The sequence below is a fragment of the Euprymna scolopes genome, chromosome 9 (genome assembly GCF_053919585.1).
Source record: "Euprymna scolopes isolate OS-2025 chromosome 9, ASM5391958v1, whole genome shotgun sequence".
Lineage (NCBI taxonomy): Eukaryota > Metazoa > Mollusca > Cephalopoda > Sepiida > Sepiolidae > Euprymna > Euprymna scolopes.
The window spans coordinates 169,212,355-169,284,443 of record NC_136490.1 but is presented as its reverse complement, the minus strand read 5'-3'; the positions used below and the strand labels follow the sequence as shown (position 1 = coordinate 169,284,443).

The window sequence follows — 72,089 nt, the reverse complement described above, 5'->3', positions numbered from 1 at the left end:
CCAAAAAGAAATAAAATAAAAACATGCTATTCCGGCACTACACTCATTAAAAAAAGGGGAAAGAAAAGAGGGCAGAAATTGTAAATAAATAGATACATACAATAAACAAGGGGAGAGAAAAAAAAATATATATATATAGGATTTACTTCCCTTGGACATATTTTGTATTTTGTGAGACTATTCGGGCATCTAAGAGTCGATACATATGTGAAAAAAAAGGGGGGGGGGAAAACAAAACAGATTTGAAATAAGAAAAAGAGGGAAGGGGATGGAGGAGATGAACTAACCTCCAAATTGAACTATGGCCAACTGGCTGGAACATTTTTCTTTCTCCTGTTTTTTATGTTTTCGTTTTTATACATTGTGAAAATAAGAAAAAAAAATTAAAAGGGAAAGCTGGAAAGCTGTATATGTACATACAATGATGCGTTTGTTCTTTCTTTCCTTCTTCCACGAGATCTGATCATGGTCGCCCACCTACAAATTCACCCTGAGCCTATAAGTATCGTTCCAAGTCAAAGATTGAATATACATACCCCATTCAAGTAATCCTGCCTGACGGAGGAGGGAATAACGGAATGATACTTGGCACGACCTTCCATTAACTCTCTCCTAATTACCTAGAGAACACCAAGTAGAAATCTAGGCGGGAGGTAGTCACATGGGAACCTCGTCCGGGAATTTTTAAAATTTTCTTTAAAGATTAAAAAAAAATCCCCCAAAAAATCGACCACACGTGTAAAGAAAAGCATATGGTCAATCATTGAAAGAATCCTTTATTTTCTCGGAAAAGAAAAATTATGTGGACACCAGAATCTAGGAGCTCTGAAAAACTAAACTACACAGTTTTTATTTTCAGGACATAGACAACGAGACTAGCAAAAGTAAAATTATATTAGGGGCTCGACAACCAAATAAATATACATATATATACACAAAAATTTGATTTGTAACTCGCGAACGAACAGACATGGATGTAGTGGAAGATTTTTTGGAGGAGCTGTCGCTGAAAAAGGTGGAGATGATGAAAAAGAGCACACTACTAGAAATCAGTGATAAGCTGGAATTAGAAACCAAGAAAGCAATGAGGAAGGAAAAAATAATCAGAATAATATCCGAACACATGGTAGACGAACAAATCTTCGAACCAGAAGTACTAGACAAGCTACCTGGTGAAACAGCCAATCTAACTGCAGAGCAGATAGAATTGGAAAAATACAAACTACAAACGAGGCTGGAGCTCGAGAAAGCCAAGCTAGAGCAGGAGATACGACTGAGGGAACTCAGACTGTCAGAGACGATGCGGGAACCAGACCGTAGTGCTTTCAACTTAACCAAACAAGTAAGAATGGTACCAAAGTTTGTGGAGGCGAATGTGGATGAATATTTTCCACATTTTGAAAATACAGTGACCAACTTAAATTGGCCAAAAGATAAATGGGCTTTACTTTTACAGACAGTGCTCGTCGGAAAAGCACAAAAAGCTTTTACCACACTATCAGCAGAGGAAAGCACAGACTATGATACCGTAAAAAAAAAAAAAACATATTACAAAGCTTCGAACTCGTGCCCAAAGCATACAGGCAGAAGTTCAGAGCACAAAGGAAAAATGAAAATCAGTCATTCAAAGAATTCGTCAAAGAAAAGGAGAGACTGATGAATAAATGGTACAGTGCCAGAAGAGTGGAAGATGACGCTGAGAAAATAAAGCAACTAATACTAATCGAGGAAATACTCAATTGGTTACCAGAAGAAATGAGGATTTACCTAAATGAAAGGAAAATTAATACCAGAAGCAAACTGGCAGTCCTGGCTGATGAGTATATAATAACCCGTAAAAGAGGCAAAAGTAAAGTTATTACGACAGATCGGATAAACGGTCCAACAGAGCCAACTGTAAAGAAGGACGGCATGATAAACAGTCCGATAATGCCAACGAAAAAAAGGGGAACAAAACAAAACAAAACAGGTAGCTTGTCTAGTACTTCTGTTCCGTCTGCCTGCTTCCCACCGGACTACAACTTGGATGTCTTCAAGTCCAATGTTAACAAATCCCTAATGAACCGCCCCCTTAAGTAAACACTTCATCAAATCTCCACACTAACGTAATGTACTTGCAATAACCCTTATCCCTAAGTGGCTTCCGGGCCTTGATAAGTGGTGATCACTGTGTAAAAAAAAAAAAAAAAAAAGTTTAACCAAACTACATGTTATAAATGTGGGAAACATGGGCACATAGCCATAAATTGCAGGTTAGGGCGGGGGCCCGAAATAAAAAGGATGGGAGATGCCAAACCACAGGGGATAATATTCTCAGTTCAGGAGGATGAGACCTACCAACCCTTCACAAGAAAGGGGAAAATTGTGGATGGAGACGGAAACTGCACTCCCGTGACTATTTTGAGGGACACAGGTGCTGCGCAATCCCTAATTTTAGAGGAAAAGGTACCAGGCGGTCAGACGAGAGACTTCATGGCAATCCGAGGCATAGGAGGAAGAACCATGCGAATACCCCTGAAAGAAGTAGAACTTATAGCGAGGAAAGTCAGGAAGAAGATAAAAGTCGGGGTGGTGAAGACACTCCCTATGAAGAAAATAGACATTCTACTGGGAAACAAAGCCAAAATCGAATTAGCCCAGATAGATGACAAAGATTATGAGGAAAACACAGACCAGAGAGCACACACATATAACCTGCGAAGTAAAAGAAAAAATACAGGTGAAGAAAAGATTCTCCTATTAAACAAACCTCGTGAGGAGCTGGAGAGAGCTCAAAGGAGCGATGACAGCTTAAGGAAGCTATATGAACAAGTGGATAAACCAATGGATGAGAAGCACGCTCAACAATACTACATCGGAGAGGGAATATTGAAAAGGAGCTATCATGCTGGGAAGTGGAAAGGGGAAAGAGAGGAACATTATCACCAAATAGTCATGCCAAGGGGGGGTATCGTGAAGAAATGCTAAAATTGGCTCATGAAGTTCCACTGGCAGAGCACTTAGGCATAAGCAAGACGTATGAGAAGCTGTTGAGACACTTCTACTGGCCAGGCATAAGAGCTAGCACAAAGAGTTTCTGTAACTCATGCGAGACATGCCAGCGGGCGGGAAAGCCTAAACCAGACATACCCCCAGCACCGCTTAAACCACAATAACAATCTTGGAGAAACCCTTGGAGAGGGTGATAGTTGACTGTGTAGGCCCTCTACCAAAGACGAAGGCAGGACACCAGTATCTACTGACTGTAATTTGCGTCAGCTCTAGATTCCTCGAAGCTATACGGTTGCGGACGATATCCATGAAGAAAATAATAGAAGCATTGCTAAACTATTTTTCAAAAATGGGAATCCCTGAAACTATCCAAACTGACAGGGGGAACGAATTTCACGTCAAGCCTGTTCAAAAGAGTAACTGGACAGCTAGGAATAAAACATGTCACATTAAGCCCATATCACCCCCAGTCGCAGGGCCCTTTAGAACAGTTCCATGCAACCCTAAAAAGCATGCTGAGAGCCCACTGCACAGAGAGGCAAGATGATTGGGATAAAGAATTACCCTTTGTACTCTTTGCTGCTAGAGATTCGGTTCAAGAATCACTAGGATACAGCCTGTTCGAGCTGGTTTATGGACAAGAAATGCGAAATCCACTCAAGATGGCGAAGGAACAATGGGATAACCCAGAAAAATCACCCCAGCTGGTATCGAGTTATGTAGAGGACTTGCGAAAAAACTTGGAGGACGCTAGGAAGATAGCAGAAACCTACTTGAGCAAGTCTCAGGAAAAGATGCAACGCATCTATAATAAAAGGTCTAAGGCCAGACAATTCAGTATAGGTGAGGAGGTGATGATTCTCCTACCGACAAGAAAGTCCCCATTCGACGCCAGGTTCCAGGGCCCTTATACAATAGCAGAAAAGGTTGATGACTTGAACTACAAAGTAAATACCCCTAACCGGCGGGATAAGGTACAATTATACCATATAAACCGAATAAAAAAATATGCAGAACGGACTAAAGAACCTAAACTACCCGTGGGGTAAATGAAAACGGTCGCAAATGAAGACACACTGATGGATGGCAGTGTATTGATCAAGGACACCCCAATAAAACTATGTAATTCCAAAATACTGAAGAATTTAGAAGAAAAACTATGCCAATTATCAAAAAAAGAACAAGGTGACATAGCTGAGATTATAGAGCAATTTCCAGGAGTATTTTCGGATGTTCCTAGGAGAACGAATGCTATCTATCATGATGTTGAATTGACCAGGAATCAACCCATTAAACAGCATCCATATCGAGTGAACCCCAGGAAGAGGGAGGTAATATGCAGGGAAATCGAATACATGTTGGAAAATGGGATAATTGAACCTAGTCAAAGTGCATGGACATCACCTTGCGTATTGGTGGACAAACCAGATGGATCCGTTCGATTTTGTACGGATTATAGGAAACTAAATGATGTCACCAAAAAAGATGATTCCTATCCAATCCCATGAATGGAAGATTGCATCGATCGGATCGGGAAGGCAAAATTTATTACCAAGTGTGACCTCCTGAAGGGATACTGGTTAGTGCCTTTGACAGACCAAGCGAAGCTTGCATCTGCATTTGTGGTGCCAGACGGAGCATACCACTACAATGTCATGCCGTTTGGAATAAGAAATTCCCGAGCTACCTTTATGCACCTAATGAATAGATGTTTAGCGGGAATTCAAAATGTTGGTGTGGATATAGATGACATCATCATCTATAATGAAACATGGGAAGCATACCTGAAGAGTATAGAGGAAGTTTTCAAGTGGTTGGATGATGCCAACTTAACAATTAACCTGGAGAAGAGTGAATTTGGAAGAGCAGAGGTTCAGTACTTGGGCCATATCGTAGTATATGGGCACGTTAGCCCAAGTGAGATCAAAGTGCAAAGTATAAAGGAATATCCGAGACCAGGAAGTGTAAAAGGAGTTCAAAGGTTCCTGGAAATGGCGGGATATTATCGAAAATTCTGCAGAAATTTCTCTGGGATAGCAACCCCCTTGACAAACCTCTTACAAAAGGGAACAAGATTTCAGTGGACACCAGAATGTCAAGAATCGTTCGAGGCCATAAAACACATGTTGGGTAACGAACCTGTACTGTTGGCACCAGATTTTGAGAAACTGTTCAGCCTCCACACAGATGCTAGTGAAACTGGAATCGGAGCAGTGCTATCGCAAAATGACCACAATGGACATTTGAGACCTGTCAGTTACTTCTCCAAGAAGTTAAACAAGCAGCAGAGGGCCTATTCAACAAGAGAAAAGGAAACATTGGCGCTTGTGCTGGCAGTAACCAATTCTGAGATTTATATAACCACAGGAAAAACTCCTACCCAGGTATACATCGATCACAACCCGATAGTTTTTCTAAACAGAATGAGGAACAAAAACAGGCGATTACAAAACTGGTACCTCATCCTGCAAGAATATAACTTAGAGATAAATTACGTGAGAGGGAAGGAAAACCGTGTAGCGGACACCCTATCCAGATCCCAGAAGAATCGGAAACTTCCAGGCAGATCAAATGAAAACCAAACACCCAGATATGTGAAAACTTATATACAATCGAGGGACTGGATTTAAAAGAAAAATGAAACATTTTTCTTTTCCGAAATGTGTGAGGGTGTAACGATAATTGTATATGTGTACATAAAAAACAAAAAAAACAAAACAAATTGGACGATGATGATGATGATATAAAATGATAGTCGTGATATAAAATGATGATGCTGATGATCACATAAAAGGAAGCGAAAGGATCACCCGATTCGGAAAGGGAAATCATGCGATCCAAATGGACCAATAAGATGGGAGGAAAAATAAAAATATAAAAAAAAGTATTGGCGCTGAAATTCAACAACCAAAAATCGGAAAACTTTGGAAGGCAGTTGCGGAAACATTTCCAAAGATGACGGACGTCAATATATATATATATATATAACTATAGGATACAGTGTGACTTCGTTGATGGAATATCAACGATAATAGAAGAAGATAAAAAAAGAGAAAACGTTTATCTTAAATTAACGTTAAAAGAAAAAAACAAAAAAAACAGGGTCCTCTGCGAAGGTGAGTCGGAATTTCTGTTATTGATATAAACTGTTATCCCCGCCGGCTGTCGCCAAAAAAAAAAAATAAAAACATGTTATTCCGGCACTACACTCATTAAAAAAAAGGGGGAAAGAAAAGAGGGCAGAAATTGCAAATAAATAGATACATACAATAAACAAGGGGAGAGAAAAAAAAATATATATATATATAAAGGATTTACTTCCCTTGGACATATTTTGTATTTTGTGAGACTATTCGGGCATCTAAGGGTCGATACATATGTGAAAAAAAAAGGGGGGGGGGAACAAAACAAAACAGATTTGAAATAAGAAAAAGAGGGAAGGGGATGGAGGAGATGAACTAACCTCCAAATTGAACTATGGCCAACTGGCTGGAACATTTTTCTTTCTCCTGTTTTTATGTTTTCGTTTTTATACATTGTGAAAAAAAAAAAAAAAAGGGAAAGCTGTATATGTACATACAATGATGCGTTTGTTCTTTCTTTCCTTCTTCCACGAGATCTGATCATGGTCGCCCACCTACAAATTCACCCTGAGCTTATAAGTATCGTTCCAAGTCAAAGATTGAATATACATACCCCATTCAAGTAATTCAAGTAAACCTGATGGAGGAGGGAATAATGGAATGATACTTGGCGCGACCTTCCATTAACTCTCTCCTAATTACCTAGAGAACACCAAGTAGAAATCTAGGGGAGAGGTCGTCACATTATATATAAAGAAAAAATGTGTAATATTTACAGGTGTCATCCAACTGTAGGTTGACTGCCATTTCCTGTTGGGGGAGAGTGTTGGAATTTTTTTTGTACCAATAATGGTGCACCCCCCCCCCCCGTTTACATTTATTATATTTTATCTGGTTCTTGTATTCTATTTTTTGTATTTGTATCTTTTTTGATTCTTAGTTTCATACATTTTGGGTTTGTATGAAACTCCCTTTAATTTGGAGAAAAGAGAAATGCTAGCTCCGTGATGACGCCACGAGCCCAGCACAAGATTCGCCCTCTTTTGAAATTCCGCCGACGTGGAGATTGGACGTTAGTTTCATTGCTCGGCGCTGAAAATGGAATTTTGACGAGCCTCCTTCAAAGAAGAAAACCCAGCAAGAATACCCCGGATATGCGACGCGGCCATACTTCTGAAATCTATCTGCGTGTCTACGGTTTGCATGCAAATGGAGGAGAGAAAATTCTAAAAGTACTTTAAACGAAAAAAAAAAGAAAAAGGCACGTGCCTGACTGGCTTTCAATTTGTGAGTACACTCCTAAAATTTATTTCATATGAGAGTGTGATTAGGAGATACTATTTTGCATCTTATTATTGTATTCGTTCATGGATATGACATCTTCATTATAAGAACCAGTGTTATTTTTTCATTATATGTTACCTTGGTGTTTTTTAAATTTAATGCCCGCAAAGGGAAAAATTTGCAACTAATTTTATTGTGAATAAAATCTCTTCTTTGTTTCAAAGCAAGACTTTTATATTTTATTCTTTACCCCCCCCTTTTTATTCCATGCTGTCATTTCTTTTTTCAGGTTAGTTACTTTAGCGTCGAATTTATCTGGAAGTAAGATAAAATTCCGACAAAATTACAATTAAAAAAATTTCAATATAAAATTTAAAAAGTAAAATCTCTAAAAAACAAAACAAATTTAGCACAAGGCCCTGACCAAAAGGCCAACACCTATTGTAGTGTAAGGTAATATTTACCATATTTTTTTTAATGATGTCTTGACTCCGTTCCGTATCTACCTCCGGTAGCTTGATTTTTCTGAGCATTGATCTTGGACATTATCCATTTTTCTCATTTATAACGATATTTTTTGGAGTATTAAAAAAGTATTTAAGAGTAAAACAAAACAAACAAACAAACAAAAAAAAATAATAAAACGGGGGAGGGTCTGATTGTTCTCTGGGATTTCCCGGTAGTCTTTGTTTTGCTTTTGTTTTTAATTCGATACATTTTTTTTTTACTAATACTAAATGCACAAACTTATCGTTAAAAGACTCTATTCCCGCTATTCAAAAATCTTTTTAATTTCAGCTTTTTTTTTTATGTCTATTATTTTCGTTTTGAGGGAGATATAGTGTATAACAAGTTCTCCCCACCCTATATTATATTTAAAAATATTAAAATTTATTTTCTTTTTTTTGGGGGGGGGGGGCTTTTCGAAAATATATTTACCTCTGTATTTTCTTTAATTTTCTATTTTTGAGCGATTATCGAGACTCCCAAGATGTGAACCTCTCATGTCGAACTTTTTTTGTTCTAAACTAACACTCGCCACTACTACATTTTTTTAATTGACTAAACGCTTCAAAATAAGTTAAACCACTAAAAACTAGGTACGGGCAATTAATGTCTGCTTCGGTAGGGGGGGTATGGTTTTTAACGTCGGTAATTTGTAAAATTTTCGAGTACTTTTTTATTGTATTTAAAAGATTATAGTTTAAAGTTTATTTCTCAAAGGAAAAATGTGTGAAATAAAAAAAATACATCGAATAATTTTATCTCAAATCTGAAAAAACCTAGATTTCACGTAAAAATTTATTATGACAAAAATCGCGTTTACATTTTTCTGGCAAGAAAAATATAAGTTTTCTGGAATTATTTCCAAGTTAAGTATTAAGTTAAAGTCTTAAGATAATGAATTAATACAATAAATGTACAAAAAAAAAAAGTAATACTTATCCAAAAATTGTGGAAAAAAAACTATTTAGAGGGTAAAGTAGATTACCCGGTGATAGCGTAAGCTCCGAGGGGTTGCAAAGGATGCCCTATGCGACCCCCCCTACTGGGTCGAGTAACAAGTTTTGTAGTACGGCGAACTGGTGCTAGTCAGAGACACAATTCTTTTATAACAGAAGAATAGTGCCTCCCCCTACTCCTCCAAGTCTATAAGAGACTCGTTCTCTCAACCACTCAGATTAGAATTCCGCCCTCGAGGCCGGCGCCACCAAGTAAGCAATCTCCTTTTTTTATTTTTATTTTTATTTTTATTTTCTCACAAAATGTATCACTGATAGGAACGAGACTTGTTCATCATATCAAAAAAAAAACAAAAAAACAAAAAAACTCTAGCGGCAAAATTCAAATATGTATGGAAGGACAAATTAGACATAATTTATGTCTTTATTTAACATTATTCCGGCATACCGAGCGACTTTTTTTTCATTAATTATACTACAGACAATTTATTCTTCGTAAAACCAACACAAAGTCAAGTATCTGCAGAATGTCTTCTTGGTTCCTCCTCTTCTCTTTTCTCTCTCCCAACAATCGAACACAGCATATAATAACAAAACTCTAAAGCACGTCTGACAGCACTGACTTCTGCCAACAGTCTGCTCCTCCTCTTAACAACACAGGCTTTTTATATCGCAAATTCGTTCACCTCTATTTGCATATTCTTCTAACTCACGTGATCACTACTCTATAAATAAGAGTCTTGACCGTTTCTTTTCTTTCTTTTTATTTATTTTCGGTGACCGACCCGCACGTGGTCTATCCAGGTAAGTCCCGCATTTCTCCACACTCCCCCCTGATCTCATGATCACAAACAGGACATGCGGGCAATCGTCGTTAGCGGGTACTCCTTCGAAGAAGCACTTCCTCATTGCTGTTTTCTTCATTACCACCATCATTACTACCAGTCTGTTCCATTATCCCGTCTCGTGGTTCCATAGGCGGTGTCTCACAATCAGGGCAGGGGGGCAGTATCCGTCTTTGTCGGGTACTTCTCCGAAGAATCGGAGGCGTCATCTCCTCGGTATGCTCCATCATCCCTTCTTGCTGGGTTTCGCAATCACGGGGGGTGGGCAGTATTCGTCTCTGTCGAGTATTTCGATGAGGCATTACTTCCTTGTGTCCATCGCTCTCCTCACTATTGTCATCAGTATGTCCCATCATTCCCTCATCTGGTTCTGTTGGTGGTGTTTCTATGCTCACCTGAAGGGGCAGTAAGTGATCAGGATCATCTCTGAACGGTGTGTGATCCTCCTCATCGTCCTCAGAATCAGAAGAGGTATAACAAGGGCGGATATCTTTTACGTGACGTGGTATGCCACCAATCAACATGGTCTGAGGACTTATGATTTCATCTATTTTTCCCCGGAAAAATTTCGTAGTGCACCCAGCATTTGGGGGTTTTATCCAAACAAGGTCTCCCACCTGATATGGTGTATTGACAACACTCACCACTGATGGTATGGCATCAACTCCTTTCACACGCTGTTCATATTGGTAAATCCCATTGGCTGGTGCAGTTGCTGGTGTTGCATTGTCCTTGGGTGTTATATTATACCAGTACACAGCTTCTGGAATAGAGCACTGCGTCCTGGCTGCAATTCTTTTGATGGTGCGGTGACACCGTTCTGCTATACCATTACCCTCGGGATAATATGCACACCGATAATGCATTTTAATCCCCCATTCGTGCACGAATTTCTGAAATTCTTGACATCGAAATGTGGCGGCATTATCAGTCAGAATTTCAATCGGGGCACCACGTTCAAAAAAGACGGCTCTCAACTGTTGTACAATGCTGGCTGCATCCTGTCGTGTCAACAGGCGCCATATTGTGAAACGCGTCGGGCCACAATCCGTCATGGTCAAAAAATGTTTGCCCCCATAATGTGTTATGTCCATCCCTACTCGCTGCCAGTTGCCCTCCACCTCGAGCTTCCCTTTTTGCCATTGGGATGGTGCCGGATCAATTCTCTGACACTCTTCACACGAACGTATGGCTGCTTTCACTGATGCTTTTGTAGTTGCAGGGCATACTCTTCGGACAAAATATGCAGTCCTCTGAATTCCAGGATGTCCAATCTGCTGGTGTATCATACGGATCTGGTCAGGTGTTAATTGATCCGTTACAGTCGCGCATGTTTGTTGTTGAAGATCGGATCCCTGCCTCATTGCATCGATCCACCTCTTTGGTACTCGAGTCAAGCTATCAGCCAAATTCTGCATCGACGAGACTAACGTAATGTCTACCTGCAAGCTGTATTCGTCAACTAGACGCTTAATTATTGCTAGTCTCCTTCGTACTAGCATTTCACTTGCAGCTCTAGTCTTAACTCGAGCCTTTCCAGTCAAGGTGTCGGTTAACCAATGGTAAACACACAATGAGTCAGTGTGGAGATGCACAACATTAGTCTGCCATTGCAATGCGAGATTAAGACCTTTTAACGTGGCATCAAGTTCTGCCAAATTTATATGTTGGGCATCATTTTTCGGACGAAGCCAGCATGCATCTTCCACAACAACACCTAGTTGCTCCAACACGACACCTGTAGCCAACGAACTTGCGTCAACCCATGCATTTAGTTCGTTTCCAGACACTTGCCACTCACCCCGGGCAGGGTCATTCCTATGCACTCTCGACAACATTTCAGCCATCATTTGTTGGAGAGAATCATCATCCGCAACATCGTCCCATCCTTTTGTTACTGTAGTCACTCGTCTTTTCACCACTCCTGTTGCCGATCGGAGCCATCCACAGACAGGTAGATGTCCTACCAATTTACCACAGATAGAAAACACAGTACGTCTTGTTAATACATTGGGTAACTTTGGAAGTGGGCTCCCTCGTTTCCATCGCAACGTATTGCCCTCCTCCCAGACCTCGAGGCCTAGCACGGGCACTCCATCCTTTAGGCGCTTAGGGTCTTTGCTTATTAACCCAAACGCTTTCAGTTTTATTCGAACTGCATCCGCAGACATTATGTCCTCATTAACATAGATGTCATCTATGTAGGCTGAAGCAGCTTTTGCTGTGGTCTCATCCTGCATCAAAACAGTTTTAATAATGGTTGTCATAATCAAGGGTGCTACGTTTAGGCCAAAACCCAAACGTGTCAAACAATATAGTTTTCCCTTGAGTAGTACTGTCTGAAACGGCCATAATGACTCATGGACACGTATCTGCAGGTAGGCCCTCTTTAGATCCAGAAGTGCTACATTGCTCCCTTTTTGACGCCACTCTCTCAGTTTAGCAGCGCACACATCTGCGTTTCCGGTAAACGCATCAACATGCCGATTCAACTCTCGGTAATCCATTACGGGACGAATTTTTTCTTTGGTAGATTGTTCAACAGCCATGAGCGGAATTAATCCCTTGGGTGGTCCCAGACGTTCCTGTGGGTATGGTATTAACCAACCGTTGTCAATCCACATCTGAAGTTCTTCTTCATATGCGGCCCTATTCTTGGTAGAAACTGCATACTCTGGAATCGTGTTGCACAGCCGATCTGGTTCCTGGCCCATGGCCCATTTCCACTTTGCAGTCCACACCCTTTCGTTGTCATCAAATGTAGCACAGAAGTCCTTTTCTTCAATCGACATGGCTGCACAGACGTCTTTCCCTTCTCCAAGCCTGATACCTCTAGCTGCTGTGATTGTAACGCCTCCTAGTGCTTGTATTGCATCAATTCCAAGCAACATGTCGTAGCCAAGGGGTTTCTCCTGCATCACCAGAACGTCAACTTTAGCTGTGTCACCCTTCTCAGTGCAGATTGTGACTGTCCCTTCACCACAACATACCCGTGATAAGCCATTAATGGTCATAACGCCAACTGGGTTCCTCCGCCACACCGGACAGCAATGGGCACTAACTATAGACCGGGAACACCCCGTGTCTATAAGTGCTGAACACTGCACATCATCAAGTTTAACGCTAATGACAGGCAATCCTGTGTTTATTGGTTGCCAGGGGGCAAGGGTAGCGATAGTACCTTGCCCCCAACTTCGTTTCCCGAACAGTTGCGAGATATGTGCCCAAACTTATTGCAGCGATAGCATTGCACTGGTCTCTTTGATTGTGGATATACACCTCTCCTATCACTCCGGCACTCTTTAGCAAAATGATTGGCCTCCCCACATTTATAGCACACTGGGGTGGCATGCTTATTACTATCTGGAAGAGAGTCCACATTGCCTCCATGTCGAAAACGAGCTGCTGCTGCAATTGGTTCCTGTTCCTTACAGATGTTTCGAGCTCGGGCCAATAACTCATCAGTTGACAATTCATCGATTCTTGATGATGCCCGCAACAGTTTACTGACCTCCTCGGGTAGGCCTACCAAAAAAGCACAGCTTAATATTTTATCGTTGACCCCACCAAACGGTACAGATAATTTTCGCAGGTCGGCTAGGTACACGTCGACTGTTTCCTTGGGTTGAAGTGTCCGGCTCGTGAACTGTTGCCACGCAACAAATGGATCTGTACCAAACGCTGTATACAGGCTCTGCTTGATTTCATCCCAGTCTGGTTCATCCCCGAGTTGTTGGTAGACTGCATAGGCCCCTCCGGTTAGCCTCAAAGGGATAACTGTGGCTGGTTCTTTAATTTTGCACAGTTTACAGATTTTCTCTGCCTTTTCAATCCATTCAACGACAGCCGGTCCAGTGGTAGATCCGTCGAACTCGGGTATTAAGCGAATGTCGAATCTGTCCATTGTTAGTAACCGCACACCAAGCGCCGAAATAGCTTAAAACCAACACAAAGTCAAGTATCTGCAGAATGTCTTCTTGGTTCCTCCTCTTCTCTTTTCTCTCTCCCAACAATCGAACACAGCATATAATAACAAAACTCTAAAGCACGTCTGACAGCACTGACTTCTGCCAACAGTCTGCTCCTCCTCTTAACAACACAGGCTTTTTATATCGCAAATTCGTTCACCTCTATTTGCATATTCTTCTAACTCACGTGATCACTACTCTATAAATAAGAGTCTTGACCGTTTCTTTTCTTTCTTTTTATTTATTTTCGGTGACCAACCCGCACGTGGTCTATCCAGGTAAGTCCCGCATTTCTCCACACTTCGAAAAAAAAAAAAGTTAGCACCATTATTTATTAATATTAATACAGAATTACAATTGGTTAAGAAAACAATTTATAATCATTGAAAAAAATACAGACTTACATTAAAATTTATCAGAATGTTTATGTGAAATTTAAAGTTGATGAACACAGACAGGTAGTTGAAAAGAGGAGGATGGTGGGCAAAACAGACTAATTTTCTTTTCAACTCTGCGCATCCGTACTTACCGACATGGAACGTTCGTATAATTTTTGCCATTTTTTAATTAAATTATTTTTCTATGTTCCTGTTTTTCAATTTAATTTTTTTTACTTTATTTTTCAAGATTATATGAAAATTATTTTACGTTGATAATCATATGTTTTTGCGTGCAATGGAAATACTAGAATCTTACATGTAAAGATTATGTTAAAAATGTAAGCATAAAAAATGTGGCGAATTTTCCTTGTGCTGGGGCTTGAAACAGGGAGAAAATTGCAACAGGTTGCCCTGTTGCGACCTCTAAGGTCTGGAAGCACTAATGTGCGTCCAACCTCTCCCACTGCCTGAATGCCAATGCCTAAAAAAAGCAAACACACCCCCTATGTGGTATTCTGTCACTTTAAATATGAAGCAGAGGGGGGGCACAACATGAAATCACGTTCACACGTGAATCATGCATGGCTAAGAATTAGAAGATGGCACAGCAGACGCCCAGAGAGACAGACGCTTACATAATTTCTCACACATTCCTGTCTCAAGACACAAAAAAGAAACAGGTGTCTTGGAATATATTTCCTTTTTCTTTTTTCCAGAATACAAACCCCTAGGAAAATGCTTTAAAGATCACCTCACATTTAAACCCCCCACTAGTCTTGCTTACCAGCCGATGCAAGATATCCCCCCCCCCGCTAGTCCTGTTTACTAGTTGATGCAAGACATCTCCCCGCTAGTCTCGCTTACCAGCAGACGCAAGATATCCCCCCGCTAGTCTCACTTACCAGCCGACGCAAGATATTCCGCCCCCCCCACTAGTCTTGCTTACCAGTTGACACAAGATATCCCCCCTGCTAGTCTCGCTTACCAGTTGATGCAAGATATCTCCTCGCTAGTCTTGCTTACCAGCCAACGCAAGATATACCCCCGCCTTAGCACACCGAATTTAATTTTAAATTTCTCCTTAAAAAACGATGACTTCCTACATACAGGTCGACCGAATTGCATTCTAAGTTCTTTTAAAAGCAACAATATTTTTTTTTTAAAAACAAAAGTATTCGCATTCAATTGTAGATTCATAAATAACTCGTTTATAAGCGACTGCTTTCTTTTTTTTTCTTTTCTCAAAAGACAACGGAATTTCACTGCAGAGTCCACGTTTAAAACGACCACTTTTTAATACATACAAGTCGACCGAATCGTATAAAGCTCCTTTAAAACGACTTTTTTCCAAAACGAATTTGACTCGAATTGTCCTTTTATAAAAGAACTTCTTCATTTAAACAGCAGACGCCCAGAGGGGCTTACATAATTTCTCTCACAGAAAAAGTAGAAATAATTTTTGCAATTATAATTTTTATTTTTTTTTTGTGAAAGTATTAAATAGACAATGCTTAATTCAATGATAATATTGGTAGTTCGAGAAATTAATTTTTCTTCGAGTTATATTGAATCCATTAATACGGACTTCAGGGGCTTTTTTAGTAATGTTCCTGTAAAAATTATTTTATTTTTATTTTATTGTTACAAATTACGATGCTTTATTTACATAAAAAAAAGCAAAAATAAATTCTTGCGTTTTTTATTTACTACTGAAAACCATAACTTTAGTAAAGGTATTTTTTGTTTAAACAAAATAGTACATTTTCAGTAAGATTTTAAATAAAAATAATTCGTTACTTATATTCCGCGATCATTATTTGATAAACACTGAAAATTTCATTAGAATTGGTTAATTTCCTGATTTTTGGTGAATTTTTAAGTAAAAAGAGGGGTCAAAATGTTTATACATTTCGAGCATCGGCATTCATTTTGCCCGTAGCTACTAAAAACCTAGCTAGCTAGGTAGAAAACGAACACTTAGAAAAATCAATTTTATCCCAAAAAAAAAATGTAAACAAGTAAAAATATATTTTTTAAAAATATTATCTTCAAAAAACGGCCATAAAATGTGTTTTCAATCGATATTTATTCAAATAATAGACGAGTTTTCTATGGACAAATTTTCCGTTGACGAATCTTCCTAAATTCGTTTTCGCAGCACTTTCTATTTCCGGTTCGATTCTTTTACCGGAAGTTAGTATAAAAGCTCTTCCAGTGTTGAGAATTTCTTCTTATATCTATTCTACTAGTAGAGCAGGAGCATGCGTTTATGTTAATGGTTGAAAAAGTTCATTCAAAGTTCGAACAATATTCCGTCGAACATTCAATTTCATGAAACATGAAATTTATTCGGCTTTAAAAATAAAACTTGAGCAGAAACAAAATGTCGGACATTCTTTTTGTAAGCGTCAGAAATAAATGGCGGAGATGAAAAAACTGTGAGGAAGATGGAGTATTATGAAAAAAATGTCAAGTTTCTTGATTGGATGAAACTGCAGAAAGATTATCAAGTAAGTTCCGTAAATTCATGTAATTGGTAATTATTTCCGAAACTTTATTTATTGAAATTTTAATTTGGCCACAAATGACACGTGCAGGTTTTTCAGCTCGGAAAAATGGGGCGGGATATTCTGCAGGTTACCTATCTAATAATAGCTATTATTAAGAAACGCTGCAGGGGGGGGGGGGGATTTAATTATTGGAAATATTTAGATACGTTACAACAGAACACCGACCACTCTAATTTGTTTTTTGGTGCTAATGCAGAGAGTGATCCGCGCTATTTTTTAAATCGTATTTCCACGTTTTATTATGTTTTTTTAAATTTTTTTTATTCAATTGTAAGGTTTATGTTTTATGATCTTTTTGGGTTTGTATTACTGTACACATAGATTCGAACATATAAAGTGGTCAAAACGATAAATATTTTTTTAAGTTTACATTTTTAAGTTTTGGTACTAGTGCAGAGAGTGATCTGGACGTAAATAATAACACTATTATTTAAAAAGCCATTCTTAACATGGGGAGGGGAGGATGTTTTGTACCTATTCTATACTTTAACCTTACAATTGAATAAAAAAAAACACACACCATAAAACTTTAAACTTGGAAATACGATTTGACACGGTAAGTTTGGGAAAAGGAATTATAAATAAAAAACTAGACAAAATACGGTTAAAAACTCACTCAACAGTATTTTGCATATTTTTTTATTTTCAACTCCTTTTCCCAAACTTACCGTGTCAAAGAGAGTCGGTCGCCATTCTTAATTTTCCAATACATCGATAAACATTGTATGTTTTTCGAGCTGAATAAACATGTTACATTAAATAAAAACACTAAAAACATATCCAGTTAGGTAGAAAAGTATCTTGTTTTGATAACATTTATTGGTATTATTATACAAACACCGTGACAGCGTTATGGTTAGGATTAGGGTTAGGGTTAGGTTTAGGGTTAGGGGTAGGGTTAATTCGCTGTCACGGTGTTTGTATAGTTTTACCCATTTATTTGTCATATATTTGTTTTTTGACAACTTTTTTGAATCTATATGTACAGTAATACAAACTCGAAACGTGTTTTCGAGGGATTTTCGGGTGTGCTGAAAACGAATATCACATTTTCACGATATTGCAAACATACTTTTCTGCATATTTCATCCAGTAATATACGCTTTTCGGAAACTTAAATTTATATCATACACTTTTTGGAAACTTAAATTTATATCATACACTTTTCCGAAACTTCTTTTAAATTTATATCCATCGATTCCTGAAACTGTATTTTTCTGAAACCTAATAACTTCCAATTTCTGATAAAAAAAAAAAAAAAAGACTCAAGCGCAGATTGTTTATAGGGCTTTTAGTGAATTGTCAATGGGCGCAACCTTCCGTCAGCACAAACGCAAAATGTCCGCAGAGACATATGTCCGCAGAGACACGTGCTGAAAACGAGGCAAGCTCCTCCCGCCAAAAAATGCACGAACTATAATTTGAAAACGGGGCTTCTCTCTGCGAAGAAGGGGAGTATTAATTTTGGCCATTTTGAATTCTTACGATTCGTAAAAAGTTGGTATGATTTGGTATGAAATAAACAGCGTTTAAAACTACTTAAAAATACTAATAAATGATTCAGAACTCGAAAAGCATACAGTGTTTACCGATGTATTGGAAAATTCCAAATGGCGCCCGACTCTTAACACGGTAAGTTCGGGAAAAGGTGTTATAAATAATAAACTAGACAACATACTGTTAGGAATTCGCTCAATATATGTTACCGTGACATAAGTTGACATATATTCGGTGGTTTTATAATAGTATTTTATTTATAACACCTTTTCCCAAACTTACCGTGTTAAAGAGAGTCGGGCGCCATTTTGAATTTCCCAATACATCGGTAAACACTGCATGTTTTTCGAGCTGAATAAACATGTTACATTGAATAAAAACACAAAAAATATATCCAGTTTGGTAGAAAAGTAACTTATCTTGCCTTTAATTAACATTTATTTGTTATATATTTGTTTTTTGACAACTTTTTCGAATCTGTGTACAGTAAACCCAAAAAATTTCATTCAATTTGATCGAGTAGATTTTTTTTTTCAGCGGATAAACACGTTTTTATGAGAGCGCGTTGAAGGCAGACAGACATTTTTTTTTTTTTTTTTAATTTTGTTTTAATTTTATAAACGTAACAGGGATAAAACTCCATGTAAAGCGCCGATACTCCCTCCCCATCTTTAATTCTAGCTTTTCTTCCTAAAAATCGAACCTTTTGTTTGGTATCATAACATTATTTTTTCGCTGTAAAAAAAAAAAAAAAAAAAAAAAAAAAAAAAATCATGAAATTAAGTGAAATTTTTGGTACTTATACAGTTTAGTGACGACATTAAAAAATGGAAATATTGAAAAAAATTTTGGTCGAGTTGAACAACTCCCCCCCCCCCTGTAATTTTTTTTACCGATAGTTTCATTAAATTCTTTTGCTGGATTTTCATTGATTACACACTAATCTAATAGATTATGAAAAAAAAAAAAAAAAATTATTATTTCGACATTTGGAAGGGGTGCTCACTTTTTAGTTACAACGTTCTGGTAAACCGGTCACCCATTTTGTAACCATCGATATTTTTTTTTTTTTCTCATAATCTGATAGATTAGTGTATAAACAATATAAATCCAGCGAAAGATTTAATTAAAACTATCGGTGAAAAAAATTACAGGGGGGGGAGTTGTTCAACTCGCGATGTTTGTTTTTTATGAAATTGTTTTTTATAACAATGAATGGACATATTTTTAATGTTATTTTTTTTTGTTTTTATGAAAAGTTTCAATTTTTTTTTTACTTCGTTTTTATTTTTTCTGTTTTTTATAACAATGAATGGACATATTTTTAATTTTTATTTTTTTTTGTTTGTATGAAAAGAAAGTTTCAATTTTTTTTTACTTCGTTTTTATTTTTTCTGTTTTTTATAACAATGAATGGATATATTCATAAAAACAAACAAAAATAAAAAAAATTAAAAATATGTCCATTCATTGTTATAAAAAACAATTAAAAAAAAAAAAGTGAGCACCTCTTCCAAATGTCGAAATAATGATAAATTTTTTTTTTTTTTCATAATCTATTAGATTAGTGTGTAATCAATGAAAATCCAGCAAAAGAATTTAATGAAACTATCGGTAAAAAAAATTACGGGGGGGGGGTGAGTTGTTCAACTCGACCAAAATTTTATTGTACGTAGACTGAAGTTCTCCGAAAAATAATTTCACTTCATTTGATCAGTTTTTTTTTTTACAGCGAAAAACAATTATTTTTCACGACGACGTCAACGTCGCCATTTTGGAAATGTACTTAGCAGAATACCTCCATTTTAGGCCAAATTTCGCAATCTAGCCTTTTTTTTTCTCTCGCCAGAATGAGATGGTATTTATTTGCTCCCCCACTGAGCAAATTAGGCACAAGGCCGTTTTTAATGTGAGGTAAAAACCAGCTCCCCTAAAAGGGGTCACTCTGGTTACCAAAAATAATAATTGCGCACAACAGTACATCTGCATTTTTTTTTTACGTTTTTTTTTATTTTTTTTTAAATCTGCAATATTTTGCGTTTTTGTTTTTTTTAATTTTTTTAATTTTTTTAATTTTTTTTTTTTTAATTTTTTTTTTTAATTTTTTTTTTAATTTTTTTTTAAATTTTTTTTTTAATTTTTTTTTTTAATTTTTTTTTTTAATTTTTTTTTTTAAATTTTTTTTTTAATTTTTTTTTTTAATTTTTTTTTTTAATTTTTTTTTTTAATTTTTTTTTTTAATTTTTTTTTTAATTTTTTTTTTTTTTTAATTTTTTTTTTTTTTTTAATTTTTTTTTTTTTTTTTAATTTTTTTTTTTTTTTTTAATTTTTTTTTTTTTTTTTAATTTTTTTTTTTTTTTTTAATTTTTTTTTTTTTTAATTTTTTTTTAATTTTTTTTTTAAATTTTTTTTTTAAATTTAAAAAAATTTTTTTTTTAAATTTTTTTTTTTTTAATAAGAATACTATTGAATATGCAAAGAAATTGAAGAATGCAAAGAATTGAATTTTTATACGAGATTATTTTCGAAACATGCGCACTGGACACGCATGGAACTTCGAAACAAAATTTTAAATTCGATATTTTCATAATAAAATTGACAATTTTTTTTTAATAGATGATTTTTATTAATGCAGGATTGCAGGATTTTTTTAAATAATTTTTAAAATAATTTTTTAAACATTTTTTTAAACATTTTTTTAAGCGTAATTTTAATTAGAAATGATAAAAAGAAACGATATTGAAATTGACAACATTATTAGAAAACAATTTTTTAAAAATAAATGATTGTTTTAGAAATAAATAAATACGGCAGCAACGGTAAATTTTCAGATTAGGTCCACCCACCTCCACAATTTTCTTTTAAATGACGACTTTTATAAGTTTTCGAATATGCTGAATACGAAAATCGCATTGGATTTTGCAGAAATAAGTAGTTATCGAGATATAAAAAGTTGTATTATGCATTGTGTTCTTTGGCGGCCATCTTTATTACGCGCGTGTGCGCATGCCAGAAACAAATCTACTGAGATTTCCACCTACCGGAAACATTTTTCTGCGATTGCCCCTCCCCCTATCACTTAGCTGAAAAAATCCACAAATCCACTTTTCTGAAAGGTATAATCCCTCCCCCCCAAAAAAAATGATACACGCAAAACTGAAAAAAAAAACAAAACAAAAAAAAACTAAAGAATTTGTGGAAAACAAACAAATTTAATGACTTTTAAGGGGGTTATTTTTCTCGTTATGAAGTTCTTTTCTGAAACTGAGAATAACTCTCTCTCCCTGTTAAGTATGTTTTACTAAATAATATTTCAGTTTCGCAAGAAAATAAAAAAAAGAAATAAATAAAAGGATTAAACCGGCAAATAAGAACAATTTTTGAGTTAAACCAACATTGAATTTTTATAAAAAACTTTTGTTTGTGTTTTTCGAACAAATAAATAATTTAAATGAAATATTGAAATTATAAATTCAATTAAAAAATGTTGGAATTAAGGCAACATTGAATTTTTATGAAATAGAAGTGTTTTTTTTTTTTGGGGGGGGGGTCCAAATTCACATCCCAAAGATTTTTCGGCCTGAACAGTTACATCGCTTCATTAGGTGTATCAGAATTTTTGTAGGAATTTTTGACACCCCTAACACGAAACTGCAAATAAAATATAAAAATCTCGTAATTTCTCTGTTAAAAGTGGGTTATTTATTTTCTTTATGGATTATACTTCCAAAATAAACTATTAAAGTTGTTTTAAAAGTAATAGAAATATTTTTTTTTTTTTAAACAGTAATGAATTTTCTGAACTTAATATTTTTCAATTTTTAAACTTTAAAAATCTATCAAAATTTTTCTATTGATTCTATTATGATATTTTCAGGGTCAATGTGAAATTTTATGTTCTTTCCAATAAACCGAATATAATATTTTAGACAAACGTTTTTTTTTTAAATTCACGCCCCCCCCCCATTTTCAAGTTTCTATTAAAAAGTAAATAATTAATTTACTCACAAATTGAAGAGAAAAGGTCCAAGGTTTCAAATTTATCAAATTTAAAAAAAAAAAAAAAAAAACGTAGTGTTTTTTAGAATTTTACCTGTAAAGTTTGAAGTTTAAAACCCTTTTTTTTAACCACGTTATGTTTTTTTTTTTATGGAACCTTGGTCCTTGGTCCTTTTTAATTGAAAAAAAAATTAGGGCTTGAATTACATTTTCCGATGAGTTATAAGCTTAGAAAGACAGGGGGTCGAATAAATTCACGCCTCCCATTTTGAAATGTCTATTAAAAAGTAAATAATTAATTTATGTACCAAAGTCTTATATATCACAAATTGAAAAGAAAAGGTCAATAAATAATATATTAAAATTTAAAACAAAAAAAAGAACTGTTTTTTAGAAATTTACCTGTAAAGTTCGAAGTTTAAAACCTTTTTAAAAAAAACACTTTTTTTTTTTTTTTTTGTTAATGAAACCTACTTTAATTGAAAAAAAAAAATTAGGGCTTGAATTACATTTTTCGAGGAGTTATAAGCTTGGAAAGATGGGGTGGAATTATTCACTATTTTCATGAAATTTCTGACACACCTATCGCTTTATACTAGGCACCGCCAAAACTGGGGGGGGGGCAGGTCAGTACTTTTTGACGGACCGTCTTTTTAAAAATCTACCAAAAATCAGGTAATTATCCGATCAATACGAAATTTTCAGCGATTATTAGAAGAATGAACTTTATAACAGTGTACTTATTTTTCATAAACGATATTTATATATTTTTTTTTGCTTACAAAACACCCCCTTGTTTTGAAGTGGGAACAAACATGCTTAAAATAATCATCTGAAACTGAACACAAGATATTGTTATTGTAAGGAACAGAATTATTGATTAAAAAAAAAAAAAAAAAAAATTGTTTGCATACTTTATTTTGACGTCTGAATATCAGAACTTCGATTGTGTTTAATTATCACGCTTTTGAGTTTTGAAGTGTGAAATTCGGTGAATATGTTAAGTAAAATAATTAAAGTTAAGCAAAACAAAAAGTTTTAATATTTATACGAAAAAAGCCATTTTAAAATTTTTGATAAATAAATTAACAATTTTTTTTTTAGCGAGCCAAATAATGCATGACCATTATTAGGGCATGCTTTGAATAATCGATACAAAAAAAAAAAAAAATTTGATAAATATTGTGCCCTTTGTTAAAAATAGCATCATTTTTTTCGATCCCGTTTGAAAACGTTTGCCGCCTTTCGACTACGGTGGACCAAACACGCTGAAATAATTTTTTTTTATTCTGCTTTAAATTGCCCCCCCCCCCATTTTGGGGAGCCTGGCCCCCACACACATACACATTAAAAACCAAACTCATACAAATGGTCACCCATCTGGTACTGGCCAGCCTCAGCTTAATGATACATTGAAATTTTCGTCACTGAAAAATAAGTTTTTTTGGCCTGTTTGGTCTTCCATAGTTTTATCAAACGCAAACGTAAACAGTGTCGATATAGACTCTAGATCTACGCGAAATATCTGGTTACCTATATGAATAAGTGGAATTATTTGAAATTCAGGTACTTATAATATTTTTGCATATTCTCTTAGAAAATCATCCTAAATCTTAGACAATAAATAAATAAATTATTTCAAAAACCTTTTTTTTTAAATATTTAAGTACGTTTTTTGTGCAAGACAAAAAATGTCAATTGTTAACTTTTTGGGAAAATTTAACATTTAAAATTTAATTAAAAATATTAGAAAAAGTTTTACATTATTATGTTTTCCATATGATAAAATTCAGGGTTTTATCTTTCTGGAAAAAAAAAGTTACTCAAAAATAATGGATAAATGTAATTTCGTTTTAAAAAACAACTTGATTTTGCGGCCATTTTTGGCGGTGCCTACACCACTAGCAGTATCAGAATTTTGGGGGAATTTTTGACACCCCTAACAGAAAACTGCGAATAAAATATAGAAAACTCGTAATTTCTCTTTCTAAAGTGGGTTATTTATTTTCTTTATAGAATATGCTTCCAAAATAAACTATTTAAGTTGTTTAAAAAATAATAGAAATATTATTTTTCATTGTTTAAAAACATTGTTTACAAAGTGCGTGCGTGCGCTCTGGGGAGCCATTTTGTTACGTAGTGAAATCAATTGATTTTTATGAGATGAATATTTTTCAATTTTTAAACTTTAAAAATCTATCAAAATTTTCCTATTCGTTCAATTGTTACGTTTTTTTTCAGGGTGAATGTAAAATTTTATGCTCTTTCCGATAAACTGAATATAATATTTTAGACAAAGGTTGTTTTATAAATTCACACCCCCATTTTGAAATGTCTATGAGAATTTTAATAATTAATTTTGGTCGGCACCTTTTATATATCACAAATGTAAGATAAAACATGAATAAATAAAATACTCAAATTTAAAACAACAAAAAAATATCACTTATCTGTAAATTTACCGGTAAAGTCCAAAATGTAAATCCTTCTTTTTTTCGATAACCACGTGTTTTTTTTTTTTTTTTTTTTTTTTTTTACGTGGAAGCTTAATTTTTGTTTAGAATTTTCCAGTTATTAATGGTCGGTCAGTGTATATTTTTATATTTAATTCCTGGTTTCCATTTTTTCGATATAAAAAAAAGAAAAGACGAAACCCGATAATGCAGATTTATAGTATAATAAATAAAAAATTCAGGTATTTCTTTAAGATATTAAAAAAAAAAAAAATAACATTGCATATCTTCGTCATTTTGTAATCCGTGTAAATACATAAATGAAAAATCCCAGTTTTCATGTACGATAGCGTAAAGGCGCCCACATTATAAAAAAGGACGATATTATCTCCCTTTATTCATATAAGGTCAATATGAAGCCACCCTCGAAAATTCCTTTAAAATTACGGCCAAATCTGTTCATTGCAATATGGCCATAAAGTGGGTGCCCATTTGACGTCACATCATTATAGAAAAGTGACCCCCCACTTTGTGACCAGTTGTAAAAATTTTTATCTTGGAAACTACTAGTTTCGTTTGCCGTATATATAAATGGTTATTTCCATTTTCAGCGCCTCTGAAAACCTTTAAAAGTGGAAAATTTGAAGGAATATAATCCAATATCAAGATTAAGGTTTCTGAATTAGTGTTTTTTTTTTTTACACTTATAGGCTTCCGTACATAAGTAAGAGATAATTTTTCACTTCCGGTGTCGTTACAAGTTTCTTCAAAGACACGCGTGGTCACGATGTGTGTTGGAAAAATCCTTCCATTTAAAAAATACATAAATATGAATAAATTCTCATACAGGAAGAGTAAAAGAAAGCATATCTTACTCATTAACCAGGTAAGTTCTTTATTTTGCAGTTAAAATAATTATCGTAAGATTCAAGTAATATTTTAATTGACAATCCGTGTAATGTTAAGTGAAGAAATCGAAGGAAAAATAAATAAAATTGTTTATTTCTCTATTAAAGCTTTTATGATATTAAAATTTAGTCTTTGCTCGTTTTATTGAAATAAAATTTACGGGTTTAAATTACGTTTTCATATTATTAAAATCTGATAGAAATATAGGTGTATATTCAAAATGGCGACTCGGCTGAAAATTCCCCCAAAATTCTGATACTGCTAATACACCACTAACATTTTCTATGTTTTCTTTTTATAAGAATCTCATTTTTTTGTTTACTTAAAAAAATCGCAGGGCAGTTTTTTGCACATAATTTATCATAAAAAGTTCATTTTTTTGCATATAAGAATTTTTTGCACATATTTTATCATAAGAATTTAATTGTTTTTTTTTTTTTTCATAAAAATAATCGCTGACAATGAGTTCCACCACAGAAACTTGTGACAAGTATTTTCTTATAATTTATGGGTTCATGTTTGTTATATTTCCGTTAAAGTAAAAGTTTCTATGGCACGTGATTTTGCACACTTTCCTTTTTCAAAGGGTTGAGTTTTTTTCTTCAACATTTTGTTACTAACAGCTCTTGCGTTTATTGCTGCTACCTGCTCTTTACTATTTGCTCTTACGTTTACTATTTGCTCTTACGTTTACTATTTGCTCTTACGTTTACTATTTGCTCTTACGTTTACTATTTGCTCTTACGTTTACTATTTGCTCTTACGTTTACTATTTGCTCTTGCGTTTATTATTGGCTGTGAAATTAGTTTGGTAAAGCCTAGTAAAGAGGTTTTGCTCTGTCTTCTGTTCTATGATAAAACACCACAATTTACCGAACTGCTTTTTTATTTTCCTCATGGGAGAAGATTATTCGGCTGGATAAATTTGATGTTTCCTCGGCAGACCCTCAGGCCAGCAAACTTTGGAAATTATGGTTCCGCAACTTTAATTACTATTCATCAACTATTGCTTCGTTAAACCCTGATAAGCTAAAAGTTCTCTATTTAAACATCGGTCCCTCTGTTGCTGTCGTTATCAAAGGTTGCTCTGGTTTTGAACATGCCGTGGAATTATTGAAAGGCGTTTACAAGTTTCCAAGCGTTATTCACGCTAGACATCTGCTTTCCATGCGTTTGCAACAAGAAAGCGAGTCTGTCGACCAATACCTTCAGGCCTTGAATCGACTTACCGGTGACTGTTGTTTTAAAGACATAACGGCCACCATTTACAGAGATGAATCTGTCCGTGATGCATTCATTCGTGGTCTCCGGTCTTCATTGATACATGCTAGCCTTCTTGAAACCGACACTCTAACTCTTACAGAAGCCACTCACACTCAATGTGCTAGGGCTTTAGAACAAGCTCACTTTCGCATGGAATCGTATGCCTCTCAGATTGGAGCAGTTGCTGTTACTTCTACTACGGGAACTAAAAATGTGCTGGCCGATTTTGCCGAGGAGGCCACTTGTATTTCTAAAAATTCTATCCAACTGATTCTCGAATGGAGTGTGACTCTGTACAGTTCTCTGCTGCCCTTCTTCTTTGTGGCAAGTGCTACAACTGTGGAGGGCAACATCACCCTAAGGATGACCGCCGCCTTTGCCCTGCCCGCGATAAGGTATGTTGAAGCTGTGGTAAACTCGGGCATTTTTCTTAAGTTTGCCGTTTTACTCTAACGACACCTTCACGTTCTTCTTCTGCTATCATAGGGGCCCACGCTAAAGGTGGTGATAGTTGCCCTCCTATCACCGAAACTGTGGAGTTAAAAGGAAAAAGGTTAACTGCCCTTATAGATATCGGCAGTTCTGATAATTTTATCAGTGCCCGCATTGTCAAAACAATGAGACTGCCCACTTTAAAACGGAACTCCGTAATTTCTATGGCATCATCTGCCGTTTCCCTTAAAATGTCTGAATATTGCACCGAGAACATTTTCTTCAATTGTTACGAATATAAAGGGATTGACCTGTGCTTCCTGACTCCTGTATGGACATTATACTCGGGTGCCGTTTTTGAAACTACACCAGGGCATTACTATTTCTTTTGGTGGATCTCAGGATGCCTTAAAAATCTGCGTGCTAACCAAAATCAGTTGTGCCCCTGTAAAATTGTTCCAAAACCTGACCCCTGATTGCAGACCCATTGCTACAAAATCCCGAAACTACCGTGCAGAGGATGCCCGATTTATTGAAAAGGAAATTCTTCAACTACTAAAGGACGACGTAATTGAAACCAGCTATTCACCGTGGCGTGCTCAAATTGTAACTTCGTCACCTAATAGAAAGAAACGATTAGTGGTTGATTTTTCCCAAACTATTAATCATTTCACCCTACTTGACATGTATCCATTGCCTCGGATTGAGGATCTCGTAAACCAAATTGCCCAGTATCATATTTTTAGTACAATTGATTTGTCTAAGGCTTACTACCAAATTGAAATTTGTCCCAAAGATCGGCCCTACACGGCTTTTCAAGCTGGAAATCATTTGTATCAATTCAAACGAATACCCATGGATGTCACTAATGGGGTTTCTGCCTTTCAATGATTTATGAATTCCTTTATTTCTTAAAATAAGTTATTCGGAACTTTTTCTTACATTGATGATATTACTATTTGTGGTAAAACTCAAGAGAAGCATGACGCTAACTTGGAACATTTCTTAAAGGCTGCCTCAACATACAACCTCGAAATAAACTGAGTAAAATCAAAGTTTTCGCTTTTCTCTATCAATTTGCTTGGATACCAAATCTGTGAGGGAACTATCCAATCTGATCCTGAGCAGTTGAAACCCCTTTTGCAAATGCCTCCTCCTTCGGATTCAAATTCGTTAAAAAGGTGCCTTGGTATGTTTTCTTACTATGCGAAATGGATACCTAAGTATTCACACAAAATTCGTTCCCTGGTTGAAAATAAACAATTTCCCATGCCGCCTATAGTTGTGAATTCTTTCGAGAAACTTAAGGACGTTACCGAATCATCTGTAAAGGTTATCAATGACGAACTACCAATTACTATCGAAACCGATACCTCAGAAAAGGCTATTGGAGGCACCCTCTTACAGGCTGATAGGCCTGTAGCGTTCTTTTCCCGCTCACTAAACCCATCGGAAATACGACTACACATAGATGAAAAAGAGGCTTACGCAATAGTTGAATGTGTCCGAAAATGGAGGGACCTCCTTGCTAGGAGGCATTTCACTATCGTAACGGACCAGCAAGCCGTATCTTTTATGTATAAGCCAGCTAACCAAGGAAAAATTAAAAACGATAAAATCATTCGGTGGAAAATAGAGCTTATCCCGTTCTCGTACGATATAAAACACTGTCCCGGAAGTTTTGTCCTACCTTACTCCCGGTCCTGGATATGACCTTAAACTACATCCGATAGTGAGGTCCGGCTTACAGGCTTTGGGGAGTGTGGAGCCACCTCTTAATTGCCATTGCTCCCAGGTCCACCCTGACCCGGAGTGGTAGTACCTGTTAGGGTCCCAACTATGGGTTAAATAGAAACAGATATTAAAAAGGAAAAGAAACAACAAAAAAAAAAGAAAGAAAAAGAAAACAAATATATTCTATTAAATTATTATTTTATGTTTTTTTTTTTTTTTGCCCTGTCGGTAGGGCATGAGAACAAACCGACTGCCCCCCCCCCCCTGCAGAGGGTAAAAATCCCTCAATGGAGCAACCAGTTAGCCGTGGGTTGCTACCCGTAATGTCTTAGGACGTGATCCTGGTGATTGAGCGAACCTAGAGCAGGATATGTAGAAGTTTAGGCACCGCAACACATTACTTTGACCCTTACTTCGACTAGATGGGCGGTCGGAGAGGCCGGATCCGACCAATCGGCCAGGCACGCCAAGCCCCACCATATATTGCCCATTCCAAAAACTCACTACTAACACAACACATCCCCCCCCTCTCCCACAAATAACCCTACTCTCTAATATATGATAGAAAGCGGTGGCTGAGGGTCAATTGATTAGGTGTGAATATCGATGACGAGGCTGTAAACCCCTCAGGATTGCTACAGATCCCATAGCAATATCAAGAGAGAACAGATAATCATTATGATACCACCAAAGTCAGTTATATCATCATTGTATCCCTGTGGAGGCTAGGCGAATGGGTTTCCCCCCCAGGCTCTTCCCAAATAGGACTCCGAGGTGGGTGGGGAACAAAGATGACGAAAAAAGAAAACAAAATATATGGCTTATTCCTCCCAAAAACCACCCAACCACCCAAAGAGAACCCACTCTGATGTCTCTGGCATCAGTAGCTCTGAGGAAGAGACGATAAAACCAAGGAACTCAACATTCGTAGTAATAGAATCAATGGAGGAAACTCCTTTGAGCAAACTATCACCTTTTAAAATTAAAAGAAATCTTAAAACTTTAAAACCAAAGTCTATTAAAAAACAATTTAACGGCAGCCTACTAATAGAAATCCATAACGAAGAACAAACTAAAGAAATATTGAAACTAAAATTATTTGAAAACATCAAAGTCAAATGCTACAGACATCCAACCCTAAATACCTGCAAAGGAGTTGTGAAAAGCCACGAACTTGCACTTTGTCCCTTGGAGGAAATCAAGACAAACTTACAGAAACAGAATGTGTTAGATGTCCGTAGAGTCCAAATAAAAAAAAAAACAGTGAAAAAATCGATACCAACATATATACTAACTTTTGATTCCCTCACCATACCCAAAGAAGTGAAAGTTGGATATATGAAAATAAATGTAGAAATTTATATTCCAAACCCCCTCCAATGCTTCAAGTGCCAGAAGTTTGGGCACCATCAAGATCAGTACACACGATTACCAGTGTGTGGAAGATGTGAAGAAAGCGGGCACACATTGACTGCAGAAAAGATTTCAAGTGTGCCAACTGCCTTGGAAATCATGGCGCTGGCTCTAGATATTGTGAAATATGGAAAAGAGAAAAAGAAGTGACCAAACTAAAACATACAAAGAATATATCCTACCCAGAGGCCAGGAAAATCATTGAATCTAAAACATATGCAGATGCAACTAAAAAAACTACTCCAATCAACAATCAAAATGGTCATATACATGTAACGGATACAACTGACAAGAAAATTGATGTCTTAAGCAAACTAATAAAGGAAATGAAAGAACTATTAAAAGAAATGAGGAAAATGAATAGTGCAATGTCTGCAACCAATCCAAGGATAATATTAAGTAAAGACACTACTGAACCACAAAAAGAAACAATACCACAAACCATTTCTAGAAAAACAACCGAACAACCATCAAACACATCACAAGCCAGAAAAGAATAAAAAAAATCCCCCCAGACAAAAAAAAAAAAAAAAAAAAAACTGGAAAAGAAAGATCCCGATCTATATCCCGAACAGGGACTCCGACAGAAAAAAAGATTTGAGGGATTGGAGATGATGGAAGTTGAACACAATTCCAAATGATGAACAAAATATTACAATGGAATATCAGAGGGAAACCAAAATGAACTCACATTATTAATAACAAATATGAGCCCAGCACTTGTCTGTCTGCAGGAGACCTTTCTGAAAGAAAATAATACCATCAACATAAAACACTACACAGCTTACAACTACATGAATAAAGGTACGGACAGAGCTTCTGGAGGCACATCAATACTCGTGAAGAATGAAGTCCCTCAAAGACAAATAAATATAAACAAAAACTTGCAAGCAATTGCAGTTTCAGTGACTCTACATAGAACTATAACACTTGGCTCAATCTACATCCCTCCAAAAGATACAATCAACGAAACTGAGATAACTCAATTAATAAAACAACTCCCTAAACCTTTTTTTCTACTAGGAGATCTCAACAGTCACAATGTAATATGGGGAAGTAAAGAAACAAATAAAAAAGGAAAAGAAATAGAAAACCTAATAAATAAAAATAATCTATGCATCCTTAATAATCAAAACTACACCTATATGTACCCAGCAACAGGTACTTTCACCACCGTTGACATTACCTGATGTGATCCTTCCATATATATGTACTATGATTGGAAAGTACACAATGACACCTGTGGGAGTGATCATTTCCCAATCATCCTGGAAAGTCTAAGTACTAGTACTGAACAAAAAACACCCAAATGGAACCTACATAAAGCGGATTTGGAACAGTGCAAAAACCAATTAATTATTGAAAAGAAAGATGATGACCATTTGAACTACTTCATTAAAACACTCACAAACATAGCAAATAATACCATACTGAAAACAACCAAAACCAACAATCACAACAAACCTTGGTTCACAAAAGAATGCAGAAAAGCCGTCAGAGCTTGACGAGCTGCCTTGAGAAAATTTGAAAAGTACCCAACAAGCGAAAATCTGGATTTCTTCAAAAACAACAGAGCAAAAGTCAGACGAATCATAAAGGAATCCAAAAGAACAACATGGAGAAATTATATATCCAAAATTAATGTGAATACCAAGGCAAAAACAGTTTGGAACATGATGAGGAAAATAGAAGGAAAGTGTAGTAGTACACCAATATCCCACATCTCTAAAGACAACAAAATATACATCGATCAAAAAGACATTTCCAATAACCTGGCAGATAATTTATCAAAAATTTCATCATGTGACAGAGAAATTCAAAAAGATTAGAGAAAAGGAAGAGAAGAAAATTCTATTTAAATCACAAAATACCGAAAAATACAACCAACCTCTTACCTTGCCTGAATTAAAAGAATCGCTAACCAAATCCCATGACACAGCTACAGGGCCCGATGAAATTCCATAAAAACTTCCAAAAAAAAAAAAAAAATCCTCAAAAAAACTTCCAGAAACCTCAATGAAATACCTACTTGAAATTTTCAATATTATATGGTCCAGTGGAAACGTACCTGAGACCTGGAAAGAGGCCACAATAATACCAATCCCCAAATCTGAAAACTCAAACATCCAATCCCAATCAAGTAACGTCTCAGATCCATTGAATTTCAGGCCAATAGCTCTAACAAGCTGCATTTGTAAGACCATGGAAAGGATTATAAACAAAAGACTAATCTGGTTCCTGGAAACAGAATCTTATTACAGAATTTCAAACAGGATTCAGGAAAAACCGAAGTTCAATAGACCACATAGTTAGACTTGAAACCTTCATCAGAGAAGCCTTTGTAAGGAAGGAACATTTAACAGCAGTGTTTTTTGACATGGAAAAAGCCTACGATACTGTGTGGAAGTACAGTGTTACAAAGGATCTGAAGGTGCTTGGACTAAAAGGCAGAATGCCAATTTTTGGCACAGCTCTCTCGGACGAAGGAACAAGAGAATGGAGTACCTCAAGGGAGTATACTGTCAGTGACCCTGTTCAGTATCCGAATTAACAGCATTGTAAAAAACCTTAACCCTGGAGTAGATTGCTCCCTATATGTGGATGACTTCCTAATATGCTGTAGATCTAGATATATATCTATAACAGAAAAGAAGCTTCAATTGTGCTTAAACAAAGTAATGAGATTCTCCAAAAGAAAAACGAAATGCATGCAAACTAAAGAACATGCATAATGATCCTGTCCTAACCATGGAAGGAACGCCCATACCCGTTACTGACCAGTACAAATTCTTAGGGATTTTATTTGACAAAAAGTTAACAACATTCATCCCACACATAAACTACCTGAAAAAAAAATGTAACAAAGCTGTAAATCTTTTGAGAGTTGTAGCACATACCGATTGGGGTGCAGACAAGGAAACACTACAGAGAACTAGTCCGCTCAAAGCTAAACTACGGTTGTTTCATATATGGATCAACCCGAACATCATATATAAAAAGCCTAGACCCTATTCACCATACTGGCCTAAGATTGGCCCTAGGAGCATACAGAACCTCCCCCGTGAACAGTCTATACACGGAAGCACATGAACCCCCACTAGATCTAAGGTGAGAAAAGTTAGCCCTTCAATATTTACTCAAACTGAAGTCTTGCCCAAACAACCCTGCATACCAATGTACCTTCTATCCTAAATATGAAGAACTCTTCAACATGAGAGGAAAAACTATCAAAACTTTCGGGCTCCGAATGAAGGAAAGCATTGAAGAATCGAAAATTCCAATCTCCAGCATTCACAACTTCATACTGCCTAAAACACCCCCATGGACCATGAAACAAGTAGAAATAAAACTGAACCTAAACAAAAAGTCCAAATCTACCACAAACCCTATTGAATACCACGACAAACTTCAACATTAAAAATTACGATATTCAGACTACACCTTTATCTACACAGACGGGTCTAAAAGCAACAATCACACTGGATGTGCAGCAACGTACCATAAAACCACAATGAAGAGAAATCTTCAAAATGAAGCATCTATATTCACTGCAGAGACTATAGCTATCGATCTAGCACTCAACATAATTTTAGAGGAAACCACCAAAAACTTCATCATTCTCAGATTCTCTATCAGTCCTATTATCTATACAAAATCAAAAACAAGAAAATCCACTAACAACAAAATTAATAGAAAAAATCAATATCCTTTCAACCACTAAAAACATTATTCTTGTCTGGATCCCCAGCCATGTGGGGATCAAAGGCAATGACAGGGCAGATACAGCTGCAAAAAAATCTTCTCACCTTCCAACTGACAATTTTAAGATTCCACATACTGATCTTAGACCACAGATAAAAGCATACATACAGGAAAAATGGCGACTGCGGTGGAGTCAGCAAGAGGGCAGCAAATTATACTCAATCAAACCTAAACTTAAGGAACGATGTCCGGTCATCAAGAGATCACGCCGAGAAGATGTGATACTGACTCGGCTGCGCATAGGACACACCAACTTTACTCATTCTTATATACTAAATGGAGAATCGGCACCAGAGTGCATCCCATGCCAGGAGACACTCACAGTAAAACATATCCTAGTTGGGTGTGATGACCTCGCCCCAACTAGAAAACTATATTATACAGAAAGGAATATGGAGGACCTTTTTGAAAAGGGCAACTCAACAAATATTCTAGCATACCTAAGGAAAGTAAATTTATATAAGAAAATTTAAGGAAATTTAAAGTCACCCAAATATACGCATCCATGTATAAATGCAACATTTAATTTCATAGTTCGATTTTATAAAAAAGGGAGGAAAGGCTAAAAAAGCCCCCCCCCCCTCCCAATAAAAAATAGTTTAAAAAAAAAAAAAAAAGGACTCCGGCATTAAATGACCACATAGAATTGATGAAGTTCGGCGCGTGACATCCAAGTGTACAACGTGCGCAAAAATAAAGCCTCAATTCTTCAGCCCTACTAACAATACACTAATCTACGCTACTGCTCCCTTTCAGCGCCTCTCCATAGACTTCACGGGGCCCTGTCCCGGCATCTTTGAAAGGATGTCGTTACCTATTTACAATCATGGATGAGTATAGTCGATTTCCCTTTGCATTCCCTTGCTGTGATTGTTCTTTGCAGACCGCAATCAAGTGCCTGACGAATATTTTCTATTTTTGGACTCCCCCACTTTCATCCATTCTGATAGAGGAACATCGTTCGTGTCGGAGGAGTTCAGAAATTTCCTGACACGACTTGGGGTTGCGTGCAGTAACACTACTGCATACAACCCAAGAGGAAACAGTCAGTGCGAGCGCTATAACAGCGTTATTTGGCACTCAATATTATTGGCCCTGGAATAAAAACAGCTACCCCTTAGTGCTTAGTAGGACGTTCTGCCTGACGTTTTAAATTCTATTCGGTCCTTAATATGCACTAGTACAAATGCAGCTCCCCACGAACGATTGTTCAAAATTGAAAGGCGCTCTTCTGCCGCTAATGCCATACCTGTTTGGCTCTGCGAACCTGAGAAGATACTATTGAAACGGTTTGGCAACAGGAGCAAGTACGATCTGATCGTCGAGGTAGTGGAACTCCTCGAGGCCAACCCTACGCATGCGAGAATACAGCATAATGATGGCCAGGAGGATTCAGTGGTGCTAAGACATTTGGCTCGTTTTCCGCGCTCTGATGGACCTCAGGGTCCTGCTGAGAATACTCGACCCGACCTTGTAAATGTAGACCCGGCTCATTTGATTGAAACAAGTCCAGTTGACAATACACCTAATGCAGAAAATATAGAGAATTCGCAGAGACCTGCCAGTCCTTCAAATATTGAACTGCTTCCACGCCGGTCTAGCCAAATCCATAAACCAGTCCAGCGACTGGACTTCTAAATAAAACACATCGCTACTTTCAAAGATAACTTTGTACTTTGAAAAAAAAAAAAAAAAAAAAAAAAAATAATGTACACTTTGCAATCTCTCTTACTAGTGGGAGGAAGATTGTTATATTTCCGTGAAAGTAAAGGTTTCTATGGCACGTGATTTTGCACGTGTTCCTTTTGCTTTTAAAAGGGCTGAGTTTTTCTTTAACATTTCGTTACTAACAGCTCTTGCGTTTACTGCTGCTACCTGCTCTTTACTATTTGCTCTTACATTTATTATTGGCTGTGAAATTAGTTCGGTACAGCCTAGTAAAGAGGTTTTGCTCTTTCTTCCGTTCTATGATAAAACACCACAATGTTACAGGAAGAAAAGAGTAGAAATTTCCTCCGACAACATGGTGTGTTACCAAAAAGTGTAACATGCCCTAAATGTACGCAACCATGTTCGTATAGGGAAGATAAATGTTTATGGCGATGCATCAGTTATTGTATAGAGCCATATAGAAAAAAAAAGAAAATACTGCGGCTTCAGTATAAGCGATGCGAAAGGAACTGTTATGGACCGAACATGCATGGAGTGCTGGGAGGTAATCCTTTTTGTTAACCATTTTTTAAATAACCTGTGGGATCACAAAACTGTCATGGAAAATCTTGACATCTCTAGCTGTTCCGCTGTTGACTGGAGATCTTTCTGCTCCAAAGTTTGCGATAACTGGCTACAAAATCAAGACCTAATAGGAGGCCAAGATATTGAAGTTGAAATTGACGAAACATTGTGAGACGCAAATACAACTGAGGTAGAACCCTTAGTCAAATTTGGCTTTTTGGGGTCATCGAAAGAAATTCCAAAAAAACTTTTGTGGTTGCTTTGACAGGCCCTAATGAACGGAGAAACGAGGAGACGCTTGGTCGATTAATAAGAAAATTTGTTCTGCCAGGTTCGATTATCTAAAGTGATTCCTGGAAAGCCTACAATAACGTCAGCCAGAATTATACCCATGACATTGTTAATCATATCAAAGTAACACATGACACTTTTTAATGTTGATTTTCATTTAAATTATTTGTTTGGAAAAAAAACAAAAAAAACAGTTCTATTTTATAAAAAAATCCAATGTTGCTTTAATTCTAAAATTTTATTAAATTTATATTTTCAATATTTCATTTAAATTATTTATTTGTTGGGGGGGGGGGGGCAAAAAACAGTTCAATTTCATAAAAATCCAATGTTGCTTTAATTCCAACATTTTCAATATTTCATTTAAATTATTTGTTGGGGGGGGGGGGGCCAAAAAACAGTTCAATTTCATAAAAATCCAATGTTGCATTAATTCCAACATTTTTTAATTGAATTTATAATTTCAATATTTCATTTAAATTATTTGTTTGAAAAAAAAAAAAAACACAAACAAGTTATTTTTTATAAAAATTCAGTGTTTTAAGTCAAAAATTGTTCTTATTTGTTACTTATTTGCCGGTTTAATCCTTTTATTTATTTATCTTTTTTTTTTCTATTTTCTTGCGAAACTGAAATATTATTTAGTAACACATACTTAACAGGGATAGAGGGTTATTCTCAGTTTCAGAAAAGTAGAACTTCATAACGAGAAATAGAACCCCCTTAAAAGTCATTAAATTTATTTTCAAAAAGTTTTTTAGTTTTTTCTTTTAGGTTTGCGGGCACCATTTTTTTTTGGGGGGGGGGGATTATTACTTTCAGAAAAGTGGATTTTTCTGCAAAGTGGTAGCGGGGGGGGGGGTGCAATCCCAGAAAAATGTTTCCGGTAGGTGGCAGTCTCAGTAGATTTGTTAATGGCGCGCTCACACGTGCATAACAAAGATGGCCGCCAAAGAACATAATGCATAATACAATTTTTTATATCTCGATAACTACTTATTTCTGCAAAATTTCAATGCGATTTTCGTATTCAGCATATTCGAAAACCTATAAAAGTCGTCATTTAAAAGAAAATTGAAAATTCCGAAAAAAAAAAATCTGAAAAAATACCAGTTTGGTTTTTTTTACCAAACAAACAAAGATAATTAGAGCTGATATTGTTCTGATACATATTATTATACGTGGAAATATTTGCGTCAATTTCCTTCACCGCCACATAAATTCCAACAAATGTAGATTATTAAATACTTATTAAATTCTTTTACAATACTTTTAATTCTTAAATTCTATCTTAACTTAAAAAAAATTCTTTTGACTGGAGAGCTAATTAACGTTTTTAAATTTAAAATAAAAGTAAAATAGTTCACTATAAATCAGCGATCGAATTGTTACTTAAATAACTTTAACTCTTTTAAAAATGCTTCTACATGAATTATTTGGTACTTATGCAGAGAGTGATCCGTGCTGAAATAATGTTGTTTCAAAAAGCCATTCTTAACATGGGAAGGGGATGGTGTTTTTACCTATTCTATACTTTAAACCTTACAATTGTTAAAAAAAAAAATTGGTTGAAGGGTGATGCTTAAAAATGCAGGCAGCAATCGGGGTTGCAAAAAAGAAATGCTCTTTAAGCGACCCGCCCAACGGGGTCTGGTAACAGAACTATCTAAAATTCCGAAGTAGAAGATAATACAGTACAAACTGAAAGACAATACTGACTATAAATATCAGAAGTAGATAGACATTCAAGTTGGTCACAATATCCCCCGAAGCTGAGTAACACTCATCCAACTCATTTTTTTCCACACACTCCCAACAAGAAAAGAAAAAAAATTCAAAAGGGAAAAATATCATTAAGCTGAAGCTCAGAAAAAGAAATAAAATAACAATGTCCAATCCACTGTTTATAAGGAACATGGTATTTGTTTACTTTATCGCCATCATCTAAATTGAAAATAAAAAATGTCCGCTTCTTGTCTTCATAAAATCATCTTTTAATCTGATTGGTCAATTTTTTTTCTCCGAGAGTGACCTGCCTTTTTTTTTTTTTTTTTTTTTTTTTTGAGGGGGGGAGGCAATTTTCACTTTATTTAAAATAAAGTAAAACAAACAAGAAAATTATTAAACAAGATTTACTTTTTTTTCCTTCAATGTGCATTTATATTACGCTTTTCTAGAAACTTATTTTCGTATGTCTGGATAGAGAACAATGAATTTCCTATTTCATTTCCCATCCCATTTCAGTCATGTAAATTATTTACATATATATAGTTGAAATGTTATAAAATAATTAATTACATATATATATATATATATACATATATATATAGTTGAAATGTTATGAAACAAACTTTAAGTTATAAATTATGCCTGGTGCTAAAATATTGAATTCATCAATTTTTTTTTTTTTTTTTTTTTCCTTGTTAAAAAAAAAAAAACTTGTGTAAACTGCTTCTAACTTTAAAATATTTGAAAATAGTGAATGAAAAGTTTTTATTATTAAAAGAACGATTCTCATATAAAAATTTGTTTTGCAGTTATGAAATATTCGATTTTCTTCAATAGACATGTAAGAAAATTTCAAAAACAGTTTCACTTATTATAATTTGTTAGATTAAAATTATCCCAATATCCAATTATAGAATTATCCAACTGGAGAATTGTTCTTTATCTTTGAAAAAAAAAGTACATGCACATTTGAATTACCTTCATAAAATTACAAGGGGCAACGAAAAATATTTTTTATGGCTATTAGCATGTAAGGGACAATGAAAAATATTTTTATGGCTATTAGCGTAGTCACATGGTTGAACACAAGAAATTGCAGGCACCATATACGTACATGCTGTCATGTTCATTGGCTTTTACTCTCGGTAACCTCGATTCTACCCCCATGGAGGATGTGGGTTTGGAGGATGGAACAAGGGCATGCTACCTCCATGAATTAAATGAAAGGGTTCCATTCAAAATTACATTAAAATTTGTGAGTTTTGGTAAGATGCATCTAAAAAAGGTCAGAAGTTGCATTGACTGAACGTTGTGAAAATAACACTTAAGATGAAAACAGAAGGCAGAAGATTTCATATAATATGAATAATCAATCCTCATCTCAAATTCAGAACAATAATTTTTTTTTATATATTTTAATAATCCGTTTTGAAAATTTTATTTAACTTTTTCGATGGGAGCTATACACATTGTTTGGATTTTTAATTTGCTGATTTTTTTTTAAAAGCAAACCCTATTTAGATTTATTTTAATTTGCTCATTTTTTTTTATATCAGATGAACAATTCTGTTTTAATTTGATTTTTTAAATAATGAAGATTTCTTTAATTGATTGTATTTTTAATATTTTGATTGTTTTAATAATGAACGTTTCTATTTTAATCATTGCATTGTTTTTTTATAACAAACATTTCTATTTTAATCATTTGATATTTTTAATAATGAAAATTCCTATTTAAATCATTTGTTTTTTTTAATACATTTCTATTTTAATTTGATTGGTTTTTAATGATGAACATTTCTATTTTAACCATTTGATTTTTTTTAATAATAAACATTTCTATTTAAAATGTTTTTAATAATGAGCATTTCTATTTAAATTTGTTTTTAATAATACATTTCTAGTTTAATTATTTGATTGATTTTTAATAATGGACACTTCTATTTTAATTGATTTATTTTTAATAATGAATATTTCTAATTTGATCATTGATTGTTTTTTATAATGAATATTTATTTATATTTTAATTATTTCATTTTTTTTAAATAAACGTTTTTTTAATAATTTGATAATTTTTTAATAATGAACGTTTCTATTATAATCATTTTTAAATAATGAACATTTTTTTAATTTCATTTTTTTTAATAATGAACATTTCTATTTGTGTTTCAATAATGAACCTTTCATTTGGTTATTTTTCAAAAATAAACATATCTACTTTTATCATTTGTTTTTAACGATAAATATTTCGATTTTGTTTTTAATGGCCATTTCTATTTTAAATGTTTTTTTAATAAAAATTTATATTTTAATTATTTTTTTAATAATTATGTTTATATTTAATTTATTTGATTTTTTTTTTAATAATAAACGGTTCTATTTTAATCATGATTGTTTTTTGATAATGAACATTTATATTTTAATAACTTTAAATAATGAACGTTTCTTAATCATTTTGTTCATAATATTTTAACAATTGGATTATTTATTTTTTTTTTTAATAATGAACGTTTCTATTTTAATTATTTGATTGTTTTTTAATAATGAATATTTCTATTTAAATTATTTGATTGTTCTTTAAAAATACATTTCTATTAATGCGATTCATTTTTAATGAACATATCTATTTTTATCATTTGATTGGTTTTGTAATAATGAGCGTTTCTATTTTGATAATTTGTTTTCTTTTAATCATGAATGTTTTGTGATTTATTTTGTAATGGATATTTCTACTTTAATAATTTGATTATTTTTGTAATGGACAATTCTACTTTAATTTGATTGCTTTTGCAATGGACATTTCTACTTTAATTGTTTGATTGCTTTTTTAATAATAAACATTTCTATTTTAATTCGTATTTTTTTAATGCACGTTTTCATTTTAATCATTTTTTTGAATGATGAACGTTTCTTAATTATGTGATTGCTTTATTAATGATGGACGTTTCTATTTCAGTCATTGCATTGATTTTTAATAATGAACATTTCTATTTGTTTTTAATGATAAAAAATTCTATTTTAATTTTGTTTTTATATAATGAATATTTCTATTTTAATCATTTGATTTTTTTTAATAATTAGCGTTTCTATTCTAATCAAATGAACATTTCTTTTATTTGACTTTTTTTAATGAACATTTTAATCATTTGATGTTTTTTTAATAGTGAATGTTTCTTAAATCATTTTTGTTTATAATTAACGTTTCTATTTTTTAATGACCATTTCTATTTTAAATAATTGCTTATTTTTTAATTAACGTTTCTATTTAATGTTTTTCTAATGAACGTTTTTCTTTTCTTCATTTGTTTTTTTAATAATGAACATACTTTTTGTTAAAATCAAATAATTAACGTTTATTTAATTTGATTTTTTTAAATGTTTCTATTTTAATCATTGTATTGCTTAAATCATTTGATTGTTTTTTAATAATGAACATTTCTATTTTTATCATTTGTTTTTAATAGACATTTCTATTTTAATTTAATTGTTTTTTAAATAAACATTTCCATTTTAATTATTGGATTGTATTTTTTAATAATGAATGTTTCTATTTTAATGATTTCATTGCTATTTTTAATAATGAACATTTCTAATTTAATCATTTGATTTTCTTTATGATGAACATTTCTATTTTGTCATTTTTTAAATAAAAAATATTAAATGATTAATTGTTTTTTAACAATGAACATTTCTTTAATTTGATTTTTTAAATGGACGCTTGTATTTTAATCATTTGTGTTTTAAATTATGAACCTTAAATCGCTTAATGTGTTTTTCAAAAATGGACATTTCTATTTTATGATTGTTTTTTTTTTTTCATGATAAACATTTCTATTTTAATTGTTTTGTTTTTATAATGACCATTTCTATATTAATCATTTTCTTAGTATAATTGTTTCTATTTTAATCATGATTGCTATTAATCATTGGATTGTTTTAATGTTTCTATTAATATTTCATTGTTTTAATATTGAACATTTATATTTTGTTTTTTGAGTTTCTATTTTAATTGTTTTTATGACAATTTCTATTAAAATTGTGATTGTTTTTTAAAAACATTTCTATGTTTTTTAATAATGAAAATTTCTATTTTTTTAATAAAAATTTCTATTTGTTTTTTAATAATGAACGTTTCTATTTCATTGTTTTTTTTATCGGAGATTTCTATTTCATTGTTTTTTTTATCGGAGATTTCTATTTCATTGTTTTTTTTATCGGAGATTTCGATTTCATTGTTTTTTATCGGAGATTTCTATATCATTGTTTTTTATCGGAGATTTCTATGTCATTGTTTTTTATCGGAGATTTCTATGTCATTGTTTTTTATCGGAGATTTCTATGTCTTTGTTTTTATCGGAGATTTCTGTCATTGTTTTTTATCAGATTTCTATGTCATTGTTTTTTATCGGAGATTTTCTATATCATTGTTTTTTATCGGAGATTTTCTATATCATTGTTTTTTATCGGAGATTTCTATATCATTGTTTTTTATCGGAGATTTCTGTATCATTGTTTTTTATCGGAGATTTCTGTATCATTGTTTTTTATCGGAGATTTCTGTATCATTGTTTTTTATCAGAGATTTCTGTATCATTGTTTTATCGGAGATTTCTGTATCATTGTTTTTTATCGGAGATTTCTGTATCATTGTTTTTTATCGGAGATTTCTATATCATTGTTTTTTTTAATAACGAACATTTCTATATCATTGTTTTTTTTAATAACGAACATTTCTATATCATTGTTTTTTTTAATAACGAACATTTCTATATCATTGTTTTTTTTAATAACGAACATTTCTATATCATTGTTTTTTTTAATAACGAACATTTCTATATCATTGTTTTTTTTAATAACGAACATTTCTATATCATTGTTTTTTTTAATAACGAACATTTCTATTTCATTGTTTTTTTTTAATAACGAACATTTCTATTTAATTTTTCTTTAAAAATGAACGTTTATATTTTATTGACTTTTAATGAACATATCTATTTTTATCATTTGTAATAAGCGTTTCTATTTTGATCATTTGTTTTATTTTAATAGGGAATGTTATTTTATTTGATTTTGTAATACACATTTTTTCTTTACTTGATTGCTTTTTAATAATAAACATTTCTATTTGTATTTAATGCACGTTTTTATTTTAAACATTTTTTATATAATGAACGTTTTTTTAATAATGAACATTTATTCACTCGTCTTTTTAGTAATGAACGTTTCTATTTTAATCATTGCATTTTTTTTAACAATGAACATTCCTATTTTAATCATTTTTAATGGACATTTCTATTTTAATTTGGGTTTTAATGAACATTTATATTTTAATTGTTTTTATAATGAATATTTCTATTTTAATTTGATTTTTAAATTAACGTTTCTATTTAATCATCTGATTGCTTTTTAATAATGAATGTTTTTATCATTTGTTTTTAATCGACATTTCTATTTTTATTTGTTTTTTGATAATGAACATTTCCATTTCAATTGTTTTTTTTTAATAATGAATGTTTCCATTTTGATCATTAGATTGCTATTTTTAATAACGAATATTTCTAATTTAATCATTTGATTTTCTTTATGATAAACATTTCTATTTTAATTTCATAGTTCTTAATAATTAATCATTTGATATTTTTAATTATCTGATTGTTTTTAATAATGGAAATTTCTATAATTTGATTTTTTTAAATGAACGTATATATTTTAATCATTCGTTTTTTTTTTAATTATGAACCTTTGAATCTTTCAAGGTGTTTTCCAAATATGGACATTTCTATTTGGTTTGTTAATGAACATTTTTATTTTGTTTTTATATTGAACATTTTTATTTTGTTTTTATATTGAACATTTCTATTTTGTTTTTACATTGAACATTTCTATTTTGTTTTTATATTGAACATTTCTATTTTGTTTTTATATTGAACATTTTTATTTTGTTTTTATATTGAACATTTCTATTTTGTTTTTATATTGAACATTTCTATTTTGTTTTTATATTGAACATTTCTATTTTGTTTTTATATTGAACATTTCTATTTTGTTTTTATATTGAACATTTCTATTTTGTTTTTACATTGAACATTTCTATTTTGTTTTTATATTGAACATTTCTATTTTGTTTTTATATTGAACATTTCTATTTTGTTTTTATATTGAACATTTCTATTTTGTTTTTATATTGAACATTTCTATTTTGTTTTTATATTGAACATTTACATATTAATTATTTTATTGGTTTAATCACGTTTCTATTTTCATCATATGATTGCTTTTTAATAAAGGACATTTTTATTTTAATCATTTTATGCTTTTTTAATAATGAACGTTTCTTTGTTTTATTCATAATAAATGCTTCTATTAATCATTGGATTGGTTTTTAATAAATGTTTCTATTTTTAATATTTGATTGTTTTAATATTGAACATTTATATTTTAATTGTTTTTTTAATAAGTGTTTCTATTTTAATTAGATTGTTTTTTTTATAATGAAAATTTCTATTAAAATTATGTGATTGTTTTTGTAATAATAAAAATTTCTATTTGCTTTCGTAATAATGAAGATTTCTATTTGATTTCTATTTGATTATTTTCATTATTTTTTAACAATGAATTTTTTAATTGAACATTTCTATTTAATTTTTTTTAATGTTTTTTTTAAATAATCAACACATATCTGTATCATTTTATTTTTTTTATAATAAATCTTTAATTTTTTTTTCATAAACGTTTTTATTAATCATTGAATTGTTTTTAATAAATGTTTATAATAAATGTTTATATTTAAATGTTATAAATATTTAATAAATGTTTATATTTTTAATATTTCATTTGATTTCATATTGAACATTTATATTTTAATTGTTTTTTAATGTGTTTCTATTTTAATTTGATTGTTTTTGTAAAAATTAACATTTCTATTTGTTTTTAAATAATGAAAATTTCTATTTGTTTTTAATAGTAAAGATTTCTATTTCATTGCTATTTGATTGTTTTTTTAATAATGAAGATTTCTATTTGTTTTTTAATAATGAAGATTTCTATTTGTTTTTTAATAATGAAGATTTCTATTTGTTTTTTAATAATGAAGATTTCTATTTGTTTTTTAATAATGAAGATTTCTATTTGTTTTTTAATAATGAAGATTTCTATTTTCTTTAATGAACATTTCCATTTTATTTTTCTTTAAAAATGAACGTCTCTATTACTTTGACTTTTAATGAACATATCTATTTTATCATTTGATTGGGTTTGTAATAATGAGCGTTTCTATTTTGATCATTGGTTTTATTTTAATCATGAATGTTATTTTGTTTGTTTTTGTAATGGACATTTGTACTTAATTGTTTTTGTTAACGTTTCTACTTTATTTGATTGCTTTTTTAATAAACATTTCTAATTTTGTATTTAATGCATGATTTTTATTTTAATCATTTTTTAAAGTAATGAACGTTTCTTTAATTATTTGTATTTTGATAACGAACGTTTGCTTTTTAATAATGAACGTTTCTATTTCAATCATCACATATTTCTTAATCTTTTTAATAATGGACATTTCTATTTGTTTTTTTTATGATAAAAATTTCTAGTTTTTTGTAATTTCTTGTTTTTATAATGAATATTTTTATTTTAATGATTTGATTATTTTTAATTAATGTTTCTATTTTAATCATTTGATCGCTTTTTAATAATGAACGTTTCTTTCATTTTATTTTTTTAATAATGAACATTTCTATTTTAATCATTCGAAGTTTTTTAATAGTAAACGTTACTTTAATCACTTTTTTATCATAATCAACGTTTCTATTTGTTTTTAGTAATGAACATTTCTATTTTAACTGATTGCTTATTTTAAATAATGAACGTTTCTATTTATTCATGTGATTTTTTTCTAATGAACATTTCTATTTTAATGATTTTTTTTTTATAATGCACGATTTTATTTTAAGCATTTATTTTTTAATGAACATACTTTTTATTAAAAAACATTTAATTTGATTGTTTTTTAATGTTTCTATTTTAATCATTGCATTGTTTTTTAATCATTAGCAGTTCTATTTTAATCATTTGATTTTTTTTTAATAGACATTTCTATTTTAATTCGTTTTTTAATCATTTCCATTTTAATTATTTGACTGTTCTTTTAATAATGAATGTTTCCTTTTTAATGATTTGATTGCTATTTCTAATAATGAACATTCCTAATTTAATCATTTGATTTTCTTTATGATGAACATTTCTAATTTAATTATTTCATAGTTTTTTTTAATCATTTTATATTTTTTAATTATCTGATAGTTTTTTAATAATGAACAGTTCTATAATTTGATTTTTTGTAAATGAACCTTTGTATTTTAATCATTTGTTTTTTAAATTATGAACCTTAAATCTTTTGAGGTTTTTCAAAAATGGACATTTCTATTTCAGTTGTTTTAATAAACATTTCTATTTTGTTTCATAATGAACATTTCTATATTTAATCACGTTTCTATTTTAATCACGTTTCTATTTTAATCACGTTTCTATTTTAATCATGATTGCTTTTTAATAATCAACGTTTCTTTAATTTTTTTTTTTTTTTTTAATGAACATTTTTATTTTAATCATTTTATGCTGTTTTTAATGAAAGTTTCTTTAATCGTTTTATTCATAATAAACGTTTCTATTAATTATTTGATTTTTTTTTTTTTTTAATACATTTTCACGCCAAACAAGGCAAATTGCCACTTTGGTGTAGGGGGCTACTATCAGGGGCAACAACTACTGGGGTACTATGTAGGGATTTGGGCAGCAAGATGTCGGTTCACGTTACACTTGAACTTCTGCACGTCAGTACTGTTGGAAGCAGGGACCTGGAATGGAATTCCAGAGTCTAGCGGTTCTGAGGAAGAAACTATTGGAGTAAAAATCTTTTGCATCTAGGGATCTCTACAGTGTGGGGGTGGAATTTAGCAGCCTGTCGGGTTTGTCGAGGGTGCTCACGTCGTGGGGGCACGAGTGATTGCAGTTCGTCGGAGCATTCACCACTAAAATACTTGTAGAAAAGGCAGAGGGAGGCAACATTTCGTCGATGGGACAGAGGCTGAAGCTTAGATGCCAGTTCAGGGCCTATCAGGTTTGCGATTCTCTTTTGAACCTTGTCAAGGAGCGAGAGATTAGTAGCAGATGCACCAGCCCAGATGTGACAGCAATACTCCATACATGTGCGAATGGTGGCCTTATAGAGGTACAGGATACTTTCGGGTGTTAGTAGTTTTCTAGCACGGTAAAGAGAGCCCACCTTTCTTGCAGCGGCCCTGGCAACGCCTTCAATGTAATTGTTCCAACTCATGTTTCCTGTGAACGTTAGGCCAAGGAGTTTGAAAGATGTACTCTCAGATAAAGAGTCATTGGCCATTGCTATAGGTGGTAGAGAGGGTTTCTTGTAATTATTGAATGAAACTAGTTTACTCTTGGCAGCATTGAACGCAACCAACCACTTTTGTCCCCATTCCACCACAGATTGAAGATCTTCCTCTAGTGTTTCTGCCATTTCTTTATAAATGTGTTCATTCGTCTTCCTGTCGTGCCTGCCATAGTGTTGGTGTGATTGTTTTAATGTTTCTATTTTTAATTTTTCATTGTTTTAATAGTGAACATTTATATTTTAATTGTTTTTAATGAGTTTCTATTTTAATTTGATTGTTTTTTATAATGAAAATTTCTATTAAAATTGTGATTGTTTTTAAATAATGAATATTTCTATTGTAATTAGTTTTTATAATGAATATTTCTATTGTAATTAGTTTTTATAATGAATATTTCTATTGTAATTAGTTTTTATAATGAATATTTCTATTGTAATTTGTTTTTATAATGAATATTTCTATTGTAATTTGGTTTTTATAATGAATATTTCTATTGTAATTTGTTTTTATAATGAATATTTCTATTGTAATTTGTTTTTATAATGAATATTTCTATTGTAATTAGTTTTTATAATGAATATTTCTATTGTAATTAGTTTTTATAATGAATATTTCTATTGTAATTTGTTTTTATAATGAATATTTCTATTGTAATTTGGTTTTTATAATGAATATTTCTATTGTAATTTGGTTTTTATAATGAATATTTCTATTGTAATTTGTTTTTATAATGAATATTTCTATTGTAATTTGGTTTTTAGAGAATATTTCTATTTCAATCATTTGATTGGTTTTGTAATGAGCGTTTCTATTTTAATGTTTTTTTTTTTTCGCTTTTTTTAATAATGAATGTTTCTATTTTTGTTTCTTTAAGAACATTTCTTTAATTAGATTTTTTTTTTAATAATGAACGTTTCTATTTTAATCATTGGGTTTTTTTAAATGAAAATTTATATTTGATTTTTTATGAATGTTTATTTTAATTGTATTTTTATTATGAATGTTTATTTTAATTGTATTTTTATTATGAATGTTTATTTTAATTGTATTGTTTTTATTGTGAACGTTTCTATTTTAATTGTATTGTTTTTATTATGAATGTTTCTATTTTAATTATTTGATTTTTTTTTTTTTAATAATGGACATTTCTATGTTAATCATTGGATTGTTTTTTTTTTTTTTTACATTTTGTCACCGCGACAAGGTGCTAATCCAAGGAGGTTGGCTGTAGGTGGTGACCCGTAATGCTCTAGAACAGGATCTTGGTGTCTGAGAAGATCACGACCTGGATCCAAGTGGCCATGTCTTGGCAACACTCCACTTTGATCCTTACTTTGACTAGATGGGTGGTTAGAGAGACCCCACCCAATCAATCGGCTAGTCATGAAAATAAAAGTATATCCTCACAAAGAGAAGTACAAATACATCACACAAAAATATATATAAAAAAAAAACGCAAAAACAACTCTGGTGCTACCAGATCAGGCTATTTATTGACTTCCTGATATTATGTAATGGGTGGTATTATTTTTGAGGGTACCAAATCAGAGTATATTACGTTCTTATTTAGATGACTTATATATTTGTTGTTCATGTTGTAAGATTCTTAGTGTGTTCATGTGTGTGATCATGTTGTTGGATGTTGTGAGATGCTAGATATTATATATTCATTGTGAGTGTTCATATTGTCTTAGGATGTTCATGTTGTATAAAATAACAGTTCTTATATATAATGACAGGATACATATAATACAGGATAGCTGACGGCTTGTAATACATAATGAGAGGAGATTTAATATATAGATAGACCGAGGGTTTGACATTTATACTTTTGACTGTTCTGTATGACGGGAGTGTTTCTATAACCAATGACATATATTTCTTAACTATTTCTGAGGTGATGATTTTCACAAAGTTCTTATAATATAAATGGACAATACCTTTTCTGTTTAATCACAACACAAAGACGCAGATACACAAAGATGATGACGTCCTTTATTTCATGATAAGGCATGATTTCGCTTGAATTCAAAGTTTCTTTACATGGCTTTTTCTTCTCTGACCTTTCGCTTCCACGTTTCTGACCTCTCTCTCGGCTCTTTCTCCTCGACTCCTCTTCTCTCAGACTGCATCTAAAACTCTACCTATATTGAATTCGTCACGTCATCGCATGATTAAACATGTGCTCATAAAACACGGATGACATGCGTCACGTTGCCAAACTTGACTTGAGTTCAGTAGCCTATTTTTCAAATAACCTCTTTACAAAATGTTTACAATTTCAATTGACGATTAAATTCCTTATTTTAATTTTCACAGAAACAAATTTCATTATTACATTCCTTTTCCAATAAACATATCTAACTATTTTGTGTGAGCTAAACAATTGTGATTCTACATTCTTTATTTCAATAACATTCTGTATTTATTTTAACTTATGATTGAAATTTTCAATTCCAAATCTAGCTTTGCAAGTTCGAATCCTTGACTATCCTATTTCATATTTACATTTAATTAATTCCCTATTTTTTTTTTTTTACTTACGTGAAAAGGGGACAGCCCTTTATCATGTAACACTGACACGAAATGCACCTACATCGATTTTCTGCTTTTGTTATCTATTCACTTTTTAATTATGTTCTGCAAAAACAAAAACAGCCCCCTTCTCTTCCTTTTTCCTTCCTTACCTCCCAACCCCGTCAGTGGAGCATCAGAATACACCGACTGCCCCCCCCCTTGCAAAGAGTAAAAGTCCCTCAATGTTGGCCGTGTGTGGCGACCCATAATGCTCTAGAACGGGATCCTGGTGACCGAGTACCTCATGACCTGGATCCAAGTGGCCGTGAGCCTATAACACTCCACTTTGGCCCTTACTTCGGCTAGACGGGCGGTCGGGAAGGTTCGACCCGATCAATCGGCTAGTCATGCTAAGCCCTAATAACAGTAAACCCTCACAAAAGGAGAAATATAAATACATCACACACAAACACCTTTAAAAAAAAAAAAAAGGCAAACAAAAAACATGCTGATACTAGAAGGCAATGGCAAGGGTCAATCAAATAGTGAAACCTGATGTTACCGATAACACCCCTTTATTATAACTTGCTGGGTCCAATGGGTCCAAGTAAATAAAGAAACCATCATAAGCAGATACACCCACTGTTTGTGTATATCATCCTTGTACCCCCGAGGTGTTTGGGCGAATAGGCTTCCCCTCCAGCCATCTCCCAATTTAGGGCTCCAAAGAGGGTGGGGAGCAAGGTTGATGAAGGAAAAAAATATAATTCCGGATTCCAAAAAATCAACTCCATCCAGAAAGCGAAGATGAATCAAACTCGGATATAGATTAGATAATCATAGAATATTCCCAAGATTCATTGTTTTAGAATCTATGGAGAGCAGCACTCCAATCACCAAACTGTCCCCATTCATTATTGAAAAAGATCTATAACCGAAACTACGCAAATTAAAAAACTAAGTAACAACACCCTCCGTATAGAAGTACCAAATAAACTCTCAAATACATTCCTAAATCAAAACCACATCCACAAAATAAAGCCTACCCCCACATCACCTTGAACTCTTTAAAGGGTGTGAACTTGCACTTTGCTCACCAGAAGAAATTAAAAATAACTTAAAGGAGCAAGGAGTCACAGAAGTCAGAAGAATAAACATTAAAAAAAATAACCAAATGATTCCAACGAACAGCTACATCTTAAACTTCAATACCCCCAAACCTCCCACAGAAATAAAAATTGGCTATATAATAGAAAAGGTAGAAATCTATATTCCAAACCCATTACGATGTCGCAATTGCCATAAATTTGGCCACCACAAAGATAGATGCACCAGACCACCAACATGCAAAAACTGTGGTGGAATTTGGATCACATAAACTGCGAATTACCATCAAAATGTGCAAACTGCAAACAAAACCATGCAGCTGATTGAAAGGAATGCAAAGTTTGGAAGAAGGAAAAACTAGTAGCAAAAATCAAACATACCAGAAATCTACCATATCCAGAGGCAAGAAAAATAGTTGAAGGCACACTAGATTCCCCAATATATGCAAGTATAGCAAAAACTACAAATAGCCCAATCTCAAAACAAGAGATGGTACAAAACAAACTGATTGAATTGATGAAAGAATTAAAGTTACTAATGGAGACATTAAAGGAAAACCTGATTAAACTAACTAAAAAGGACCTGAAGGAGAATCCCCATTCTCAGAGAGAAGAGGCTGAAACTCCAATCTGATATTATTACTAAACCCACAAACTTCTCACCTACCAAAACAAAACCTAAAGAAAATCAACATAATAAACAAAAAACAGAAATGGTGCTGATTGAGGACGAAAACAAATTCAAACTAATTCTAATCAAAAGCAAAGAAAGGCACTAAAGACAAAAAAAAATCAAAAAGTCCCCCCAAAAATAAACCAAAAAGTCTGGAGACCGAAAAACCTCGACAACATTCCCAATCTAAATCCAAAACAGAAATATCACCAAATGAGGTATCAAACCAAAAAACTAAAATACAAAAAATGGAAGTGGACAAATTTCCGCAAGTATCTACAAAACCTTCCCAAAAGCAGGAAAGCTGACAGAAACAACAAAACACACAGAAGAATAATAACACAAAACTTAAAATCAACCACCAACCATGGGGAAAAAATAATACAATGGAACTGTCGTGGTTTGAAAGGAAATATGAATGAACTACTAATATTAACACAGAAACAACCTACAATAATCTGCCTTCAGGAAACCTTTCTGAAACAAGACAGCATCAACATCAAGAACTTTCAAACCTTCAACTACACCCATAATTCCGGAGGCAGAGCCTCAGGGGGTATGTCGATTCTTATCTGAAACGACACACCCCACAGTAAAGTAAATATCACTACAGATATCCAAGCAATTGTCATCAAGGCCACTCTGCACAAAACTATAACAGTATGCTCTACATATATCCCACCAAACAAAGATATAGACACAGACGAATTGAAAAAACTAATTGATCAACTGCCCAAACCCTTCATCCTGTTAGGTGACTTTAATAGTCACAATATACTATCGGGGTGTAAGGACATTAACAAAAAAGGCAGAATAATAGAAATCATTAATGAAAACAATATATGCTTACTTAACAGTTCACCCACATACATCAGTCCAGCTAATCGAAATTACTCCGCCATTGATATAAATATGCGTAACCCCAAAATATATTTGGATTTCAGTTGGAATGTGCATGATGATACCTATGGCAGCGACTACTTCCCAATTCTAAAACCCCCCGAACTCCGTAGTCAAAAAACATCCACAATGGAACCTAAACAAGGCCAACTGGCAAATATTCAAGAAAAAATGCAAAACTAGATTGAACCACATCAAAACTATCCATGGCACAGTAGAATCTTTTACCAAAACACTAATAGAAATAGCAAATGAGTGCATCCCAAAAACCTCAACAACCAATAAACACAACAGATCTTGGTTCAACACTGTCAACAAGCTATGAAGTTACGGAAAGCTGCCCTAAAAAAATTTCAGAAACAAGCTACTACTCCAAATCTTATAGAATACAAGCAAAACCGAGCTAAAGCCCGTAGAGTTATAAGAACAGAAAAAAAGAATGCTGGCAAAATTACGTCAACAAACTGAATTCCTCCACTGAATCAAAAGTAATGAGAAATGACCTGAAAAATTGCAGGTAAACAACAATCCATACCAATCAAACAACTCGTCATAAATAACTCTAGCACAGCTGATGAAAAAAATATAGTAGACTTACTAGCTGAAACTTTTTCACAAAATTCTAATCAAAACTGCAGTACAAAATTTACAACAAACAAAATACAGAGAAATATAAACTCAACTTCAAATCAAAAAACTTTAAACTATAATAAACTCCTTTCACTAACTGAACTAGATGCCATCAAAAGATCCCATAACACTGCAGTAGGACCAGATGAAATTCATTACGAGTTCCTGAGACAACTACTTACTGAAACACTAAAACTCCTATTAAAAATCTTTAACAAAATATGGATAGAAGGCGAATTCCTAGATATATGGAGATTAACCACAATAATAGCAATCCCCAAACCAGGAAAAGAAAACTCAAATTCGCAAAACTATAGACCAATTTCACTAACCAGTTGTTTGTGTAAAATAATGGAGAGAATAGTTAATCACAGACTAGTCTGATAATTAGAATCCAACAATATTATCTCTAACCTACAGTGTGGCTTCCATAACAAAAGTACAATCGATCACCTGATTCGTCTAGAAACAGCTGTAAGAGAAGCATTTATAAGGAACAAACACCTCTCGGCAATCTTCTTTGACTTGGAGAAAGTATATGACTCTACTTGGAAATTTGGAATAATGAGAGATCTTAACAACCTCAATCTAAAAGGCAGACTACCACAATTTATAAAGTGTTTCTTATCAGATTGCAAATTTAAAGTCCCCATTGGATCAACCTATTCAGACACCAACATCCAAGAAGAGGGAGTCCCAAAAGGGAGTATATTATCTGTAACCTTGTTTAGCATTAAAATAAACAAGATAACAAAATTCCACACAGAATGGGGTGCAGATCAAAAAACCCTTCTGAAATTATACAGGTCATTGATCAGGTCAAAACTTGACTATGGATGTTTCATTTATCGGTCGGTTAGAAAGACTTAATTAAAGACACTAGACCTGATCTACCACAGAGGGCTGAGACTGGTACTGGGAGCCTTCAGGACGTCTCCAGTGGAAAGTCTACAATGAGATACCAGCAGATATAGGGAGTCATAAATTAGCTACCCAATACTATACTAAACTAAAATCATGTCCAAACAACCCTGCATCGATGACACATTCCATCCAAGATACAGCGATCTATTCGAAGCAAAAGAAAAAGCTATAAAACCCTTCAGCCTACAAATGAAAATGATATTACAGAGATAACAACCCAAAATATCCATGATCATACTCTGTTTGAAATTCCACCTTGGATACTCAAAAAATCCAAAATGATCTTTGAACTAAGTAAACTCCCCAAAGCAAAACCCCACCCTCCTAATACCTACCAGGAAAAATTCCCTGACATACTTTTAGATTACCCCGATTATCTGCACATCTACAAAGATGGCTCTAAGGACCACAACAGGACAGCATGTGCAGCTGTTCTGAATGCCACAACTCACCAGAAGGCATTACCAACTGAAAACTCCATTTTCACCACAGAAGTTTGTGCTATCGACCTCACTTTCAACATGCTAACAAAAAAACGAACATAAGAAGTTTATAATTTTCTCAGATTCGCTCTCTATTCTATCATCATCAAACAATATAAAGCTCAAGAACCCACTAATCACCAAACTATTGAACAGATTAAACTCAATGACTACCCACAAAGAGGTAATAATGTGCTGGATTCCAAGCCATATCGGAGTGAAAGGTAATGAAAGAGCAGACTTAGCAGCCAAATCAGCTTTAAACCTAAACCCTGAACCCATCAATATTCCTTACAGACTTAAGACAAAATCAATAACCTGTTCTATGCAAAATGGCAACAGCGCTGGAATAATAACACAAATAGCAAGCTCCTCCAGATTAAACCCACCTTAGGAGAATGGCGACCATCCCCACAAAAATCAAGAAAAGAACAAATGGTTATAGCCAGAACACACATTGGCCACACAAACCTTACTCATTCCTACATACTTAGGCAAGAGCAACCATCACAATGCCTAACATGCCATGACACAATAAAACATATCTTTGTGGAATGTGGAGCCTACTCTACCGGGAGGAATCACCACCTAAAATCCAAGAATATAAAAGACATTTTTTAAAACACCCGCACAGACAACATTCTCTCATTTCTGAGAGAGATCCAACTATACCAAAAAATAACATAAGGCCTTACAAAAAACTTTCAACTAAAACAGATAACCTTGTCCCCAATAAAAAAAGGGGGGAGGAAAAAGGGTACTTAACAAACACTATGAAAAAAATGAACCAAAACGATCGTCAGCATTAAATGACCCAATGAAGGTGGACATGCTGGTTAAACAAACAAACCAACCAAAAACAACTACTGATATGAGGGAGCGATGGCAAGGGTCAATCAGATGCTTCCGACAATTCCTTTATTATTGTTGGGGGTCAAGGGAATAAGGAAATTGTCACAGGCAACTACACTCACTGTTTGAGTATATTATCCTTGTATCCCTCCTGAGATGCTTCGGCGAATCGGTTTTCCCCTAATCATCTCTCAATATAGGGTTCTGAGGAGCATGGATGATGAGAGAAAATATTTCATATGGCATCCAAAAAAAAAAAAAATCAAGATCCCATCCAGATTCAAACAGAAAGTGATGAAGATGAAAATACAATCTTTCCTGAATATATAATCTTAGAATCGCAAGACAATACACAAATAACCAAAATGTCTCCATTCCTAATTGAAAAAAATGATAAGCAAAGAATGTAAACACAAAGCACATAAAAGATTAAAAAATGGAACCTTACTTTTACAAGTATCTCCTAAAAATAGTGCCAAAAAATGTTAACATGGACAAAATTCCATGATATAAAAATCAAAACCTATCCTCACAAAACCCTGAACACCTCAAAAGGAGCCACCAGATATCCAGAATTAAACTGCTCTCTAGAAGAAATAAAAACCAACCTTAAAAACCAAAAATTATAGACACCAAAAGAATTACAATAAAAAGAAACAAACACGAACACATACATATTAATCTCCAATACTCCCGGTCCTGGATATGACCTTAAACTATATCCGATGGTGAGGCCCCAGCTTGCAGGCTTTAGGGAGTGTGGAGCCACCCTTTAATTGCCATTGCTCCCAGGTCCACTCTGATCCGGAGTGGTAGCACCTGTTAGGGTCCCAACTATGGGTTAAATAGAATACGACTTAAAAAACAAATATACTATATTAAAAAATCGTTCTTCACCAGATTCGGCATTAAATAACCTGAAAAGAGTTGATATGCTGTAAAACAAAACAACCAACCAACACTCCCACACCACTAACTGAAATCAAAATTGGATATATTAACATTAAAGTAGATACATATATTCCTGGATCACTTTGCTGCCTAAACTGCCAAAAATTTGGCCACTACAAAAATTACTGCACCAGGAAAACAAATGTATCGGTAATGAACACCAGGAAACATAAAATGCCCAAACTGTGGCGAGAACCATCCAGCATACCTGTCTGCCAAAACTGGATCAAAGAAAAAAAGAATGAATTAAAATATACAAAAAACATAAGCTTTACTGAAGCCAGAAAGATTGAATCAGCCTCCACGACAGAGCCAGATTGTACGCCAGACATCAAAAAAGCAAACAATTTTCAAATGAAAAACACAGAAACTAACATCCCAAAACCAAATGAACAAATGCCTAGTATGCCCCGAAAAGGGGAAAAAATCAAATCTCATGAATCAAACAGAAAATAAATGAAAAATCTAAAACGGACAGGTCCCACTCCATGTCAAAAACAAGAACTTAGGACCAGAATAAATTTCAAACCTTGGAAACAATGGAAATAGACAACAGAACCTCCAACCCTCCATAATCAAATAGAAAACAACTACCCCTATTCTGAAAAAGACCAAATCAAATACATAAAATTAAGCTATGGCCAGCAAAATAATCCAATGGAATTGCAGAGGTGTAAAAGCCAATCAGAATAAATTAATTCTACTAGTATTTAATCTCTGCCTCACAATAATATGCCTACAAGTGACCTTTTTAAAAAGCATCTGAAAATATCAACCTCCATAGCTTCACTGAATACACTCACACAACAAATAACCCAAATAGAGCTTCTGGAGGAACATCCATTCTCCTTAACAAAACCAGCACAAAGCCAAAGAAATTTACAAACTAACTTAGTACAATTGTGATCACCACCACTCTACATAGAACAGTCACAATCTACTCCATCTATCTACCTCCAAACGACCATATAGATGAAAAAGAAAAAAAAACTTATAAACCGACTTCCTCGTTCCTTATTATTAGGCGACTTTAACAGTCATAATGCTAGTTGGGGGTGCTCAGACACAGAAAACAAATCATTATAGAAAATATTAACAACCTCTGGGTATATAATAAAAAAAAAAAATCAACCTTTATTCACTCTGCTACAAATTCATACTCAGCAATTGACCTCTCTATAAGTGATCCTAGTATCTTTTCTTAATTACAACTGGATAGTGCACGAAAACACTTTGGTCCTGAAAGAACCTCCAAAATTACTCACTGGAACCTTAAAAAAGCTAACTGGAATAAATTTAAATTATTATGCAAACAAAATGGAAAACAAAGATCCAATCGCTCACTTTACAGATACCATTATCTGAAAAGTTAAGGAATGCATACCTAAAGCAAAATCATCGACCAATCGACCCCGGTTTAATAATGATTGCAAAAAGGATATCAGGTTATGTGCTGCATTAAGAAAATTCAAGAACCAAACAACTACTCAGAATTTAAAAATCTTTAAAAATATGTGTAGCTAAAGCATGCCAAACAATAAAATATATATGTAATATATAATAAAATAATACATTACCTGAAAGTACTTGGTTGAAACTCCTCAACTTAACATTGGAACAGATACATCGAGAGCATTGTCGCAGCTGCTGCGAGGAAGGTGGGCTCTCTACCATACTAGAAAGTTACTTGCGCCTTAAACCTCTATCCTGTATCTCTATAAAGCCACTATTTGCCCATGTATGGAGTATTGTCACATTTGAGTTGGTGCATCTGCTACTAGTCTCACTTCTGAACAGGGTTCAAAAGAGTTGCCAACCTGATAGGTCATCTAAGCTTCAACCTCTGTCTCATTAATGAAATGTTGCATCCCTCCCTATTTTACAAGTATTTTAATAGTGGATACCCTTCAACGTACTAACTCTCGACAAACCTGACAAGCAGCAAAGTCCCACTCCTACACAGTAGAGATCCCTAGATGTAAGATACCCTTCTACTCTAATAGTTTCTTCTCCAAAACTGCTAGACTTTGGAACTCCCTTCCGAGTTCCTGCTTCCCCAACTGTACTAACATACAGAAATTCAAGTGTAATGTGAACAGATATCTTGCTGGTCAACTCCCTTCATAGTATCTCTGCAACTTGTGTCCCTGATGGTATCCCCCTACATCAAAGTGGCACTGTGCCTTGTTTGGGGTGAAAATGTAATTAAAAAAAAAAAAAATTCTGTCTGCGCTGGAGGAAAGTGGCAGATGAAATAAAGACCGACTCATCTTAAATGAACCACAATAGCAAGCCAATCTCTAATCTCAATGAGCACCTCATTCGTTAGAGATCTATTTGCCAATCTTCTAAACCATGACCAACATGCCTATCATCTGCTTCTATGTCAATTAAACTTATTGCTGTTATCACAAGTCTAAAAAGAATAACAAACCTGCTGAGAATCAACACTCTGATCTCCATCTGGCATCTCCTGAGACGAAATGCACCTACATCGATTTTCTGTTTTTGTTTTCTATTCTTTTTTGTAAAACTTAATTATGTTCTACAAAAACAACCCCCTTCCCCTCTCCTTTCCTTTCCTTTTCCTTCCCTACTTACCAACCCCATCGCCCCCCCCTTTTTTTGCCCTGTTTGTAGGGCACTAGAATAAGCCGACTGCCCCCCCCCCTGCAGAGGTAAAAATTCCTCAATGGGGCAACCAGTTAGCCGTGGGTTGCTATCTGTAATGCCTTATGACGTGATCCTGGTGATTGAGCTAACCTAGACCTGAGTGCGTAAAAGTCTAGGCACTGCAACACATTACTTCGACTAGACGGGCGGTTGGAGAGTCCCGATCCGACCAATCGGCCAGTCATGCCAAGCCCTAGCACTTACACCCAACTACCACAACAAAGAACAAAACTTAAAAGTACTCCCATCTTTTTTTTTTTTTTTTTTCTTCCTACACTACAAAAAATAGGCAAACCAAGTAAGTGCTAGAAGGCGGTGGCAAAGGTCAATCAATTGGAAAGACCAGAACTCAACACTCCATCTGAGCAAATGTATTTTTGAGGACATATTGAACAGAAAATATAGTGCTTGAGAACTCTTTACCAAAAGAGTATATCCCCCACGTAGCCCCGACATGGTCAAGGCGAATGGGTTTCCCCCTTACTATGCCCCAATTTTGGACTCCGAGGTGGGTAGGGAGCGTGGTTGATGAAAAATAAATCCCAAAATCCATGGCTGATGAAAACAAATGCATCCCTCATCAAAATCCTTAAAAGAAACCATTCCTCTGACTGACCTCTCAAGCTCAGATGAAGAACAAAAATTCAAAACTAGAAAAACCGTTCCAACTATAGACAAAAGAAACTTCCCACGATTCTTGGTTATTGAATTAATCGAAAATAAAAACATTGGAACTTTATCACCTTTCCTAATAGAAAAGACATTATCCACAAAAAGTAAACCAAAAATGATCAAAAAAAAAACAAAAGATGGAAATCTACTAGTTCAGATAACCAATCTTAGAGATGCTCAATCTTTACTCAAAATGAAGAACTTCCATGGGTACAAGTGCAAAGTCTTTCCCCATAAAACACTAAACACTTTGAAAGGAGTAATTCAAAGTTATGAACTATCACTAGCAACTGAAGAAGAAATAAAAACTGAATTAGAAAAACAAGGAGTAATCAACCACATCCACATAAACATAAAAAGAAACAATAAAATAATAACCACCAACACATTAACGTTTAACAAACCAACAATTACTAAGGAAATAAAAATTGGCTACTTAAACGTAAAAGTAGACCAATATATCCCAGCCCCATGAAGATGTTTCCATTGCCAAAAATATGGTCATCATAAAAGGAGCCTGTAAAGGAATAAAAATAGGTGGAAAATGCGGCAACAAAGAGCCTGACCACACCGAAGAAAAATGCATAAATGAGGTGAAGTGCACTAACTGCAAAGAAGATCACCCGGCCTTCTTTAAAATATGAAAAACATATAAAAAAGAAAGAAATTATAGAAGTAAAGTACAAAAAAAACACAACCTTTCCAGAAGCCAGAAAAATAGTTGAGACGTACATGAAAGACAACACATATGCTGAAACAACAAAAAAGACAACTAAACCATACCAACATAATGAAATACATGATCATATAAGGAACTGATAAACAAACTGATTACATTAAATATTAAAGAATGGCCAGAATTTCAAAATAGCCTAAAAGAAAAATACTCAAATCTGGGAAACAAAATAGAAATAACAAATCCAAACAAAGAAAATAATATTCCATCCACAACAGAACCATTAAAAAAAATTATCACAGAAACCAACAATACAACCACCAGAAATTAATAAAAACATAAGCAATGATAAAACAGCAAATAAAGAACGTTTCAGAAAAGAAGAAAACCAAACAATAAGATTCCAAATTCTAGAAAAAATGGAAACCGAAAACACCCTAGAAAAAAAAAGAAACCAAACAAGTAATCAAGTGGGAAAAAAATGAACAAGAAGCCAAAACAGCAACATCTCAAGCAAGATCCAGATCGACATCCAGATCAAAAAAAAAAAGAACCCAGCAAAACACTTTATCAAAGACACAAACTCCAACAAAAGATAAACCCTCTACTTCTAAAGAGATGGAAATAGAGGAAAACTAAACATCCTCATATCCAACAAATTATCCTATGGAATTGTCGTAGAATAAGATCTAACTATAATGAACTTCTTATACTTATCTCACTCTTCAACCCAGCCATTGTTTGCTTACAAGAAACCTTCCTACAAAACACCAAACTATGAACAATGCAACTATTTCCATAACACAGGCCTTCATGCTAATGGAGGCACCTCAATTCTTGTAAGGAATAACATACCTCAAAGCAATTTCTCTGTCAAAACAAATCTCCAAGCAATTACAACTCAAGTTAGATTACACAAAACAATCACAATCTGCTCAATATACCTCCCTCCTCATGAACCAATAAATGAAAATGAACTAGAAAATTTAATAAACCAACTACCTTCACCATTCATTCTTCTAGGAGACTTTAACTGCCACAGTACGTTATGGGGATGTGAAGTCACAAACTCAAAAGGAAACAAAATTGAACAATTAATTAACAAAAATAACTTGTGCCTTCTCAATCAAAAAAATCCCACATACTGAAATCCAACTAACGGATCAACTCGTGCCATTGATCTTACCATGCGTGATCCATCAAGCTTCTTGGATTATACATGGAGCACTTACGAAGAACCCTATGGAAGTGATCATTTCCCTATTATAATCAATTACAGTAACTCCATTCAAAACCACATACCCAAGTGGAACACAAACAAAGCCAACTGGGCCGAATTTAAAGAACTTTGTTCACTAAAACTAACAGAACATCAAATCCAAACAATAGAATTCATGGAAGTACTCATAACAATAGCCAAAAAATGCATACCCAAAAATTCTCCTCCTGAAAAAAAAAACAAACCCTGGTTCAATCTAAAATGTAAAACTGCCATTAGACAGAGAGGCAGCCTTAAGAAAATTTAAAAAACAACCCACAACGAACAATGGAATACAAACACCAAAGAGCTAAAACTCGAAAAACAAAGAATGCAAAAGATCCTGCTGGCAACAATTTGTCAACAAAATCAACATCCTCACTAAACTCAAAACTGTCTGAGAAATGATTAGGAAAATAACTGGAAAATATAATCTGAATCCAACCAAACACCTTCTCACAAATAAACAGAAAATAACTGATAAAAAAGATATTGCTAACACACTAGCTAAAACGTTGCCAAAAATTCATCATCAAAACATTACAATAGACAATTCCAAATACTTAAGAAACATGAAAAAAAGTACAAAATAAACTTTAACTCCAAAAACCAAGACTTACAATGAAATCTTCTCACTCAATAAACTAGAAACCGCCATAGAAAAATCTCATAACTCAGCTGTAGGACCAGATGAAGTGCACTACAGCTTCCTTAAAGAAATTCCACCAGAATCATTAAAACCCCTTCTCAAAATTTATAATAAAATATGGGAAAAAAAAAGATTTCCCAACCTCATAGAAAAATGCAACAATAATCCCAATACGCAAACTGGGAAAAGATACATCAAACCCAGAAAACTACAGACCAATAGCTCTCACAAGCTGCCTATGCAAAACGTTCGAAAGAATGATTAACTACCGTCTTATATGGTATCTAGATGACAACAAAATAATTTCTGAAATCCAGTGTGGATACCAAAAAAATTTAGGATGTATAGACCACATCACTAACCTCGGAAATTATATCAGAGAAGCTTTTATCAATAAGGAACACGTAACATCTTTTTTTTCGATCTTGAGAAAGCATATGAAACTACCTGGAAACATTGTATCATAAAAGATCTCCACAACATCGGACTAAGAGGCAGATTACCTGAATTCATAAAAAACTTCCTAACATACAGATCTTTCCAAGTTCACATAGACTCAACTTTATCAGACCCACAAAATCAAGGAGTGCCCCAAGGCAGCATATTATCAACAACTATCTTTAACATAAAAATCAATAACATTATAAAAGAACTCTCTCCTGGTATACATAGCTCTTTATATGTATATTACTGCTCAATCAGCTACAGATCTAAATACACTCACACTATTGAAAGAAAACTACAACATAACAAATAAAATTAATAAATGGGCAACTTAAAATGGTTTCAAATTCTCCAAAACTAAAACAAAATGCAAAACTTACAGCCATCCCCACAAACCCAGCACACAATAGCACTTTAAATCCAAACCGTAAACACCTTTTCGACCAAAAAGAAAATGCAATCAAAACCTTTGGACTTGGAATAAAATCGATTTTCAAAGAAGCAAGTCTACCCATAACTAAAATTCACGAAACTGTCCTACTCACAACCCCTCCCTGGAGAATCGTATCTCCTAACATCGACCTAAGTTTAAGTAAATATGAAAAGAAACATACTCATCCAATAACTTATGATAATCTTGATAAAACAAAGAAAAGTATCCAGACCACACACACATCTATACAGATGGGTCTAAACAAAATAACGCAACAGCCAGTGCAGCAATACTCAATAAATCAATCAAAACAAACAATCAAATCTCCCAAAAGAAACCTCAATCTTCAGTGCTGAAATACATGCTCTAATCCTAGCTCTCAAACTCACCTCCAATAACAAAAAAAAATACAAATTTATAATCCTTTCAGACTCCCAATCTACTCTAAAAGCAATTAAAAATAAAAAGATGGACAACCCCCTAATCACAAAATTACTCCAAAAATTAACTGAACTAAACAGTAAAAAAGAAATCATTTTCTGCTGGATACCGAGCCATTCCGGTATTAAAGGTAATGAATTAGCAGATTCTGCAGCAAAAAAAAAAAAACGCCTTAAATCTTCTAATCGATGCAAATTTTAAAATTCCATACATAGATCTAAAAAGACGTATCAACGCATATACAACAGAGAAATGACAAACCTACTGGAATGAACACCCTAACAACAAACTTCATGAAATCATGCCAAAAATCAAAAAACAAGAACAAAATACGAAACTAAACAGAAAAGAAGTCAAACTAACAAGAATAAAAATAGGCCATACTCATTTAACCCACTCATATCTCCTAAAATAAAGAAAGACAACCCATCTGTATACCTTGTCCAACACCACTTACAATCAAACACATTAATTGAATGTACTGATTTTGTAACAGTAAGAAATCTATTCTACAAAGAAAACAATATTAAAGAGTTATTTGATAAAAACAATCCCCCACACCATACTCTCATATCTTAAAAAAATTCGCCTTTATGAAAAAATTTAAAAAGAACTCTTTATACAATGGTCCTGGATATGGCCTAAAACTATATCGGATGGTGAGACCCCACCTTGCGGGCCTTGGGGAGTGTGGAGCCATCCTTTAATTGCCATTGCTCCCAGGTCCACTCTTACCTGGAGTGGTAGTACCTGTTAGGGTCCAAACTATGGATTAAATAGAATCCGACTTAAAAAAAAACAAATATACTCTATTAAAAATCGTTCCTCAAAATAACTAGATTCGGCATTAAATAACCTGAAAATGGTTGATATGCCGTAAAACAACCAACCATCTGGCATCAATTGAAATGAATGGCTCTCTTCCTGGGGAGGCTCTATGTTTTGACAAGCTTCTGGGCTCGACCTTTACTCCTGATCTAAAATGGAACATGTACATCAAATCCGTTGCCAAGGTCACTGGAAAAATAGTAGGATCCTTCTATCGATCTAATAGATATATACCTGCTAATGCAATTACATCCAAGGATCTGGTGCTACCAGATCAGGCTGCCCTGTGGCTTCCTGAGACGAAATGTACCTACATTGACGTTTTTTTGTTTTTTGATCTTTTTTATAAAACTTAATTATGTTCTACAAAAACAAAAACAGCCTATCTCCCTCCCCTTTTTATTTTATTTTTTCCTACCTTACTCCCGGTCCTGGATATGACCTTAAACTACATCCGATGGTGAGGTCCGGCTTACAGGCTTTGGGGAGTGTGGAGCCACCTCTTAATTGCCATTGCTCCCAGGTCCACCCTGACCCGGAGTGGTAGTACCTGTTAGGGTCCCAACTATGGGTTAAATAGAAACAGATTTTAAAAAGGAAAAGAAACAATAAAAAGGAAAGAAAAAGAAAAATATATTCTATTAAATTATCTATTTATTTATTTTTTATTTATTTTTTATTTATTTATTTATTTTTTTTTTACCCTGTCGGTAGGGCATGAGAACAAACCGACTGTTCCCCTGCAGAGGGTAAAAATCCCTCAATGGGGCAACCAGTTAGCCGTGGGTTGCTATCCGTAATGTCTTAGGACGTGATCCTGGTGATTGAGCGAACCAGGATATGTAGAAGTTTAGGCACCGCAACACATTACTTTGGCCCTTACTTCGACTAGACGGATCGGTCGGAGAGGCCCGATTCGGCCAGTCACGCCAAGCCCCACCATATATTGCCCATTCCAAAAACTCACTACTAACACAACACATCCCCCCCCTCTCCCACAAATAACCCTACTCCCTAATATATGATGTAAAGCGGTGGCTGAGGGTCAATCGATTAGGTGTGAATATCGATGACGAGGCTGTAAACCTCTCAGGATTGCTACAGATCCCATAGCAATATCAAGAGAGAACAGATAATCATTGATACCACCAAAGTCGGTTATATCATCATTGTATCCCTGTGGAGGCTGGGCGAATGGGTTTCCCCCCAGGCTCTTCCCAAATAGGACTCTGAGGTGGGTGGGGAACAAAGATGACGAAAAAAGAAAACAAAATATGACTTATTCCTCCCAAAAACCACCCAACCACCCAAAGAGAACCCACTCTGATGTCTCAGACATCAGTAGTTCTGAGGAAGATACGATAAAACCAAGGAAGTCAACATTCGTAGTAATAGAATCAATGGAGGAAACTCCTTTGAGCAAACTATCACCTTTTAAAATTGAAAAAAATCTTAAAACTCTAAAACCAAAGTCTATTAAAAAACAATTTAATGGCAGTCTACTAATAGAAACCCATAACGAAGAACAAACTAAAGAAATATTGAAACTAAAATTATTTGAAAACATCAAAGTCAAATGCTACAGACATCCAACCCTAAATACCTACAAAGGAGTAGTGAAAAGCCACGAACTTGCACTTTGTCCCTGGGAGGAAATCAAGACAAACTTACAGAAACAGAATGTGTTAGATGTTCGTAGAGTTCAAATAAAAAAAAAAAACAGTGAGAAAATCGATACCGATACATATATACTAACTTTTGATTCCCTCACCATACCCAAAGAAGTGAAAGTTGGATATATGAAAATAAATGTAGAAATTTATATTCCAAACCCCCTCCAATGCTTCAAGTGCCAGAAGTTTGGACACCAAGATCGGTGCACACGATTACCAGTGTGTGGAAGATGTGAAGAAAGCGGCCCAACACATTGACTGCAGAAAAGATTTCAAGTGTGCCAACTGCCTTGGAAACCATGGCGCTGGCTCTAGATATTGTGAAATATGGAAAAAGAAAAAGTGACCAAACTAAAACATAAAAAGAATATATCCTACCCAGAGGCCAGGAAAATCATTGAAGCTAAAACATATGCAGATGCAACTAAAAAAACTACTCCAATCAGCAATCAAAATGGTCATATACATGTAACGGATACAACTGACAAGAAAATTGATGTCTTAAGCAAACTAATAAAGGAAATGAAAGAACTATGAGGAAAATGAATAGTGCAATGTCTGCAACCAATCCAAGGATAATATTAAGTAAAGACACTACTGAACCACAAAAAGAAACAAAACCACAAACCATTTCTACAAAAACAACCGAACAACCATCAAACACATCACAAGCCAGAAAAGAATAAAAAATCCTCCCAGACAAAAAAACAGAAAACAAACAAAAACAGGAAAAGAAAGATCCCGATCTATATCTCGAACAGGGACTCCGACAGAAAAAAGATTTGAGGGATTGGAGATGATGGAAGTTGAGCACAATTCCAAATGATGAACAAAATATTACAATGGAATATCAGAGGGATAAAAGCAAACCAAAATGAACTCACATTATTAATAACAAATATGAGGCCAGCACTTGTCTGTCTGCAGGAGACCTTTCTGAAAGAAAATAATACGATCAACATAAAACACTACACATCTTACAACTACATAAATAAAGATACGGACAGAGCTTCTGGAGGCACATCAATACTCGTGAAGAATGAAGTCCCTCAAAGACAAATAAATATAAACAAAAACTTGCAAGCAATTGCAGTTTCAGTGACTCTACATAGAACTATAACACTTTGCTCAATCTACATCCCTCCAAAAGATACAATCAACGAAACTGAGATAACTCAATTAATAAAACAACTCCCTAAACCTTTTTTTCTACTAGGAGATCTCAAGTCACAATGTAATATGGGGAAGTAAAGAAACAAATAAAAAAGGAAAAGAAATAGAAAACATAATAAATAAAAATAATCTATGCCTCCTTAATAATCAAAACTACACCTATATGTACCCAGCAACAGGTACTTTCACCGCCATTGACCTTACCTTATGTGATCCTTCCATATATATGGACTATGATTGGAAAGTACAGTGACACCTGTGGGAGTGATCATTTCCCAATCATCCTGGAAAGTCTAAGTACTAGTACTGAACAAAAAACACCCAAATGGAACCTACATAAAGCGGATTGGGAACGACTTCCAGGAACAGTGCAAAAACCAATTAATTATCGAAAAGAATGAAGATGACCATTTGAATTACTTCATTAAAACACTCAAACAGCAAATAATACCATACCGAAAACAACCAAAACCAACAATCACAACAAACCTTGGTTCACAAAAGAATGCAGAAAAGCCATCAGAGCTTGACGAGCTGCCTTGAGAAAATTCGAAAAGTACCCAACAAGCGAAAATCTGGATTTCTTCAAAAACAACAGAGCAAAAGCCAGACGAATCATAAAGGAATCCAAAAGAACATGGAGAAATTATATATCCAAAATTAATGTGAATACCAAGGCGAAAACAGTTTGGAACATGATGAGGAAAATAGAAGGAAAGTGTAGTAGTACACCAATATCCCACATCTCTAAAGACAACAAAATATACACCGATCAAAAAGACATTTCCAATAACCTGGCAGATAATTTATCAAAAATTTCATCATGTGACAGACAGAGAAATTCAAAAAGATTAGAGAAAAGGAAGAGAAGAAAATTCTATTTAAATCACAAAATACCGAAAAATACAACCAACCTCTTACCTTGCCTGAATTAAAAGAATCGCTAACCAAATCCCAAAGGGCCCGATGAAATTCCATATGAAATCCTCAAAAAACTTCCAGAAACCTCAATGAAATACCTACTTGAAATTTTTAATATTATATGGTCCAGTGGAAACGTACCTGAGACCTGGAAAGAGGCCACAATAATACCAATCCCCAAATCTGAAAACTCAAACATCCAATCCCAATCAAGTAACGTCTCAGATCCATTGAATTTCAGGCCAATAGCTCTAACAAGCTGCATTTGTAAAACCATGGAAAGGATTATAAACAAAAGACTAATCTGGTTCCTGGAAACAGAATCTTATTACAGAATTTCAAACAGGATTCAGGAAAAACCGAAGTTCAATAGACCACATAGTCAGACTTGAAACCTTCATCAGAGAAGCCTTTGTAAGAAAGGAACATTTAACAGCAGTGTTTTTTGACATGGAAAAAGCCTACGATACTGTGTGGAAGTACAGTGTTACAAGGTATCTGAAGGCGCTTGGACTAAAAGGCAGAATGCCAATTTTTATTGAACATTTTTTAAAAAATAGACTGTTCAGAATAAAGGTTGGCACAGCTCTCTCGGACTTGAAGGAACAAGAGAATGGAGTACCTCAAGGGAGTATACTGTCAGTGACCCTGTTCAGTATCCGAATTAACATTGTAAAAAACCTTAACCTGGGGTAGATTGCTCCCTATATGTGGATGACTTTCTAATATACTGTGTTCTAGATATATATCTATAATAGAACAGAAGCTTCAATTGTGCTTAAACAAAGTAATGAGATGGACGGAAGAGAATGGATTTAGATTCTCCAAAAGAAAAACGAAATGCATGCATTTCTGCAAACTAAAGAACATGCATAATGATCCTGTCCTAACCATGGAAGGAACGCCCATACCCGTTGCTGACCAGTAAAAATTCTTAGGGATTTTATTTGATAAAAAGTTAACATTCATCCCACACATAAACTATCTGAAAAAAAAATGTAACAAAGCTGTAAATCTTTGGAGAGTGGGAGCACATACCGATTGGGGTGCAGACAGGGAAACACTCCTTAAACTTTACAGAGCACTAGTCCACTCCAAGCTAGACTATGGTTGTTTCATATATGGATCAACCCGAACATCATATATAAAAAGCCTAGACTCTATTCACCATACTGGCCTAAGATTGGCCCTAGGAGCATACAGAACCTCCCCCGTGAACAGTCTATACACGGAAGCACATGAACTCCCACTAGATCTAAGGCGAGAAAAGTTAGCCCTTCAATATTTACTCAAACTGAAGTCTTGCCCAAACAACCCTGCATACCAATGTACCTTCTATCCTAAATATGAAGAACTCTTCAACATGAGAGGAAAAACTATCAAAACTTTCGGGCTCCGAATGAAGGAAAGCATTGAAGAATTGAAAATTCCAATCTCCAGCATTCACAACTTCATACTGCCTAAAACACCCCCATGGACCATGAAACAAGTAGAAATAAAACTGAACCTAAACAAAAAGTCCAAATCTACCACAAACCCTATTGAATACCACGACGAACTTCAACATTTAAAATTCCAATATTCAGACTACACCTTTATCTACACAGACGGGTCTAAAAGCAACAATCACACTGGATGTGCAGCAACGTACCATAAAACCACAATGAAGAGAAATCTTCAAAATGAAGCATCTATATTCACTGCAGAAACTATAGCTATCGATCTAGTTTCAGAGGAAACCACCAAAAACTTCATCATTCTCACAGATTCTCTATCAGTCCTATTATCTATACAAAATCAAAAACAAGAAAATCCACTAACAACAAAATTAATAGAAAAAATCAATATCCTTTCAATTACTAAAAACATTATTCTTGTCTGGATCCCCAGCCATGTGGGGATCAAAGGCAATGACAAGGTAGATACAGCTGCAAAAAAATCTTCTCACTTTCCAACTGACAATTTTAAGATTCCACATACTGATCTTAGACCTCAGATAAAAGCATACATACAGGAAAAATAGCAACTGCGGTGGAGTCAGCAAGAGGGCAGCAAATTATACTCAATCAAACCTGAACTTAAGGAACGATGTCCGGACATCAAGAGATCACGCCGAGAAGATGTGATATTAACTCGGCTGCGCATAGGACACACCAACTTTACTCATTCTTATATACTAAATGGAGAATCGGCGCCAGAGTGCATCCCATGCCAGGAGACACTCACAGTAAAACATATCCTAGTTGGGTGTGATGACCTCGCCCCAAACTAGAAAATTATATTATACAGAAAGCAATATGGAGGACCTTTTTGAAAAGGTCAACTCAACAAATATTCTAGCATACCTAAGGAAAGTAAATTTATATAAGAAAATTTAAGGAAATTTAAAGTCACCCAAATATACACATCCGTGTATAAATACAACCTTTAATTTCTTAGTTCAATTTTATAAAAAAAAAGGGAGGAAAAGTTAAAAAAAGCCCCCCCCCCAAAAAAAAAGTAAAAAAAAAAAAAAGAATCCAGCATTAAATGACCACATAGGTTGATATGCCGTAAAACCAATCAATCAATCAATCAACATCCAAGGATGGACTATTGTTGCCACATCTGGGCAGGAGCTGTTAGAAAGACTTATCCTGCCTTGACAGACTTCAAAATAGACTTTGTAGCCTAGTAGGGGATGTCCTTTTCTCTTCCCTGCAACTTTCTCACAGAAGAGACGTTACAAGCCTGTCTATCGTTATTTTCATTGCAAGTGCTTGTCTGAGCTACAATCTATGGTCCCCCCTCGCCAAACATTTATGAGAAACACTTGTCTAGTTGAAAACACTATCAATAATTTCCCCCACTCTTTATCTGTGCCTAAACCTAAATGTAGATTCCATGAACAAAGCTTCTTTCTTAGAACCTGTGGAACTCTTTCATTTTCCTGCTTTCCAGCTGACTACAATATTGTAATCTTGAAGTCCAATGTAAACAAGTTCTTGATGAGCCGTTCCCCTTAAGTAATCCACTTTACCAAATTTACACTACTCACAATTACTATATTGTCCCATTGACTACTGTACATTCTTGAGTGGCCTCTTGATAAGTGGTGACTTCTTTGCAAAAAAAAAAATAAAAATAAATAAATAAAAACCTCCAGCTAAGTGCAAATCTACTAAAGACTACCAACCAAGTCTGGGAGACGGAAATGATAGGTGCAATGAAACCATGGTACCATTCTTTAAGAAAAGTTATAAACAACTACCATGGTTTCGATTCTTCTAAAATGTTTCTAATCAAAGTGTAACTAGTGTGTCCAATGATCAAGTTTTCACTCTAAGACGAATAATATTGTTGGTACTTCTCGCAAAGGATAGTCAATTTTGTCGACTACGGCACTCTCTGGGAAGTTATGGAACAGATGCTTGAACTTTTCACTCTTACTACTGCTTGGTCCTGAGTATGATCTTGAAAGACATCCAGTGGTAAGGCTTTATATGATAGCTATGGGGAATGTG

General features: G+C 33.9%; 1 protein-coding gene and 1 long non-coding RNA gene across 2 annotated transcripts; both read left to right on the top strand.

Moving 5' to 3' along the window:
- Nucleotides 1-3,503: 3,503 nt before the first annotated feature.
- Nucleotides 3,504-4,040, top strand: LOC145284703 (uncharacterized). Its single transcript, XM_080133594.1, has one exon. It carries the CDS (start codon nucleotides 3,504-3,506, stop codon nucleotides 4,038-4,040), a length of 537 nt encoding a protein of 178 aa, XP_079989720.1.
- Nucleotides 4,041-15,920: 11,880 nt separating this feature from the next.
- LOC145284979 (uncharacterized) lies at nucleotides 15,921-60,752 on the top strand. Its single transcript, XR_013868916.1, has 2 exons — nucleotides 15,921-16,524; nucleotides 48,915-60,752. It is a non-coding gene; the product is annotated as an uncharacterized LOC145284979 (long non-coding RNA).
- Nucleotides 60,753-72,089: the final 11,337 nt, after the last annotated feature.

Coding starts and splice junctions, on each gene's coding strand:
- LOC145284703 (XM_080133594.1), top strand. CDS start 3,504: ATGCTGAGAGCCCACTGCACAGAGAGGCAAGATGATTGGGATAAAGAA.